The 60,948-nt window shown below is 41.1% G+C and overlaps 4 protein-coding genes across 6 annotated transcripts; 1 reads left to right on the forward strand and 3 right to left on the reverse strand.

The window, feature by feature from the left end:
* Positions 1–1,960: 1,960 nt before the first annotated feature.
* On the reverse strand, positions 1,961–4,741 carry LOC119737943 (hematopoietic prostaglandin D synthase-like). Its single transcript, XM_038212624.1, has 5 exons — positions 4,470–4,741; positions 4,235–4,327; positions 3,444–3,556; positions 2,995–3,102; positions 1,961–2,865 (listed from the first exon to the last, which is right to left on the reverse strand). Exons 1-5 carry the CDS (start codon positions 4,600–4,602, stop codon positions 2,671–2,673), a joined length of 642 nt encoding a protein of 213 aa, XP_038068552.1. The 5' UTR covers positions 4,603–4,741; the 3' UTR covers positions 1,961–2,670.
* A 6,019-nt stretch (positions 4,742–10,760) lies between these two features.
* On the reverse strand, positions 10,761–14,232 carry LOC119737954 (hematopoietic prostaglandin D synthase-like). Its single transcript, XM_038212632.1, has 5 exons — positions 13,874–14,232; positions 13,639–13,731; positions 12,383–12,495; positions 11,868–11,975; positions 10,761–11,738 (listed from the first exon to the last, which is right to left on the reverse strand). Exons 1-5 carry the CDS (start codon positions 14,004–14,006, stop codon positions 11,544–11,546), a joined length of 642 nt encoding a protein of 213 aa, XP_038068560.1. The 5' UTR covers positions 14,007–14,232; the 3' UTR covers positions 10,761–11,543.
* A 3,456-nt stretch (positions 14,233–17,688) lies between these two features.
* On the reverse strand, positions 17,689–48,092 carry LOC119737978 (glutathione hydrolase 1 proenzyme-like). 2 transcript variants are annotated; one of them, XM_038212675.1, is made up of 12 exons: positions 47,715–48,092; positions 46,463–46,512; positions 28,831–29,067; positions 27,742–27,959; positions 25,972–26,164; positions 23,568–23,731; positions 22,503–22,655; positions 20,738–20,874; positions 19,642–19,895; positions 19,218–19,440; positions 18,642–18,761; positions 17,689–18,279 (listed from the first exon to the last, which is right to left on the reverse strand). In XM_038212675.1, exons 2-12 carry the CDS (start codon positions 46,468–46,470, stop codon positions 18,133–18,135), a joined length of 1,854 nt encoding a protein of 617 aa, XP_038068603.1. In that variant the 5' UTR covers positions 46,471–46,512; positions 47,715–48,092; the 3' UTR covers positions 17,689–18,132. The 2 variants fall into 2 exon arrangements, with proteins under 2 accessions (XP_038068603.1, XP_038068593.1); XM_038212665.1 differs by lacking the exons at positions 46,463–46,512; positions 47,715–48,092 and adding an exon at positions 35,297–35,444.
* On the forward strand, positions 39,618–59,375 carry LOC119737964 (glutathione hydrolase 1 proenzyme-like). 2 transcript variants are annotated; one of them, XM_038212643.1, is made up of 12 exons: positions 39,618–39,872; positions 44,746–44,977; positions 45,455–45,661; positions 49,095–49,300; positions 50,092–50,299; positions 51,201–51,361; positions 52,817–52,966; positions 53,318–53,454; positions 54,131–54,327; positions 55,181–55,406; positions 56,425–56,541; positions 57,982–59,375. In XM_038212643.1, the coding sequence occupies exons 2-12, from the start codon at positions 44,811–44,813 to the stop codon at positions 58,123–58,125; spliced, it is 1,920 nt and encodes a 639-aa protein (XP_038068571.1). In that variant the 5' UTR covers positions 39,618–39,872; positions 44,746–44,810; the 3' UTR covers positions 58,126–59,375. The 2 variants fall into 2 exon arrangements, with proteins under 2 accessions (XP_038068571.1, XP_038068580.1); XM_038212652.1 differs by lacking the exon at positions 39,618–39,872 and adding an exon at positions 43,242–43,359.
* The last annotated feature ends 1,573 nt before the right edge of the window (positions 59,376–60,948 follow it).

The following is a 60,948-nucleotide window of genomic DNA, read 5'->3' on the forward strand; positions in this document are numbered from 1 at the left end:
ATGCTTATTACGATCTATCACTGGAACCAGGCTGTTTCATTTTGGGAGTTGGATGAAGGGTAGGGCTGTCGGGAACTCGAAGTTCAAGCCAACCTCGTTTAGAGGCAACAGGGGGCGCTGTTCAACGAATACAGGACTACACACCATCCGACGCTAGGTGCAGCTGTTAATGTTGGCCTTTTGTTTTCTGAACGTAAAAAACTACGGAAGCCCATCAAAACACGACATGTTTCATTGTAATTTTATTTATTACCTTCCCGAACTGTGTAGCATATCACAGCATATAGCAATACGTTGGAGAAACCATTACGTCTGTGACAACAGCTACTTTCGGTCTTTGAAGATGACATTTTCCTCAAGCTAATTGTGATTGTCATACCGTCCCCAATGCATAGCAGTTCTTGGACACTTTGCAAGATAAGATACAACAGTACAGGATGCATAACTCATGGCCCTCAGCTTGGCCATGGCGAGTATGTACGCATGAATGAATACGGGCACATACTACATAGGTCGACTTGTACGCGAACCAACTCGTACGCGACCAACTCGTACACAGAATTAAACTTGTATACAAAATTATATGTGGTCGACAATTCTTGACTATGTACTGGGAACGGTGAATTGTTCAATTTCTTTAAATTGGCTAATTTTGGCTCGCATACGAGTTGGCTGGCGTACGAGTTGGCCCGCGTACGACATGTATGAGTTGTCTCGCTACGAGTTGGTTCACGTACGAGTTGTATAATACGCGCAGTGGCTAATATTAAGAATATCCTGGGGTTGTTATCGTACAAAGTGTCCAGGCATTTCTAGGGCTTGTGGACGGTATAACAATCACAAGAGCTTTAGAAAATGTTATATTCAAAGACCGTTAATTCCGGCATATACCCTCGTTGTAACAGTCGTCACGGTGTACTCCATCTTCACTTATGCTGTTATGTGCTAGCTGCATCGCGTCATCGCGTGTACGTTTTTACCTTGTTTTAGCACGTTTTACCTAATTGCAGTACGTTTTTACACAATTAAGGTAAACTGACTGTTTTTATTAATTATTTTCTTATTCAATATGTATTTTACAATTTCCATGTTTTCGAGGTACTTTTTTCGGCGAATTTTACCGAAATTGTGTATCATTTCACATAACAATTTTTACCTAATTATTTTTTACATATCTTTTTGAGAGTGTATGATTTCACGAAGTGCAAAATACTTTGATAATGAACTGCGTGATAATTAATTGATGTTTACCCGACCACTGTGATACATTTGAATCAAGCAAAATGTAGGTTTTCGGCAAGTATACAAATTATGAAATACTGTTATCAAAAAGGTTGAACATGCAATGTTCAATATGGCTTATTGATGACTCAAAACATGATTATCACAGAATGAATCTTTCTGTCGAAAACTATTTGTTGGTCACTAAGTGAACTAACCAAACTGCTTGATTTAGATCCATAAATTATACGATGTCACATGACCAGATGGATTGCATTCTGGGAATACAACATGTCAACAGTCGAAGGCCTAAGACATGTATCAGTTTACCATCTTAACGTTGAAGGACAGCTTTTTGTTTTGTTTTAGAAATGCACGTTAACTCTGATATTTTCTAGCTTAAACGTTTCAAATACTTCCACGCAAGTTTGTTTGAGAATGCATTACGAATTGTCATATATGCTTAGATATAATAAAGAGAAGCTAAATGAACTTCCTAGACAGAAAAAAAAATTGAAATAAACAGCTGAAAGTAAATTACAATTGGGTACAAATTTTAACTATAGTTACTATAATCGAATTATTTCAAAAGCACAAACGTGTTATTTAATGCATGCGCTTTTCTGTTTGATTTTTGAAAACAAAATAACGAGCAAAAAAGGTCTTTTTTTCATCATCGCAAGTTTATTACACATCCTTTTTCTGGCTATGATCTACACAACGAATATTGCAAGCATTGTTATCAGTGACGTCACAGAAAGATAATGAATTGGAGTATTTGTATAGATGTAGAATATATTAAGCAAGAAGGACACAAATTGACGGAAAACATCATACACTGTAATACAACATCCCAACTTCACAACTGTTGTGATATTGTTTTAAATTATAAAAGGTCACAGACTTAATAGATATACACGCGACACATCATCAGACAAACACGAATATTAAACAAAGGGCAAAGACAGAGACACTATTGGATGCTAGAGTTGTAGCAGTTAATGAACGGTGGCATGAAGTGTGTAATGCTTGGCAGCGATATATCTGCTAACACCAATAATGAGATAGCAAGTACAAACACAGGTATAGCCCGTTCACTACTTAGCAATCAATTGAATTTCTAAGAAATATCTTACACGGGTTCTTCCAATTCAGGCAGACAGTGCGCAGATTGTAGCATATGTCAATCCCTCAATATATCATCATTTTGTACTTAACAATAGCTTATCATGAATCAGTTGTTCATTCGATATTTCAAGTTCAAAACTACATATAAATCTAACAAGTAAAGGGTTTTTAACAGTTTTTGAAAACCAAACATCTCAATTCAAAGGTGAACATTTTTGTAAATGATTAAGCCGACCTACGCGCGTAAATAACCATGAGGACGGTATTTTTTGTGTGCAATAAATGAACAGCCTGACGGACTATAGCTGCGCAGGCTTGAACTCACTCACGGGTAAAATCCTGGTCAAACGACGCTTCGGCTGGTCGCACTGCCAGCCATGCTGCGATCTTTGGGTTGGCAGCAATGCGACTCCTGAGGGCGGTAAGCTTCGGGTACTTCTCCAAAGAGTTGGCGCCCTTGCCCGTGGCGTTCACAAGATCAGACGCGGCGAAGAAAAAGATATCAGCCGCTGTGATCTACAGATACAAAAGAGAAAAGGACAAACGTGCTTTTCTCAGTATTCGGATTGGTTACCAACGTGATCACATGTTGCTTTTGATGTTTTAATGGCAAGATTAATCACTGTAAACCTCCAAGATTTTTACCGAGTTTCCGACGAAGAAGTCCCCAGCTTGCTCCATGTCCAGTAAGCGTTCCAAGGCGTCATAGACAGGTGGTACCCTCTCTTTTAAGAACGTTTCTGTTCTCACGGCCTCAAAAACAATTGTAATGTTTTCGTTAATAAGTGTTACTTTCAGATCTTCATTAAAACAATTAAATTTTGATGTTTAGTTGCTTGGTTGGCAGCTTATCATTGTTCATTTGTTTTGTTCGGGGGACGGGGATATAGGTTTGACCGTAGGGTAACGGCATCTTGTTCTCAGTGTTTCTTCGTTTGCCATTTGTATGTTTGTTTGTTGGGTTATTGGGTTGTTTGTTCGTTTGTCTGTCTGTTTGTTTGTTTGGTAATTTTAATGGAAAGGGACCCTAAACATGTTTTGGTCTCCACACCCTCCTCTAGTTGAGTTAGGATCTACGTTTGAAACTCTAGTACCTGACTTGCAAAAGGACCACGGAAAATATTCTCGAATTCCGGCCAGATGTCCTCCACCATGTCCATAGCCTGGTCAATGTATGCTGCTTCAAGGGAAGTCTTTCCGTAAAGCCCTAAAGAAACGACAAATAACCTTTTTAAAAAAAAATTGAAGAAAATGAAGTCTTGTTTATCACATGAAGTATTGTTTGTTAAAATGTCTTTTGAAGGCGGTCAACATCACAATAACAACTTCCAACCACCCAGATCCGATTGTCTCTAGTCAATTGTTGTTTTTTATTAGTTTTTGAATTTGGGGAGGGGGGGGTATAGCGCGGGCACAAAGACGAATAGACATTTTTATAATCATTGCACAAAGACCTTTATTCTTAATATTGTACACATGTATATGGACAATCGTGTTTTCGTCTTGAACTTTTTTATGATAATTTTTCTTAAGTCGTAAAAGTCTAAAGGAAAACACAATACGCATGACGCGTGTGGCAGCAATTGAAAACTCCTAGATTTGTTTCGAATTGTTTTTACTACAAACAGGTGTATTTGTACAAAAATACCAAGAAAAATGTTATAATGACATCGTATGGAAAGAAACAACAGGCTAACCGCTCTGCAGTTGTGTACTGCGGAGAGGCTTTAAACATTCCGATGGGACATCAGTACGGCATCAATCGTCGAACCTCTGCCGCATGAAATTCAAACATCTTGGAGTGTATTAACGTTGGCACGGCAGAAGCCGGGTCAGGCCCTTATGAGCGAACCTATAAGACAATGTGTTGAAGGATAATGCTCACCGAATTCCTTGGCTAGATATCGCAGGCAAGCCTTCGTCTGCCCGATCAACTTCCCGTCCACCTCCAACGCCGGTAACTGCTGAGTGGGATATTCTAAAATCAAATAAAGATGTTCACAATGAAATGTATGGGCTGATCCTTCCACATTATTGCTTCCCTACCCCTTCTTTTTGGTTCGGAAGTGCGACCCGAAACCTACAAATAGTTCAACAATTTCATTGGGCAAGGAACTCACTTGGTTTGACTTTTGGCCATTCTGGAATTCCGATGGTTAACTCTTCGTAGTCGACGCCAGCTAGCTTGAAAGCCAAACGAAGGCTTTCAGCGCGGGCATTGAACTTGAAGTAGTGGATGACGTATTTCACCATGGTAGGTGGAAGGATTGATTTTGATGATTTGAAGCTGTTGAAATATGGCTGTTAGCAAAAACCTCAGTATTCTTCGTCTGCCGACAACGAAGCGGGAGGTAACGTATGAGAGATCCGCGAATCAGCAAGTCATCGTATGATAAGGATTTTCCCCACAAAATCAACAGCCAAGTAAAAAGTTTACTTGCCGAGTCATTCATGCAGGTATCAAAGTTCAACACAACACGGTTTGCACTCTCAGGGGCAAAGACCTTTGTAAAAAAGGTCACAGCAAGATAAAATGGTTCTCACGTGTATAATATAACCCTGGAAGGCCTGCGTGCGTAAGTATAAATGGACGAGCGATCTAGCGCCGGGGTGCTAGCTAGTGCAAGTGCTCGTAATTGTTGCGTGGAGTCTGAGCCAACCCCCCCCCCCCCCCCCCATCTATATGGGCTCTTGTACTGGTTGTTTAATATGCTGCGGGTCCACATCAGTTGTTGTAAGCATTACATACACATATGCAGTCTAACTGAAACCAAAATACTTTGAGAGCTGGTGCTATCGTGGAGAAGCAGTGAGGTAACAAAGGTGAGTGATTGTGTCACTCCCCCCCCCCCCCCCGGGCCACCAACTTAAAAACCAAACGCTGGCTATGCAATTGTATAGAAGCTTCTTGGTGTTACTGGCGTTATGATCTGTTATGCGGCAACGAACTTCTTAACATGTCTAATATCGTAACCTTAAAGACATAGTCCATCATATGTAATTTGTGCATTTTGTTCGTTTGAAGCAACAAAAGTGTTCAAAATCTAAAGAAGGGTACTGAACAACTAACCTGATGAAGTTCAGCTCAGCTTCAGCTGTATATTTTGAGATAAACAGCATTCTAGGATCTCGATTTCAAATCAAAAGTTGCTAAATCATGTTTTGAATTGTTTTGAATTGCAGCTTTACGCGATGTCGCGCACTGATCCGACGAATTATAGCAGCCGCGCGCGCCTGTGCGTCGTGCCAATGCTTGCGCGCGCTGCGCCGAATAACAAAACGAACTACTAATTTAAATTCTCCTACGGTGCGTGCCTTCTTTCGTTGATTTCTTCAAAATGAGAGCTTGTCAGAAAGAATAATTTCACAGGGAGTTTAGTCCTCTTACTATCTTTCAACCAGTGTGTTTTTCAACAATAATTACGCCAGTTACTTTTTTAGATAGCTGCAAATGATGGACTCCGGCTTTAAATGTGATCAGTTGTTAGGCCATGCTTGCCAGACAGTCTCACTGTGACTCTTTTCACAAAATGTCAATAAACAAGATTATTTTTATTATATTTTTGAATATTAATAGCTCGGAGGCTAAATTAACCAGCAGCAAGATAGTCTGAAAATATAATTTGTTTCGCATTTGTTTGAAGTCTGTGGAAAAAAGACAAAATAAGTGGTCTTTTTTTTTACAAATAATTGAAAAAAATGGTTATACGCCCTTTAGCGGTAATGTTGGTGCATCTAAATGACATCATATCATACAGATTATGAAGTTAGCAATATCGTAAACATATTTTTGAGAAAGCATAAACGCCAGGTTTCGATTGCTTAGCTGTAGAAATGCATAACATTTTCCTCTTGTGAAAAAACACCGTCGTGAAATATAAAGCGCATGCGCACCGCATCGATGGACGACGCCATTTGATACTAAAGGTTACCAACCTCGTCCCCAGGGTGTCGAGCAGTACGCGCCCACCACTACCTGCTCTCTCACCCTGGTATTGGATCATTTGCATGTGCAAGATTTTTGAACACGTATGCAAATGAGGAACAGTCTGGTGCCTGGATATGCGTTACACATTAGCGTTTGTTTTTGTATGCGGTATCTGGAGTCAATTCGTAGCAGCGCGAGCACGGCGTGAGTTACGAAAACACGATTTTTGAAATCAAACTGTTACGATCTTATCGAGACAACACGCAGTATCATATTTCATGTTAATATGAGCAAATTGGAAAGGAAATTAGTATTTTCGAGAAGGCGTGGACGAATGATCGCGAAAACACGTACTGCACGTTGTGAATAATAGCACCAAGTACACGCTAAAAATCCATTACTAGCCAATTGCGGTATCCAATCAGGATACAGGAAGAAAGTTTCCTATCCAGGGTTTACTATTGGAAACGCGGTTGGAAATAAAGTAAGCACGGGGGACGAGGTTGAAAGGTTGCAGACCAGTAAATAAATTTCCATGGACCACAATGATAATGCTCCCACTGTAGAAATTTGGGGGAAAAATACTAGATAATAGATCGAGAATATTTGTGGATACAGATTGAATTCCTCGAATGGCAGCATTTAGAGATCGAATTCGTCTTTTATCAATCACTGAAATACTTATGCTAAGTAAATTAGTCTTGTGTATGGTTAAGCATTTTCACTGTGTCCTCAAGCTCAAACGGCACATTGTCGCAAGTGTACTGAGATCAGAGAAACTTTATTCTCAGAGAACATTACAAATAAAAGGAAAACAACAATAATAATAAAATACTTTTACATTTAGAAACGAATAAAATAAGTGTTGGAATGGCAGAAGGAAATTTCAAAAACTACGATGACCCTAGATTCCCCTATAGTAAAGACCGGTTCGTACTTGACTTGGAATTGGATGTGAATGCGACGCACATTTAATGGAAGGAAACTTTCGCTGAGACATCCACAGGAGATAAAAATTCAATGTTCTCAACTTTTGTGAAATAAGCTCGAATACTTGCCGCGACGTCACAAATTCCTCTTCGCTTTCGCGCCGAGTATGGACCGGCCTTAACATTTGTGTCTGCCTACAATGTATAGCCAGAAGTATTTGTAAGAAAATAAAATCCAGTAGCTGACAACAATTTGAAAAGGGCGTTGAAAAGGGCACTTGCATACCCGTGCTGAAATGTAGACACGTCTTTTTCTCTGGGCACTTGGCCCGGCCGTAATATCAAAAAGTGAAGGGGGGCTAGTGGCTGGTACCATCTGTAGATGGGGGCGCTGTTCAAAACCGACGATTATACGCATTAACGGACAATACATGGCGCTTTCAGGGCGAAATTCATCATTGGAAGTACATTAGGCCTATGTCAGTGTTGCTGGACGAATCAATGAATTTGAAAGATAAACATTTTAAAATAGCCGGGACAACCTACGATTAGATCACGTACAACCTACGATTTAATCAACCTACAGATTAGGTCATTAATGACTTTACTAGTTTGCGGAAGAAACAAATGTACCAGCGGAATTAAGTCCAGCGATCAATTCCATGATTAGTTGGACAACCCATGAGGGCGCTCTTTAATTCATTGTTCAACAGGAAGAATATATAGGCTCGTTCCTGTGGTGTCGAGCAATACACTCCATCACCTATTTTTCTTCTTCATTCATTCACTTTCATGAATTGGGCCTAACTGTCCCTGTCGAGCATAGTATTGGAAAGCGATGGACCGCTCAGACCAGTTACCAACTCGATGGATGTTTTCAGGGTCATGTTGGGACGACCTCTACGACGAGGAGCATCAGGATCCCAGAGGAGAACTGAACTACCTGGCTCATTATGGCGATAAACGTGCCCGGCTAGCCGTAGGCGACGCTGTCTAATTATGGTGGCGACATAATTAGGGAGATATTGGCGCCAAGAAACGTTCGGTTTCTTGGCAACAACATCTCCCCATCACAACCCCCTCTATAACGCTGGTACTGGATTATTTGCATGTTCAAAATCTTGCCCAAGTACGCAAATTAGAAATACAGAAATTATTATTAGAAATTAAATTAGAAATTGTGTGTGTGTGTGTGTGTGTGCTGTGTCTTGGATAAAAACATAATCTTCAAATCTAAAATGTAATCTTATCCAGCCTAAATAGTATCACATTACATACATGTATTATTATAAGCAAAATGGACAATGGGGGATTGTATTTAAGGTGGAGTGGACTTAAATTCACATTGAACGCTAAAATACGTAATACACGTTGAAAATAAAAGCACAAAGTACACGATATAAATCCATTACTTGCTACTGCTGTTTCGAATCAGGATACAGGAAGCAATTTCACCAGTGTTGTAGTACTCGTACTCGTTCTCGTACTCGAATGTCAAAGTACTCGTACTCGAAATGACGGGACTCGCACTCGGGCAGCAAAGTACTCGTATACTCGACATGTCGAAAATGTACTCGATCATCAAAGTACTCGTTCTCGAATAGCAGTACTAGAAAGAAATTGGTATAGCTTGACTTACTACAGCCTTATTACGTTATTAGCGATATACTTTCAGTTGGAAATGGTTGGCTTGATTGGCTTGCCAAGAAATCGAAGTTTGGGTTTTTCTCTTTGTGCGCGTCCGGAAAAAAAACACATTTAACAGCTAGCCGTGAGTGGGTTTGTGTATAGGTCTGACTGGGCCTGGGCCAAGTACTTGCACTCGGTAACCTATTAGTATTCGGCAGTACTCGGTACTCGGGGGAAAAGTACTCTACTACAACACTGAGTTTCACACCCAGCAGTATACCATTAGAAACGAGGTTGAAATAAGGTAAACCCCGGGGACGAGGCAGGAAGAATGGTTGGTTAGTAACCGGCGGGATATCCATGTTTACGTCGGTCCGAGTGCGCCTGGATAACCGGCCCGGGTCTACGGAGTATGCCCTGGGCAGCCGCGAAGGACGAGGTGGAAACCATGTTGTGCCCCATGGCCTTCAGCCCTTCGACAAGATCCTGGAAACAATAACAAATGGCTTCATGTAATTCATTTCACTACTCGGGTTCTCATAACTTCAACCTCCAAAAAAGGGCATCCTGACCCAAGTTGTTGCTTGTATTGTTCGTACTCTTCCACAAATTCGGGGTTTTTTTTCAAAATGTTAAATCATGGACAAGTCTTAAAGCAAACATTTTGTTGTAACTGAAAAAAACAACCTTACTATTTTCCCCTTACAGCAATGTGCTTGTCACTCGTAGTATTCACAGACATTGATCACATTATTGGACATCGATTGACACAATAAGTCATTTCAGAGTTCTTGGGTTTTGTTTCTTTAACAGTCTTTAACAGGAAAGTCCTTTTCGTAGTAAGTACGGCTGACAGAGACACTTCGGTAGGCATAAACCCTGGGAGAATCGATCATCTCCGGCATATCCCGTCGTTGTTACAGTCGTCACGGTGTACTCCATCTTCACTTATGCTGTGCTGTGCTAGCTGCATCGCGTCACCGCGTGTACGTTTTTACCTTGTTTTAGCATGTTTTACCTAATTGCAGTACGTTTTTACACAATTAAGGTAAACTGACTGTTTTTATTAATTTTTTTTCTTATTCAATATGTATTTTATAATTTCCATGTTTTCGAGGTACTTTTTTCGGCGAATTTTACTGAAATTGTGTATCATTTCACAAAACAATTTTTACCTAATTATTTTTTACATATCTTTTTGAGAGTGTATGATTTCACGAAGTGCAAAATACTTTGATAATGAACTGCGTGATAATTAATTGATGTTTACCCGACCACTGTGATACATTTGCATCGAGCAAAATGTAGGTTTTCGGCAAGTATACAAATTATGAAATACTGTTATCAAAAAGAGGTTGAACATGCAATGTTCAATATGGCTTATTGATGACTTAAAACATAATTATCACAGAATGAACCTTTCTGCCGAAAAGTATTTGTTGGTCACTAAGTGTCACTATTTGTTGGTCACTAACCAAACTACTTGATTTAGATCCATAAATTATACGATGTCACATGACCAGATGGATTGCATTCTGGGAATACAACATGTCAACAGTCGAAAGCCTAAGAAATGTATCAGTATACCATCTTAACGTTGAAGGACAGCTTTTTGTTTTGTTTTAGAAATGCAGGTTAACTCTGATATTTTCTAGCTTAAACGTTTCAAATACTACCACGCAAGTTCGTTTGAGAATGCATTACGAATTGTCATATATGCTTAGATATAATAAAGAGAAGCTAAATGAACTTCCTAGACAGAAAAAAAAATTGAAATAAACAGCTGGAAGTAAATTACAATTGGGTACAAATTTAAACTATAGTTACTATAATCGAATTATTTCAAAAGCACAAACGTGTTATTTATTGCATGCGCTTTTCTGTTTGATTTTTGAAAACAAAATAACGAGCAAAAAAAGGTCATTTTTTTTCATCATCGCAAGTTTATTACACATCCTTTTTCTGGCTATGATCTACACAACGAATATTGTAAGCATTGTTATCAGTGACGTCACAGAAAGATAATGAATTGGAGTATTTGTATAGATGTAGAATATATTAAGCAAGAAGGACACAAATTGACGGAAAACATCATACACTGTAATAAAACATCCCAACTTCACAACTGTTGTGATATTGTTTTAAATTATACAAGGTCACAGACTTAATAGATATACACGCGACACATCATCAGACAAACACGAATCTTAAACAAAGGGCAAAGACAGAGACACTATTGGATGCTAGAGTTGTAGCAGTTAATGAACGGTGGCATGAAGTGTGTAATGCTTGGTAGCGATATATCTGCTAACACCAATAATGAGATAGCAAGTACAAACACAGGTATAGCTCGTTCACTACTTAGCAATAAATTGAATTTCTAAGAAATATCTTACACGGGTTCTTCCAATTCAGGCAGACAGTGCGCAGATTGTAGCATATGTCAATCCCTCAATATATCATCATTTTGTACTTAATAATAGCTTATCATGAATCAGTTGTTCATTCGATATTTCAAGTTCAAAACTACATATAAATCTAACAAGTAAAGGGTTTTTAACAGTTTTTGAAAACCAAACATCTCAATTCAAAGGTGAACATTTTTGTAAATATTTAAGCCGACCTACGCGCGTTAATAACCATGAGTACGGTATTTTGTGTGTGCAATAAATGAACGGCCTGACGGACTAGGCTGCGCAGGCTTGATCTCACTCACGGGTAAAATCCTGGTCAAACGACGCTTCGGCTGGTCGCACTGCCAGCCATGCTGCGATTTTTGGGTTGGCAGCAATGCGACTCCTGAGGGCGGTAAGCTTCGGGTACTTCTCCAAGGAGTTGGCGCCCTTGCCCGTGGCGTTCACAAGATCAGATGCGGCGAAGAAAAAGATATCAGCCGCTGTGATCTACAAATACAAAGCAGTAAAGGACAAACGTGCTTTTCTCAGTATTTGGATTAGTTACCAGCGTGATCACATGTTGCTTTTAATGTTTTAATGGCAAGATTATTCACTGTAAACCTCAAAGATTTTTACCGAGTTTCCGACGAAGAAGTCCCCAGTTTGCTCCAGATCCAGTAAGCGTTCCAAGGCGTCATAGACGGGTGGGACCCTCTCTTTTAAGAACGTTTCTGTTCTCACGGCCTCAAAAACAATTGTAATGTTTTCGTTAATAAGTGTTACTTTAAGATCTTCATTAAAACAATTAAATTTTGATGTTTGGTTGCTTGGTTAGCTGCTTATCATTGTTCATTTGTTTTGTTCGGGGACGGGGATATAGGTTAGACTGTAGGGTAACGGCATCTTGTTCTCAGTGTTTCTTCGTTTGCCCGGTTGTTTGTTTGTTGGTGATTGTAAGTTTGTTTGTTTGTTGGGTTATTGGGGTGTTGGGGTGTTTGTCTGTTTGTATGTTTGTTTGTTTGTTTGTTTGTTTGTTTGTTTGTTTGTTTGTTTGTTTGTTTGGTTATTTTAATGGAAAGGGACCCTAAACATGTTTTGGTCTCCACACCCTCCCCCAATTGAGTTAGGATCTACGTTTGAAACTCTAGTACCTGACTTGCAAAAGGACCACGGAAAATATTCTCGAATTCCGGCCAGATGTCCTCCACCATGTCCATAGCCTGGTCAATGTATGCTGCTTCAAGGGAAGTCTTTCCGTAAAGCCCTAAAGAAACGACAAATAACCTTTCTAAAAAAAAATGTCGTTCATCACATTTGAAGAAAATGAAGTCTTGTTTATCACATGAAGTATTGTTTGTTAAAATGTCTTTTGAAGGCGGTCAACATCACATAACAACTTCCAACCAGCCAGATCCGATTGTCTCTAGTCAATTGTTGTTTTTTATTTGTTTTTGAATTTTTTTTGGGAGGGGGGGTATAGCGCGGGCACAAAGACGAATAGACATTTTTATAATCATTGCACAAAGACCTTTATTCTTAATATTGTACACATGTATATGGACAATTGTGTTTTCGTCTTAATCTTTTTTATGATAATTTTTCTTAAGTCTTAAAAGTCTAAAGGAAAACACAATACGCATGACGCGTGTGGCAGCAATTGAAAACTCCTCGATTTGTTTTGAATTGTTTTTACTACAAACAGGTGTATTTGTACAAAAATACCAAGAAAAATGTTATAATGACATCGTATGGAAAGAAACAACAGGCTAATTAACCGCTCTGCAGTTGTGTACGGCTGAGCTTAGCCGGAGTCAGTGTGAATAAAATCACTTCCGCATTTCTTTGTTTTTTATTGTCCCAGCCACGTGGTAGCCATGCCCAGGTCATCTATCACTTGATCCTAGTATGGACCATGGTACATCCACTAGAGGGGGTGTCAGTCTTGTGATCCTACTGGAGGGGTTGGAAATTGGCGGGAAAACCTAGTGTGCTTGTGCGCATTTACATAGGCTTGTGTACAAATGCATTGTTCACATAGGGATTACCTCGATCACCCCTGTGACCAAAATGGAACTGTCAAATGGCATCGAGGAGGTTAGTGTCTGGTTTTATTGACTGTTTAGGGCCTGAGGGATACCAGGGGTTAATCTGGGGTGAATGGTGGACTTTGAGGGCCGGGTAGCTCAAATTACATTGTGTCATGGATTGATTTCATGCAGGCGTCTGATATTATACCGCCAAAAATTGACACGCGAATTCCGATGGGACATCAGTACGCCATCAAATTTCGAACCTCTGCCGCATGAAATTCAAACATCTTGGAGTGTATTAACATTGGCACGGCAGAGGCCGGGTCAGGCCCTTATGAGCGAACCTATAAGACAATGTGTTGAAGGATAATGCTCACCGAATTCCTTGGCTAGATATCGCAGGCAAGCCTTCGTCTGCCCGATCAACTTCCCGTCCACCTCCAACGCCGGTAATTGCCCAGTGGGATATTCTAAATTCAAATAAAGACGTTCAAAATGAAATGTATTGGCTCATCCTTCCACATTATTGCTTCCCTACCCCTTCTTTGTGGTTCGGAAGTGCGACCCGAAACCTACAAAAAGTTCAACAATTTCATTGGGCAAGGAACTCACTTGCTTTGACTTTTGGCCATTCTGGAATTTCGATGGTTAACTCTTCGTAGTCGACGCCAGCTAGCTTGAAAGCCAAACGAAGGCTTTCAGCGCGGGCATTGAACTTGAAGTAGTGGATCACGTATTTCACCATGGCAGGTGGAAGGATTGATTTTGATGATTTGAAGCTGTTGAAATATGGCTGTTAGCAAAAACCTCAGTATTCTTCGTCTGCCGACAACGAAGCGGGAGGTAACGTATGAGAGATCCGCGAATCAGCAAGTCATCGTATGATAAGGATTTTCCCCACAAAATCAACAGCCAAGTTAAAGGTTTGCTTGCTGAGTCATTCATGCAGGTATCAAAGTTCAACACAACACGGTTTGCACTCTCAGGGGCAAAAACCTTTGAAAAAGGTCACAGCAAGATAAAATGGTTCTCACGTCTATAATATAACCCTGGAAGGCCTACGTGCGTAAGTATAAATGGACGAGCGATCTAGCGCCGGGGTGCTAGCTAGTGCAAGTGCTCGTAATTGTTGCGTGGAGTCTGAGCCAACCCCCCCCCCCCCCTATATGGGCTCTTGTACTGGTTGTTTATATGCTGCGGGTCCACATTGTTGTAAGCATTACATACACATATGCAGTCTAACTGAAACCAAAATACTTTGAGAGCTGGTGCTATCGTGGAGAAGCAGTGAGGTAACAAAGGTGAGTGATTGTGTCACTCCCCCCCCCCCCCGGGCCACCAACTTAAAAACCAAACGCTGGCTATGCAATAATATTGTATAGAAGCTTCTTGGTGTAACTGGCGTTATGATCTGTTATGCAGTAACGAACTTCTTAACATGTCTAATATCGTAACCTTAAAGACATAGTCCATCATATGTAAATTGTGCATTTTGTTCGTTTGAAGCAACAAAAGTGTTCAAAATCTAAAGAAGGGTTCTGAACAACTAACCTGATGAAGTTCGGCTTAGCTTCAGCTGTAGGCCCTATATTCCGAGAAAAACAGCATTCTAGGATCTCAATTTCAAATCAAAAGTTGCTAAATCATGTTTTGAATTGTTTTGAATTGTAGCTTTACGCGATGTCGCATACTGATCCGACGAATTATAGCAGCCGCGCGCGCCTGTGCGTCGTGCCAATGCTTGCGCGCGCTGCGCCGAATAACAAAACGAACTACTAATTTAAATTCTCCTACGGTGCGTCTTAAGACGCACCGTTGGAAATGCCTTTTTCGTTGATTTCTTCAAAATGAGAGCTTGTCAGAAAAGAATAATTTCACAGGAAGTTTAGTCCTCTTACTATCTTTCAACCAGTGTGTTTTTCAACAATAATTGCGCCAGTTACTTTTTTGGATAGCTGCAAATGATGGACTCCGGCTTTAAATGTGATCATCGGTGATCAGTTGTAAGGCCATGCTTGCCAGACAGTCTCACTGTGACTCTTTTCACAAAATGTCAATAAACAAGATTATTTTATTATATTTTTGAATATTAATAGCTCGGAGGCTAAATTAACCAGCAGCAAGATAGTCTGAAAATATAATTTATTTCGCATTTGTTGGAAGTCTGTGGAAAATAGACAAAATAAGTGGTCTTTTTTTTTACGAATAATTGAGGAAAAAATGGTTATACGCCCTTTAGCGGTAATGGTGGTGCATCTAAATGACATCATATCATACTGATTATGGAGTTAGCAATATCGTAAACATATTTTTGAGAAAGCTTAAACGCCAGGTTTCGATTGCTTAACTGTAGAAATGCATAACGTTTTCCTCGTGAAAAAACACCGTCGTGAAATATAAAGCGCATGCGCACCGCAACGATGGACGACGCCATTTGAAATTAAAGGTTGCAGACCAGTAAATATTTCATTTTCTTTTTCAATTTTTTGGGGTCAACTTATGACATTTAGGAGAAATTGCCATCCAAAGATGATCACTTCTGAAAAAAAGTCCTGAAGTCCTCCGCTATTTTGAAAAACGATGCCTACACTCCATTGCAAAAATAGAGCGCTTTTAGGGCCCCAATTTCATCCAAATTGATCGGAACTACAAGCTCACAGTCCTGTGCACGGCTTTCACCCATATTTTGTTTTTTACAAACCCTCAAGTTTATGGCCAACAGTATGCTAAAAATACTGAAGATTTTGAGGGCATGCAAATCGTGATTTGGCCGGCGTAGGCAATGTCGGACCAATGTACTGGTCTGCATCCAGAAGAACGGGAAAAGCCAAAGCTGGGACACTAGGCAAAGTTTGTCCGCTTGGAGTTGCACGTTCGTATCAAAGCGGGCAGCACTTTTTCTGCAACTAAGTGTAGTCAAGGACAATAATTCTTTTGCGTCAGTTAGTAACGGAATGGTTCTCAGACTTAACTTCAATTTAATTAAAATTCGCCAAAGCCATGAAAAAAGTGACATTTTTTTAAACGATCAGAAAGACTTGATTAAAATCAATTTAGGTATAAGAAAAATTAAATTTTGATCAACACATTTAAGGACTAGATCAAGAATATTCGTGGATACAGATATTGAATTTGTCGAATGGCATCATTTAGAGATCGAATTCGTCTTATATCAATCACTGTTACAGTAATACTTATGTTAAGTAAATTAGTTTAGTTGTATGGTTAAGCATTTTCATTGTTTCCTCAAGCACAAACGGCACACTGTCGCAAGTGTACTGAGATCAGAGAAACTTTATTCTCAGAGAACATTACAAATAAAAGGAAAAGTGTTGGAATGGCGCTTTCAGGGTAAATTAATCATTGGAAGTACACTAGGCCTATGTCAGTGTTGCTGGACGAATCAATGAATTTGAAAGATAAACATTTTAAAATAGCCGGGACAGCCTACGATTAGATCATGTACAACCTACGATTTAATAAACCTACAGATTAGGTCATTAATGACTTTACTACATGTAGTTTGAGGAAGAAAAAAATGTACCAGCGGAATTAAGTCCAGCGATCAATTCCAGGATTAGTTGGACAACCCATGAGGGCGCTCTTTAATTCATTGTTCAACTGGAAGAATAGGCTCGTTCCTGCGGTGTCGAGCAATAGACTCCATCACTACTTTTTCTTCTCCATTCAATTCACTTTCATGATGAGTTGGGCCTAACTGTCTCTGTCAAGCATAGTGATGGAAAGAGATGGACCGCCCAGACCAGTTACCAACTCGATGGATGTTTTCAGGGTCATTTTGGGACGACCTCTACGACGAGGGGCATCAGGATTCCAGAGGAAAACTGGACTAGCTGGCTCATTATGGCGATAAACGTGACCGACTAGCCGTAGGCGACGCTGTCTAATTATGGTGGGGACATAATTAGGGAGATATTGGCGCGAAGAAACGTTCGGTTTCTTGGCAACAACATCTCCCCATCACAACCCCCTCTATAACGCTGGTACTGGATTATTTGCATGTTCAAAATCTTGCCCAAGTATGCATATTAGAAATACAGAAATTATTATTAGAAATTAAATTGGAAATTGTGTGTGTGTGTGCTGTGTCTAGGATAAAAACATAATCTTCAAATCTAAAATGTAATCTTATCCAGCCTGTATAGTATCACATTACATACATGTATTATTATAAGCAAAATGGAAAAATGGGGATTGTATTTAAGGTGGAGTGGACGTAAATTCACATTGAACGCTAAAATACGTAATACACGTTGAAAATAAAAGCACAAAGTACACGATATAAATCCATTGCTTGCTACTGCTTCTTCGAATCAGGATACAGGAAGCAATTTCACCACTGTTGTAGTACTCGTACTCGTTCTCGTACTCGAATGGCAAAGTACTCGTACTCGAAATGACGGGACTCGCACTCGGGCAGCAAAGTACTCGTATACTCGACGTGTCGAAAATGTACTCGATCATCAAAGTACTCGTTCTCGAATAGCAGTACTAGAAAGAAATTGGTATAGCTTGACTTACTACAGCCTTATTACGTTATTAGCGATATACTTTCAGTTGGAAATGGTTGGCTTGATTGGCTTGCCAAGAAATCGAAGTTTGGGTTTTTCTCTTTGTGCGCGTCCGGAAAAAAAACACATTTAACAGCTAGCCGTGAGTGGGTTTGTGTATAGGTCTGACTGGGCCTGGGCCAAGTACTTGCACTCGGTAACCTATTAGTATTCGGCAGTACTCGGTACTCGGGGGAAAAGTACTCTACTACAACACTGAGTTTCACACCCAGCAGTATACCATTAGAAACGAGGTTGAAATAAGGTAAACCCCGGGGACGAGGCAGGAAGAATGGTTGGTTAGTAACCGGCGGGATATCCATGTTTACGTCGGTCCGAGTGCGCCTGGATAACCGGCCCGGGTCCACGGAGTATGCCCTGGGCAGCAGCGAAGGACGAGGTGGAAACCATGTTGTGCCCCATGGCCTTCAGCCCTTCGACAAGATCCTGGAAACAATAACAAATGGCTTCATGTAATTCATTTCACTACTCGGGTTCTCATAACTTCAACCTCCAAAAAAGGGCATCCTGACCCAAGTTGTTGCTTGTATTGTTCGTACTCTTCCACAAATTCGGGGTTTTTTTTCAAAATGTTAAATCATGGACAAGTCTTAAAGCAAACATTTTGTTGTAACTGAAAAAAACAACCTTACTATTTTCCCCTTACAGCAATGTGCTTGTCACTCGTAGTATTCACAGACATTGATCACATTATTGGACATCGATTGACACAATAAGTCATTTCAGAATTCTTGGGTTTTGTTTCTTTAACAGTCTATAGTATGTAAATAATGACAGCAGTATTTTACCTCAGGAAAGTCCTTTTCGTAGTAAGTACGGCTGACAGAGACACTTCTGTAGGGATAAACCCTGGGAGAATCGATCATCTCCGACAGCGACTCACTTCCCCAGAGAGAACGCAGCAGCACCTGTTGGGTTGAGAAAAGAAGCAAACATCACTTTTAATGGACTGAACGTAATGAAGGTAATACGCCCTCATCGGTTCTAAAAAGAGAGCTAGGGGAACTGGGAGGGACATTTGAATGCCTTTGGCAGCGCCTGCGCTTTGACGCAAACAGAGAAAAGCTTAAAACTGAAGACGTTTGCACGTTGAAAGGATAATTATTAACCCAAGAAAACAACAAAAGAATGGTGTCAATACGTTATGCGGACAATATTTTTAATCTAGTACTGAGAACTTGGGGGGGAATTAAACTACTGACCGAGACTTTATTTCAAAGGTCAAATTCTCCTAGTTTTCTTGTGATCACTTATTTGAAACGTTCTGTCGATTTCAAATATAAAATGCTTTTTAACCCCTCCAGGTGGGGGAATCTCTCGAGGAACATGGCATCGTATTTGATAAGATTTAAACTCTGCCTCACCCATGCATTCGTAGAGATAATTCTCAGACCTCCCGACGACCCGATGATTCCCAAGGCTCCGCCCTCATCAGCAATGATAGAGGGGCTCATGGTAGACATAACCCGGGCGCCCGGAGCCAGTCTGTTAGCCTCCCATGACGGTGACCGGCCGTTGTAGTAGAGGTTACCCATGTGGCCATTGAGGAAGATTCCGGTCTGGTTGGAAAAGGTTCGACTACCAAAACTAATACGTAAAAAAAATGTCGCAACTACAATTGGTTTGAATACCAGGATATTAGTAAAGTTTAGAGATTTTGACATGGTTAGTCAGCTGTGTCGCAGGCTGATATCTTGGAGCGAAAAACATCTAAATTGAGACGTTAATGTACTGTATAACATGCCCTACTTTGGCAGCTGAAATGTGTGGATACAATTGCCAACTCACTATCGTCCTACTGATGTAGTCATCGACACAGCATCCCCTTGCTCAGAATAGACGCTCAGGTGACTTGTATCTCCATTCATTGTGTCCACAGCTTCTCCTTCATCTGCTTGCTCTAGCGCCGGGTCTGCTCGGGAGGTCTCGGGAAGGTCATTGAAAGTGTCGTAATCCCGACCGGAGGGATACGTAACGTAGGTTTCGTTGATCTTGGAACAGATCGTCCGGGCGTACTCCTTGGACGACAAAGCAGCTACAGACTGATGGGTTAAAAAAAAATACAGCGTTAAGATGGGCCATTATTGTGAGGATATTTTAAATCATTCCATCGCCGGTGCAGGGGCTCAATCCGCAAATCACGGCCCACCCCTGTTCTTAAGGCTCACATGCTTTCTTAAGACACCCTCATTTGCAGCTACCTGATTTCTGAAAAGATGATGAAATTGTGGTAAAAACGGCTAATTTAAAGGCAAGGAGCGTTTCACTTTCACCATGACCATCCCAACATATAGGTTTTCCCGGCCAATTTCCTTAAATGTTAATTCACTTCTGAAAATCGGTCATTCATTTTCGTCTGAATTCGAGAATCGCTCTTAACACGAGTTTCATTTTCGTTACCAGAGCATTCGATTTTAGCAGCACCTTTCGTTTATGTCCATTCATCAGGATCGTTTACGAGACTTCTTTTTTTCGCTTTTGGAGGGCGATTTCAAACATTCACCATTCTATTTCACTTTTAGTTTAATGCCATCGGCACCAGATACAATTAGGGGTTTCTTTTTCATTCAGCATCAATCAAATAAGTTGTACTTGACATCAATTTGGAAAAGGCATGCTTGCGTAAATGAAAGCACGTTTCGTAATTGGCCGTCTGTTTCTCAAAACCGAATTCACGGACAACAAAAACGATTGAACTTTCATTGAATTGAAATGGGATTAAAGACGTGCATTCAAATTCAGATGAAAACGAATGACAGATTTTCAGAAGTGATTCAACATTTCAGGAAACTGGCCTGGAAAACCTATATTACTCGTGTGGTTCATCTCGAAATATAATGACTACACGCTGCCAATTTCTTGAAAAGTCCCGTACGTCACTTACTTTTTTAGTTTCCGCTTTGCCGAAATCTCCCGAGTGCAACCTCAGGCCGATAGCAAACGTGCTAGCCTCTATGAAATAGTGGTACATTTTCAGTTTGCCCTCGTACGAGCTGAGGTTCACGCTAGCCAAGTTACACTCTGCAAAACAACAACAAACCTTAACATGATTACAAAATCACCAAAATAACGAAAATAAGACCGACTCAGCCAACATGATTCCACTTCTGCTAAGTAAGCCTACCCACCATCTCCCTCCAAAAAAAGAACACCCCTACACCCGCCCTGAGTATCACCCGTTCTCCACGGAGCCCTATCTCTCCGGTCGATCACGTCTGACATCTCTCGACATGCAAATTTATGCAAGCCGCGCACCGGCCAATCGGAGTCGACTTTACTCAATCGTGACGTTATTTCATTCCCAAATCAGAACTAACGCTATGATTGGTCAATTCGAATGCAGTATTTTGTTATACAACAACAGCCTGGAGCGCATTCGCATAACATGATGCCGCGCGCCGTTACAGTTTGTTTTCCATGTCTATGACGTGCAACGGGTGAATGACCGAAGACCTGATAGGCCTATACAGAAAGTGCCCGCTGAATGGTCAAAATCTAGGAAGTCAAGAGGCGGGGTCTTGCCTTATTAATCAGCAAATCTGTTCACGCGTAATAGACTACCCCTGCCCCTCCCCCCAAAAAGAGAAAAATAAGATGCCAACTTTGTTTTCCAGTTCATACAGGAACCAACTACAAATATCTGAAATGTTAATGATGCATCCCAACTAGGAGAAAAAGAACTCTACCGGAAAACAAATCCTCGCCTTTGGTTGCCACTGATTAGACTATGATGTAATTTAGGCTTTTATCCAGTTCTCACTCCAACAGCGTATCTCTACTTAAGAGGCACCGAATGAAACTTCTTTGGTGATCATGTTGCCTGCCCGCCTAGGTGCTCAACATTTCGTTTCTTACACGTACACAGTTACGGTCGCCATCTTTTTTGTAACACAGGAATTGCTCCAAAGGCTCATGTAACGCGCTGTCACCAATTTGCTGACAAACTCCAGAAAAATGACATCATGGATCAACAACCGTCTGATTGCAGACGACGAGTGTCACATTTGTGAAGAAGCGAAATTGCGATGTGCAAGAGTAGTACACCCCAGTAATTTGGCTAAAAATCCTTCCGCCGAGCTCAGAAATCAAAAATATACAACTCATATTATTCTATGTTAGAGAGTTCTGAAAGCCATGGAATTGGAGATTTGAAGACATGTGAAACTGCACCTCTGGCCTGGAATTCGGGCTTCAAACTCTAAGCTTTTTGAATGTAATTGGGTCCAAAAACTTGCGCTATTTAGCCATGCTGTGGAGGGACCCTTTATTCAAAATGGCTACAATTCCGGTTTGGGAAACATCGTTCGTCTTCTTTAGGTGAGAATTTCTCCATAAGTCAACCCACCAAAAATTGTGATCATCAGTTTTCTATGCTGCTTGAACACCTGTGAGAGTTCTGAGTATTTTTTAAAAAGAATAGTATTTGAACTTTTATACTAAGATTGCACGTCTTGCATTTACCCAAACCAATAGCGCCCTCCAATCGTTTGCTATATCTCAAAACTAATAGTCATTACTGATATGATACCTATAACCCAGAGTACATCTTCCTATACAAGATCGTCAAACATTTGTAAAGATGTTCATGGTTAATTAGTTAACTCATTTGCGGACGCTATAGAGATTACATTGGATCTTGTATGGCTCACCGTCCATAATGCTGACAGTAAACTGCACAAGGTTTCCACTAGATGTAACCGGTGTGGACATTACACGACGTTGGCCTTCCCCCATGTTTAACACGACGGGATCTTCCCAAGTGACGTTGTAACTGGTCAAATCTTCCAAAGTCATTATTCCACCTGTTTATACGTGAGCAAAAACAAATGGTAATTGGTTGTCATGTATTTGAGTGAAGCATAATTGAATTGTCAAAATTCCACTTAACAGTCTTTAAGCTCAGTAAAACGCTATTAAATCGCTGATGGCAACAGTGGAGTATCAACCAAGAACTCAATCGAATATTTCCATCTTCAACTCCCCGACAAAAATAATAACGCTGTCGGCTATACTGGGGATTTTTTAAAAAAAAAACGTGTCTTGTACTTTGGTCACAGCAGATCCCTGTGGACTCAGACTCAGACTAGTCTATCTTCTACCTCACAAACAGTGGCGTAACTATAGGGGCCACTTGGGTCACATCCCCCAGCGGAGGTCCGTTCCCCCGGTTGCCCCCCACATACAATCTTGAATTGTACAAAAACAATTCATTTGTTGCCTTCAGTGCCCCCTTGAAATATCGGTGCACCCCAGTGGTGCCCCCTAGAAGTTTAACTCTAGTTACGCCATCACAAGTATGAATTTATTAGGCAAAGGTTCCGATTAGATTCATTTAGAAATGTACTCAGTAGAATCATGAACCCAGACCACTCCTGACTGGATTGAGTTGCGTATCAAGCGGGGAAAGAAGGCACGGAAAACTTGTCTCGGCGTTGTTTTGTCTTCTTCATATTTTTTTGTACAAAAAAATACCTGTGCATCTAGCATTAACACATCCCCTACTTTAACAATGTTATGAATGAAACCATCTGATGAGACAAACTTTTCAGGGAAATTACTCCTTTGCCCGTCTGGAGCTATCTGAACCTTTAATACGAAATAATGATGTCTTGACATCTAAGAATCCTTCAACGGGAAGAGATTAAGTCAAATCTAGGCAGAAAAGAACCCGCGGTTTTGGAATGAAGCAATACGAATTAATTATTGCTTAATACCTTGGTCTCTGACATCTTGGACAAGTTTCCGACCCACGTCTCCACCGTACAGTGCCGTAACGCCCCCTTCAGCGATTGCACGGAGCGTCTGCACCAGACCAGCAGGTGCTGTGATGTTATCTCCCGACTCCATCAATGATCCGTCGGGCTTCGTGTACAGCTCTCTACGAGAACCAGAACGAACGTCAGACAGTTAGGTTTGCGCAGTATCGCTTTCTTTCCTCTTGTATTTTTCTTTACCCTACGACCTCTGCCTGATTGCGCAGATTTCCTCACATCCCTTAAAGGTTAGTATTTAATGTTTCATTGTGTGCTCTTTCAAGTTTTCAGGCTTACGAGCAATAGTCCTTGGCAATATATTCGGGATCCCTAACCCTTTCGAAATTTGTAGAAACACTGTTCCATCACTAAACATGGGCAGTGTTTGTCTCAATTCAAAGAAGCGGAAGGGACGGGCGCAATTACTTTTTTCTGCAACCAAGTATAGCCACTGATCATCATGCACATGCTTCAGGGATAACGGACTTTAATTCTGTTAAATCATAAATCACCAAAAAAGTTACATTTATTGGTTTGATAAGTACGACTTGTTAAAAACAGATATTGCGAGAAAAATACTTACGTTTTTGTGTTTTAAACCGCGATGTCCAGTTCAATTCTTTTTAAAATAATAATATTCCATCACGCCACGATAGCATGCAGTACTCACTTGAAAACTAAGCCATTTTAAGTTATTAAATCACATGATGAAGTATTTCTATCTCGTGTTTTGTTTAACGAATGCCAGGGGCGGATCCAGGAATTTTCGCAGGGGGGGGGGGTTTCATCAGCCAAAAAATCTGAAAATGTACACACGTTTTTTTCTCCGGACACTTGGCCTCCGTAAAATCAAAAAATTGGGGGGGGGGGGGGAGGGGAATGTACCAATTTCAATAGGGGGCGCTGTTCAAATTCGACGATTATTAACACTTATTACAGAATGGTGTACCGTATTTTGAACAGGCGGACATTACACCAGTATAATTTTTTTGGGGGTGTCACAGCGGGGGGGGGGGGGGGGGGGGGGTCGACTTATGTTTTAGGAATTTGTATGAGAATTTTTTTTTTTTTGACAGAGCTGGGGGGGGGGTTGACCCCCAAAACCCCCCATCTGGATCCGCGCCTGAATAGCTTTACTTGGTTGAAGAAGAAGAAAATTGCGGGGATAAACTAATATCACCTCATGTACTATTTGATGCGCTGAAGCGACATCGTTTCGCTTTTTCACAGATAAAGGAGTAATCCCTTGTGCATAAACCCCATGGGGTATATAGAGCGCGTCCCAAAATACCAGCAACTTTTTTTGCAAGCCTCTAGCGTCAGCGCAGAAACACAAGCTGGAATCTCAACTTTATCCCTGGCGAGTATTGGTTTGATATTTAAAAGAGATTTTCCTTGAAATCGGTTGGTTTTTTTTGACACGTATCAATGGATGTGAACACGAATCATTTCAAAACCCCTTTTGAAAATCAAACCTTACTGAAAATCAAATACTTACAAGGGATAAAGGTAAGGTTCCAACCTCGCAAAAAAATGTTGCGGGTATTTTTGGACGCGCTGTACAGACAATGCGGTCGCAAAAGATAGCCTGGGCTCAGTTCGGCTTGGCTCGACGTCGCTCCGTTCGCTCAGCTCGGCTCTGCTTGGCTTAGCTCGGCGTGCCTCGACCCGGCTTGGTTCGGCAAAGCACGGCCTGGCTCGGCTCGACTTGGCTCCGTTCGGGTCAGCTCGGCTCTGCTTGGCTTAGCTCGGCGTGCCTCGACTCGGCTTGGGTCGGCAAAGCACGGCCTGGCTCGGCTCGACTTGGCTCCGTTCGGGTCAGCTCGGCTCTGTTTGGCTTCGCTCGGCGTGCCTCGACTCGGCTTGGCTCGGCTAAGCACGGCCTGGCTCGGCCAAAGTTGGCTCCGTTCGGGTCAGCTCGGCTCTGCTTGGTTAGCTCGGCGTGCCTCGACTGGCTTGGATCGGCAAAGCACGGCCTCGGTCGGCCCAACTTGGCTCCGTTCGGGTCAGCTCGGCTCTGCTTGGCTTAGCTCGGCGTGCCTCGACTCGGCTTGGCTCGGCTAAGCACGGCCTGGCTCGGCCAAAGTTGGCTCCGTTCGGGTCAGCTCGGCTCTGCTTGGTTAGCTCGACGTGCCTCGACTGGCTTCGATCGGCAAAGCACGGCCTCGCTCGGCCCAACTTGGCTCCGTTCGGGTCAGCTCGGGTCTGCTTGGCTTAGCTCGGTGTACCTCGACTCGGCTTGGCTCGGCTAAGCACGGCCCGGCTCAGCTCAACTGGGCTCCGCCCTACTAATTAAATTGTGTCAAATCAGCTCCATTTTGACGGAGGAAATGGATAAAGAGCACCAACAATAAATCAAATTTACCTAAGAATCGGCCATCGGTTGAATTTTTTCTGAAGAATTTTCAGGCAGTACGCAGTATGCCATGCGAGCGGAAAGCCATGTTCAGCCATATTAATGACCGGTGTAACGAGCTGCTTCCACGGCAGTACTCCGTACTTTTGATGTGCTGCCCACAATCCCGCCAACTCACCCGGTACACATATGGCTCTTGCTCCTATGCATGAATGAAAAACTAAATATGATGAGTAGGTTACATGTGAAGCATTCGTGTGAAATCCGACGACGAGCCTAAAATGTTATAAAACAATTATAAGTACAAGTATTCATGCTGAGATCATCGCTGCTATCACCGCAATCACCGCTATCACCGCATCACTGAAGTACAAAGCAAAAAAGGTGATTGTATAGCCGACACCGCGTTGTGGGAAAGTTTTCTATCTGTTGTGGAATTAGGACGGAATTGTGGGAACTGTCCATGGGCGTCGCGAGGGGGGGGGGTTACTTCCCCCCCCCCCCCCCAAAAAAAGGGGGCACCAAAGAAAGGAAAGAGAGGTGGGAAGCCATATTGCTGTTAATGTTCCCTGCACACGCTCGGAAAATAATAAATTGAGAATGTGTTGAAAAAGTTAAGAAACTCTGAGGGAAGATGTGCTTTGCCCCCCCCCCCCCCGGAAAACGTCCTGGCGACGCCGATGGAATTGTCTGCTGTCCCCATGGCGCCTTTGGTCCCCATAATAGTTTTCGCTCACAAGGTGTGTAGTACTACAATTACGGGACAATGTGCCCTAGCCGACACCCTGTGTATACGAGACGAAGCCTCGTTTGACATAATACTGAACAATTTGCCAGGTTTTCAAAGCTTTTAGCGAAGGATTTTAAGGTCGATAATATCATTGGTCGAGCAAATCAATGGGTGCGGCAGGCACGTACGATAAACATTTCCTTGGGCGGGAATGAAGTCAGATCGGATCTGCGACTTCCAGGAATATTCCCCTAAATAAATACGGCCTTCAAGTTATAAACACGAACAAATTGGATTCAAAAAGTCAGGGGAAAGTGGTCAGGAAATGCCTCAGATTGCACCACAGAGCATCTAGAATCCAACATTGAGCGGGGCTTCGAAGAGCTCCCCCCCCCCCCCTCCAGTCTGGGATCAGGGAACGGGCCTGTGTTCTGATAAAGATGGTAAAGCGACATGAGTTTACCGTCCTGTACGGTTTGATTTGGAAGATGAATATGACAAAATGAAACACCGTCAGGTGTCATCATTCTAGGGTTAAAATAATCTGTCTGCCAATGTTGGTGTTTTGTACCAGTCGGTCAGGATCTCGTCAACAAATGAAAGATATAGGCAACAAGTTTAAATTAGTTTCGCAATCATTGGCAAATGTAAGTTAATTGGCCTTATGCACGAATTGGCAAGTTTGTCGAGTTACCCGAATGTATTTCTTAAATTGTTAACTGTTGAATGGGATGGCGCCAGACTATTTATGCAGCCTTATTTTACTGTAATATTTTTTTGAAAATCTGGCTTAAAACAATAGGGAATGTTTAAATTTTAAATTATTTATTCAAGCAGACTTCAATTAATTAGTAATCTACTTGCTTTCATTTCTCTTCGCAAGATCCAAAAATGAAGATTTTTTCCTCACTTTCAATTCAATATGGCCGACTCGTGCATAAGGCCTATTGGTGATAAAATGGTAATTTGTATCATCAAATGGCAAAATAATATCAAGTTTACGAATCCATAGAAAGACTTTTCGTTTTCGGAACGAAGCAACGATTTACTGTAGTTGGCTTGATCTGTGTCGTCCACAAACATATCAAAGTCTGCTGCGGCTGGAGCTGTTTGGTAAGCGTTGATAGTCTCCGTAGAGCCATTTCTGCCGTAGATGACCATAAACAGCCCCCCGCCGAGCCCCGAGCTCTGCGGACTAGCCACGCCCAGGCACAGGGTGGCTGTTACGGCTGCATCCACTGCCGATCCACCGTCTTGAAGAATGTCCCTGTTAAAAATAAGTTATGGACACTGTTTAAAAAGAAAACTAAGATGACACGTGATTGACAATAAGGCCGAAGCATTAATTTGGTACGGGTTTTTAAAAAGGAAGACAATAATTTACTGTATTATAGACAGACAACTTAACAGTAAAATAATAACTGTTCCAAATTGCTCTGTATCATGGAGGGGGGGGGCAATTGATATGTGCATCATGATTTATCAACGAGAGAAACATTAAAGGGCCATGCGATGAATTTTTCTTTAGTGTACATTTTGTGCCACTTTTTTACTCTTAAATAAACACTAATTTTTTTTCTAGTTATAATAAAAGCAATATCGCACTTCTTTAAAAATTTAAACTTGTCCATGTTTTGTCTGGACAATTGAGGGCGCTGTTGCTGTGGCGTCATTTTAGAAAGACACTGTTCAATTTGGTGTTCAGATTGTGAACCCAAAAATTTGCCCATTGAAAACATGTGTGAGAAAGGGTTGCTAATTTGCTTACTGCCATGTACTTACACAACAACAAATCACCAAAGAAAAGAAAATGTAAGACAGCATAATATCCTAATTCCAGCACCTTTTTGTACTGAACTAGCTTTAACAGTAAGGTTTAATGACATCACAGTTTGCCTATAAATATGGAACTTTGCATTAGCATTTAAACAAAAGGCAACAAAGTACCTTTGAAAATGGCCAAACGAAAATTAAAGCATAAGGCGAAATGGGACACAAAGATGTAATTTCAAGGATTGCATTGTTTGCATCAACCCCTTTAATTGCAACTTTAAAATGAAAATTCGTACAGTGAATGGATGCTGCACAGTAATCACACTTCGTTGGTCATCTACGTTGTCTTGTGTGCCCTTCATTACCTTGCCATCTCCGAGCACGGACCGTAATCTGTAGCCACGGCTGCCCGTCGGTAAACCCCCAAGCCCGTCGGGAAGGGTGGACTCGTCACGCTCGGTGCTGCCGTGCTGGCCGGAGTTTGGCCAACCTGCGGAGATGTGTCATCTTTATCCCGGAGGCCCAGCGTAAGGCCCAGGGTGAGGCCTACAGCAGCCAGGATAACTACAACTACCACACAGGCGCCCAAAATACAACGTTTTCTGTTATAAAGAAAGAACAAATATCCATTTGTTATCATTTCAAATTTGGACACGAGATCTGCTAAAAAAAAAAAAAGGAGCTGTACAGCCGTGTGGTTGCGAAGGGCGATTTCGAAGGTTACGTAGCACTTCATTTTGACTCACTCCATGTACACAGACATGTTCACGTTGGCTGGCGAAATCTTTGAAAAGTAATTTCTCCCGTTTGGAAGACCGTATCTTCATGCAACTTTCAGGGTTTATTTCCCGTATAATGATCCACGTATGTGCTAAAAATCGTTGTGATATGTTCATTATTTCGTTGAAATTAGAAAGAAACAAGTCAGGTGTGTTTACAAACACAAATGCCCCGCAACCGTGACTGTTCCCATGACATAACACCACTCTTTTAACATCAACTTACATGTACCTTGGTCACATGGAACGTTCATTAATTGACAGCATTAGTGTCTTCTGTAGGTTTTATATGAATTAATCCCTAATCCCTATGATCTCAGAATAAATACAAAATTTCTATTGTTTTAGCCACTGTGACCTTGACCCTTGACCTTTCGGCCCCAAATACAATAGGCTTCTTAGGATTACCAAGAACAATACACAAACCAAATTTGAAATTCATATGTAAAGTATTTCTCAAGTTATCGCGCTGACAAAATTTCTTTTGTTTTAGCCACTGTGACCTTGACCCTTGACCTTTCGGCCCCAAATGCAATAGGCTTCTTAGGATTGCCAAGGACAATCCACAAACCAAATTTGAAGTTCATATGTAAAGTATATCTCAAGTTATCACGCTGACAAAATTTCTTTTGTTTTAGCCACTGTGACCTTGACCCTTGACCTTTCGGCCCCAAATGCAAAAGGCTTCTCAGGATTGCCAAGGACAATCCACAAACCAAATTTGAAGTTAATGTGTAAAGTATTTCTCGAGTTATCGCGCTGACAAAATTTCTATTGTTTCAGCAACTGTGACCTTGACCCTTGACCTTTCGGCCCCAAATGCAATAGGCCTCTTAGGATTACCAAGAACAATACACAGACCAAATTTGAAGTTCATATGTTAAGTATTTCTCAAGTTATCGTGCTGACAAGATTTGTCCGGACACACACACCCACACACCCACCCACCCACACACACACCCACACACCCACCCACCCACGGAAGGACAAGGCGGAAACAGTATGCCCCTTCGGCTTCGCCGCGGGGCATAAAAAAAAAGGCCTTTCTACGTGCATTTTTAAAAGTTGTAAGACTGATGTTTGCAATGCATGTCAATCTTTTCAAGTCTCACGAATATTAATAAGGTTCTTTATTATGGTGTGAAGTAAACATTTGGAGAAAAGGTTCCTTCACGAGTTATTATTTGATAAATATCACCCTTTAACGATGGCTTCCATTGGTCGATACCGAGACCCTAGCCAAGTCACGTCGATTGACGCTAATTAATACGTTAATATGCCCTTCGTCATTGTGTTACCGGGCCGAAATCGGTCAACCGTAGCGCCTACGGCGCTATAGCCTTTGCTGAAAACTATCCGGTTACGTCTCGATAGTCCGAAGAACCATTGGTCCGACGTCCCATTGGTCCGACGTCCCATTGGTCCGATGAAACATTATACTGTGTAGTTCCACTGGTTCAGGTTGACTGACCCTAACCCTAACCCTGACCCTAATCCTATGGGACGTCAGATCAATGGGACTTCGGATGATGGGACGTCGGACCAACTGTACTGGACTATAGAGACGTCCCCAAACCATCCACGTGGGTTAGGGTCTGCAAAAAATTCCTCGTCGAAATTTTGCTTGGAGATAGTTCAAGGCGTAACACTAGCGTTTGCAACAACAGATTAAGCTGAAATTCGGAATATACTTAGATGATATGAGTGTCCAACTATACTCGTGAAATAACAACTTGGAGAGATTCCTAGAAATTGAGTACATAGTGAGTACATACATAATGAATACATAGATTTGGGGAAGTTTTTTCTTAAATGCAGAGAGTTTGAGTGATTTGCATATGAGACCAAAACTCATGTCCATTTTGCGTCACCCCATAACGGCAATAAGGAACATTTATATTCAACAAATTTGATGAATCAAAGTGCGAAATGTTGGTGTTATGGTGTGGTGCCGCACTGGGATTGCGAGAAGCTAACAGCTTATATTTAGACGAGCCCACTATACTAGAGGAATTTCATGTACATATAAGTCTTTAATTCTGGCTTGTCTGACCTATGTGTGCGATTTGATGCTATGTGATATGGATTACTATTTCGAACGTGTGAATTTGTATTTCGTGCATGAATTACTAATACGTATCCATTCGATATCATCCGAAGTGGTTAAACGTTAATGGAGGCAATTATAGTTTGTTTTATTACCATAAGTGCATATAGATTTCCTATGAGTAGCGTAATATCTTGTCTTATGCAGGTACCATTTTAGCGTTAATTAAAATTATCCAAATACGTAGTTAAGGTCATCATTTTTATATTCCCTTTGTATTTCATGAAACTTATATGCACTGAAACACCCGTGAATATCTTCTACAGGGAATATTCGTAGCCGAGTTGCACTATTATGTGCGTTTTACATAATCGTTTATTTTAGCCTATTTGTGTGTGGAGCATACAAAACAGGGTTTAAAAACATGATTGGGTATGTTCAGTTATCTTCTACACTCTAGACCCTTCATATTTAGTCCATGACTGAGCCAAGCGCCGAAATTAGAGATGAATAATTCCTTGCATTTTTGGGTTTGTATATGATGGAATTTCTCAAGGGGATAGTTTTATATGAAATTTCATTTTCCGATCACGTCACAGAGCGTAATATAATATCCACATGTTATGAGTGACTACTACAGAATCATTCAGCAGTTTAGTCTTCACTTTGCAGCTAAAATTTTGCTTAAGTGACAAATTATAACTTTGTAATGGACTCTGTTCTTAAAAGGTAATCGGTTATAACTAGAATTTTGATTTGTGGCGGAAATACCGGAAACACTATACTTCATCGCTATACTGACAATTAACCTTTGAACTTTTTAAAATATAAACACAATGTTTAAAAGGATACACTTAACAGAATTATCCTTGTAGCTCTTATTTTATTCCGATGAAATGCCACGACTAGATAACAGTATTTTGGAACATCGAGAAAACTATTTCGAGAGAAAAACGGCTTTGAAAAATACTCGTTGCACCGCCATAGCAACAAGACCCATAGAATTTAAAGGTCTGCGGCATACATGTAATATATTCAAAATAATGACCTCTGGTTCATATCCATCTATGACCAGAAAAAAAGGCATAATGTTTTTGTAAAAAAACAATTAACAGATCTATTCATCAAAATTACGGAAACAATAGACCTTTATCGGGGTACGCCATCTTGACAACTCAAACAAACATGGCGGCGTAAAGAGTGTGTGCGGTGAACGAGTGACTTTCTTTGTTACGCATCGGCCGGCAGTCGCAAATACAAAAAAATAGGTTCTATAAATTCTAAAAATAAGTTTTTCGTTGAGGCGTAGGCCTATTTACATTTTCCTATACATGGTCATGATAATATGTTGACAGCAAAACGATTAATGGGAGGGTTTACGACACCATCCTTACACCCAATATAGCAAAACAGCCTGTTCGTGTGACAAGCCATCGTTCCCTATTTTGATTTGGTAGTTATCACTTATTTGCCGACTGAAGCTTTAAATGCCGACTCAGATATCTATATTGTTTTTTGGGGGTGCGGGGTGTCACATATTTGCCTGCAATCGGCGACCTCTTATTGTCCCTCGTTTGTTTGTACCTTAACTTTTTAGGAAGACCTCCCATATGTTTACACGAATCCACGAATGTTCACACATGTGTACACACCCAGACTTGTTTCACATACCTAGTGTGGACTTTCCTTTCTTTTCGTGTAGTTAAGGAACACCAGTGGAAAAACTCATTTTTCTCAAACTGTGAAAACTCTTACAACCCAATTTTTTTTCAATGATTCCCTTTAGTGTTTCTCTTCATTCTGCTACAGATAAACCTAACCCAAAAATGCCTCTAAACCTGTTTTCCAGAAATGGGGAAACACTGTGTGGACGTGGGCAAGTCCACACTTCGTCGCTGCTACCTACATTATGTGGACGTCTTTTGTTCGGAAGTCCACACTGCGTATGTAAGACAAGCTCACCCTGCCAGGAACTGCCACGTCGAATGCAACAACAACGGGAAACTTAAAGCCCAGTTGCTCACTTTGAATGAGATTAGTGCGGGAGTTTCAAAAGACGTACCAGGCCATAGGCCCTACATTTATTTGCCACGCAAAATTCTCAAAGAAAAGGTGCAGGAAGAACCCTCTTTCATGCAGTGACTTTCTTAAGGCACCGATGAACAGAAATATGAGGGATTACAGGGTTTATTGCGAGAATAACTTGGCAAACTGTCACCACTACATGTAGTTTTGAATTCAGTGCATAGGTTTATATGCTATATACATAAACTAAGTGTTTTCTATTTACAGGCAACGACAGCTACAAAGATAAACAAAAACAATTAAAACGAAGTAACCCATAACATTCTTTCCGGAAAAGAAAAAAAAAAAGAGGTATGAAGTCATATTTGCTATTACTTTAATACACATTTAACAAAATGGGCGTCTGCAGGGGTGTCAATGGGGTGGTGGGCAAATGTCCCCCGCCCACCCTAAACAAAATTATTAATTGAGAATATGCTAGAGAAAGTAAAAGGATTTTAGGGGAAAAATTTGTTTCGCCCCTGCTACAAAAAAATCCTGGCGACGCCAATGCATGGCCAGGGAGGGAGGGGGGAGGGCGAAATAACAACATTTATTTTAGTCCATACACTACTCTCTTTTTTTCGCCATTACTGATTGCAATAGAACCTCACCAGTTTTCATACCTAAATGCATAAGTTTCAACAGTTCGTACAATGTGGCCTCGAACCATTCCTTCGTTAGCTCAGAGCAACATTTTATTATGCCCTGCAAAAGAAGAAAGCAATATAATAAAAACATGTATTTTTAGATGATTTTTTTTACATGAACATAAACTCAAGGACTGAGGCTCCGTCAAACTCCAAATTGAAGTCTACCGACACTGTGTCTGTTTTTGAGTAGCCATAATGCGAACCAATAAAAATGTACGTCTCCAATATTAGGCAGCTTTTTTTCTGCTTCTCATACTTTGACTGAATGGCTGGCTTTTGACAAAAATTTGTCATCATACATTAATATTCATGAGTAGAAACGAGGAAGAACAGTTTTCATCAAAGACAAATGGACAATAATTTCACCCCTCTCATTTCCAACAAAAGCCAGCCATTCAGTCAAAGTATAAGAAGCAGAAAAAACCTGCCTTATATTGGAGACGTGATCTACTTTTTGGGGGGTTCACATATCGACTACTCAAAAACAGAAACAGTGTCGGTAGACTTCAATTTGGAGTTTGACGGAGCATCAGTCCTTGGAGTTCATGTAACATATGCGTATTATCTAAAAAATAAAAGAAAAAAAATTAATGCTTTATTAATGGCTTTCTTGTTTTTGCAGGGCATAATACAATTTTTCTCTGAGCTAACGAAGGAATGGTTCTATACGTCGTGTTCACACCGTCGATCGTGGACGTCCTATTGTCCCTATTTTTAGGAAGACTCCCATAGGTTTTATATACGACCCCAATCGCGGACGTATGCTGGGAATCGTAGACGATATTGTTCTCCTTTGTTTTCTGGTATTTTACGTCCACTGTTTGAATAGATGAACACACCCTATCAGTCGTATAACACCCCCATATGTCCCAAATAGTGTACCCCGTAGCCACAACATCATCATGATAATTACCAGGAAGTAGGCCTACAGAGCCCACGATTGTAATTGGTAGACATAATTGTCAGTGTCGTAACTTCATGGTCAGGGTCACAGTGTAATCCGGACGTGTTTACATTAACATGCACGTACACTGCTCAGTTATGACATGCACTGTCGGAAGCTGTCGCCCGCCCGCGCTGCATACTGCTCTATGGCTCGGCGGTTATTTCTTGTCTTCTAGTTGCACCAAAGAGCAATGACTCTACGATCGTTGCGTACACATGCATCGTTACACAAAATGTATCTATATCCATCTAAGTAAGATACTGATAGAGAATAAACAAGTAATTGCCATGTCCTGCACGATACATAATTGTTTCTCTTGCGTTCGAATTAACAAGGACTCACCTGGCCTTGCTGCTCATGTTTGCCTGTGGACTCTCGTGTAGCGGTTGTGCGTGCTCGCTCATTGGGTGCAAGAACACTTTTCGACACTTTCACGGTGCATTAGTCACGACTGATATCGGTGTATTGCGTGAGCTCGTGTATTTGTGCAAAGGAAACAATTACAATTGGATACAAAGGAAATGTGGAATTCGCGGATATCGGTCATGCGAGTGCCTGTTGAATCAGTGTTGGCATACACATGCACCAAAGGGGAAGCCAGACGGGGGCGATTTTTTTTTTTTTTTTTTTTTACATCATGGTTTTATCGCCGTGCTTGAGTGGAAACTAGTATTGTTATCTTCAAGGTGCACGTAGGCCTATTGAAATTTATGACTTTACTTTCCTTTAAAAAATATATTCCGGAGCCTCGATTCAGGAAAGAAAAAGCACTTTTCTGTTATAAAATTAGTATCCGACTTAAAAATAACAGTTCTGGGAGGTGAAAATCGAAAACTGTGAAAACTAGGGGGAAAAACGGGGGAAAGGACATAATTTGGATAGGATTCGATCCACGGGCCTTTCTTATTGCGAACCCTATGCATTTCCGCTGAGCCACCGGGGTTGCTAGGTTGGCTCGCTGAATTTGTGTATCTATATATATATATATAAGAGAGCATACCTATACAGAGAGTATACGTACGTTTGTAGTAAAAGGATTGTAGTGCGCCGCTACCTCTAGCCTTTATTCAAGTCCCCTAAAAATTGAGTACCCCAGACTGTTGCGTAAAGAAAAAAATCGCGGGCGTAGAGGGGGTGGAAGGGGGTTATTTTTCACCAGCGTTTACCCCCCCCCCCCCACCCCCGCCCAATATGTGTGCCCTTTTGTTATCAGTGGCCCTTTTTACGAGTGCCCTTTTTGGACTGATTTTGCGCGACAGTCGGCGATTGTGCGCCCTGAAAAGCGCCATCTATTGTCCGATAGTGTGCATGATCGTCCGCTTTTGAATGTGTTAATGTTTTGAAATTGATGCTCTTCGATTAAGAGAAAGTGGGAAAGAGTGCCCCTATAGCGTCAAATTAGGTTACAGCCCCCCCCCCCCCTTTCAAAATTGCAAAAGAATTCAACAATATACGTGCAGTCGATCACCATCAATGTTTACGGCTACAGAAAAAACCGAACCAGAAATTCTTGTACACTCTTTGGTTTTTAATACCCCGTCTTGTCTTTTTTTTTGGGTGGGTCGTTGATCACATAATCATTGAATATCGGCCCAACCCACGACTCGGTCGCGAATTTTTTTTTCCCCAATCGACATCCGTTTGCCATCTTCTGATTGGTCCATTACATGCATATCTAACGCCTTGTTCTTCACAACACAACCCCAAGATAGGCTTTACGTCTTGTGAGAAGTGTTCCTTCCTCACTTTAGTTATTGAAAAGGTACAAAGAGAAGAAGTGAAACACGCTCATTGGGGTTCGAACTCGGATCACCTGATTAGAAGCCATTCATTTCATTTCAATTCTTTTGTCTCAAATCGTGCCCAGAGGGCCAAATACCAGAAGACAATTACATTGAAAACAATTCATTCTAAAAGCGATTAAAAGTTACATAATACAAAAAAATGAGTAAAATAGGCAGGTAATGCATTCAAAGTGTACGTTAACATACACCACATAACCAGGGAAACATAACTATACAAAAAAGGAGGGACAACATGCACCCCCCCAAACAAAAAATTGCACACAGTTACATCACACAGAGCCGTCAGGACTACTTCCAACCAGTCCTTGAATCAGCTGCCAATCGTCGGTGATTTAAACACCATTATTCCTTGTTAAATAATATTATCTAAAGCCCTAGACATCATGAATATGAGTAACGCAGAGAGACCGCCCTCTTTTGATATTGTCGGACCTCGTTTGGGGAAAAAAATATTTCGCGGCCCGGTCACACCCCGAAGTTTTTATAGGCGTTCCACCAATCAGATGACGAAGCGGGTTTATTCAGGCGTTGTATATTCGTGCAAGGGCCGTCTATAAAGGACGTACGCACGAAGGGGGGGGGGGGGTTACATTGCGTACACCATACGCGGGGGAGGGGGGTCCAAAACTCCAAACCAATGCGTACACGTACGCAAACCTAAACTTTGCTTGTAATAAGTTGTCATGAAATCAATGTACTTTCTCATATTTAATACCTATTAGGACCAGCTTTTATGCATCGAAAATTGTTATAACAATGTACCCTTCACCCCACCATTTAAAGGGAATATACATCATTTGCTTTTGCTGTAATTTTCAGAAATGGATGGAATTGGGGGGTTAGAAATATATAGCAAATATAGTTACACTGACTTTTTTAAGGTTTTGGGTTCGAAAATGCTATAAAAACCAAGAAAAACGATCATTTTCCTGTAGTCTGGTTCCCTGACTCCATATAAGAAGAAACAGAACAGTTTACATAATTTGGGGAATTGTAAGGTCAGGGAACCAGTCTAGCTGGCTCGTACCCGTTCATAGGTTTGTAATCGATTGCAAACAAGTGCGATGGTCAATTGGGGCCAGTATTTGAAAAAAAAGCCAGTTGTTTCCAACGCTGATCGGCCGATCAGCGTTGGAAATTGATACAAAAATACCACTTTTCTTGAAAATGACAGTATACCAGGTGCCAAGATTTTACAGGATGCTTTACACTGTCATTCACTAACAGTCCAGCAAGGTATTTCAAAATGATTTGGTAGTTTTATTTTTTGATGTTTGCAAATGTTGTATTTTCCCTTTAAATTAATCTTCCCAGTGGCACCGCCAGTCAACACCTTTAGAGGTCATTAAACTTCAGGGACCGCGAAATGAAGAAGCGGCGATTGAGATATACGGGCCCCTCTTTAGTTATTTTTTTTAAAACTTCCCCAATCCAAAGCTTACATCTCTTAAATCTAACAAAAATATATATTTTATTTTTATTTGACAGTATCTTCCGATAGAAATGCGATTTTCGTACGCATTTTACAGTTCACGCAATGTGAATCAACATTCACGGTGCGTCGCGTGTTGCCTTTTGTCATCTTCGTCCGCGTTGTACCCCAACATTTCCTACAAAAACTCTGCCCTCTACACACTCAAGGGGGTCAATTGAAAGTAGGGGGGCATACCTTTGTAGCGTTTTCATATTATCAATTCTTAATTATCAATTCGTCTTAGTTTTTAGTTAATTATCACACTTTAATTATCAATGTTCCTTTTGAACTTTTTAATGGTTAATTCTCCTGCATGCATTACTCATCGTTTTCCTTGTATACACATACACCCATGCACACAGTGCCTATGCAATGTGTAGTCCCTATACTTTTATACAGAGCAAATGACCTTCACTGCCCACACACAAGTCACTGGTCAGTTTCTTAGTACAACCAAGTTACTTTCAAGATCATTGTTTTAAGGAACTATATTACTCATTCCTAGTCACTTTTCTGAGACTCAAGGAAACCAAGATATGACTAAGTTTTCCCATTCTTAAGTATTTCTTATTCTCAAGACTTCCTGTTTCCACCAGTATATAAGTCCTGCTCCACTAGCAGTTCTTCATTCCATTTCTATTCTATTCTGTTTTCTATTCTAGTCTATTTCAGTTCACCCATGCAGTTCTCTTTGTCTCAATTCACTGTATCCAGTTCAATCAATCAATGTGTAAATAACATAATTGTTGTGGAATAAACAGTCACGGTAAACACAGTCCTCAACCAAAGAATTGTGTATCGACTCATCCATTCCCCAACACCTTGATCAGAACTAATGCGAGCGCGAAGCGCGAAGCCATATTCGGCGTGGTACCCGCTGCCCCCAAACATTTGTGGATTCTAGACGCTCTGCGATGGTGCAATCTGAGGCAATTTCCGAATTCAAAATCCTACAATCATGCACACTAAAGGCCTTTTACCTTATAGTGTACAAATGCCCCCTTCTCACGACTATTTTTATTTTATTGGGGGTGAGACAATTCGCATGTGACGTCAACTTCTAAAATTGGCTACTACCATGCATTTGTTTATGGATTTTTTTTGGGGGGGGGGGGGGCTTGACAAGATGTTAAGCCCCTCCCGTAGAACCGCGCCTGGTAATATGTCGACGCGATTTCGCGACATTATTTGGAGCCTGCACTTTGCTCCATGGTCCAATCATGGTCCAATGAACTCTTTTACAATGCGTCTGAGTAGATTTTAAGGCCATCCCCAAAAAACTGTGAACACTTGTTTATACTCCATTTCTGTGATGTCTACAGTAAATGACCTTGGCAAGTATGTAGCGTCTGGCTGCTATAATTGGATACACCCACCCTTTATTATTGCTTGGAGTGATTTTCCGTGAATTTAGGCCGACATCATGACGCAACCTATGATTCACAGGACACAGCCTCACTCAGGTCGTGTTCGTGCATATGGTTCGTGTAGCAGCCACAATCGCAATCCTATAACAAGCCTAGCCAGACACTACCTAGTCATCTAACGAGGGCCGCTGCTTGTGACATCTGAACTCTACCCCTGTCGGTCAAGTTCATCGTATTCTGGTTATGTGCAGTACATTAAACATCTGACGAAGGTAGGCACACTACTAGTAATGCTAGTTCACAGTTCTGACAATATGAAGAAGCAGTACGTTGTGGTAATCTCGTGGCGGGTTGCATCTGCATACATGTCATGTATGTAGATACATGCGAGGGCCCAGATCGCGTATTGTATCAATATTATGTGACAACTTCTGCCATACGAATATACAGGGTGGTCTCAAAAAAGGACCCTCATACTTCCACTAGTACTACCCTGAGACTCAAACCACATACACCATAATGCATGAAGAATCTTTTTTAGAAGAAAAAGGAAGCCGAGATTGCCCGATTCGGTCCAGAAGTTTTTCTTCTAGCAGTCTAGAGCCTATTTTGTGAAGCAAGGTGGGGGTTATTTTTGTCCCGATGGAAACAGCGCCCGGGAAGTTGACTTACATTGTAATTGATAGAGGGATTGTTATCTAATAATACCCACATGAAAGAAGTATCCTTCACAAAAAAAGGCTCTGCAGCAAAACCTACTGGACCGAATCAGGATATTTTGGTATCATAATATTCTGAAAGGATTCTCCATCAATTGATACAAGTGGTTTGAGCGGTGGCGCAACCAGGATTTGGCTTTGGAGGGCTCACAATTGTTTTTTGTTTCATTTTTTTTTTAGAATTAACATGTTTTCAAAAATCTTGCCCACATCATCACCCCCCCCCCCCCCCCCCCCCCCCGCCTGGGTGCGCCACTGGGTTTGAGTCTCAAGGTAGTAGAAGTATGAGGTTCAGGGGTTTTTTTACCATCCTGTGTAGACCAGAGATAGGCCTATACGCGGATATTCAAGAAATGCACATTTTGTTCGGGATCGATTATTATACTTTACCAGTCTGGATGTTTTGTTGCTAATTTTGCTTTGCAATATTTTACTTTAGTTTTTTATAGGGTAAAGCTGGGGAATTATATGGTTGAGTAAAAGACTTATTTTAAATTTCAGGCACGATCGACATGCGAAATCCAAGTTTTGTCTGGCAGCCAACAATTCGGGTTTTGTGAAGAAATAATTCAATAACTAACCGTTGGTGGAGTTCTTGTTCGATGTCTCATTCAGAAGTGAATAACCTTTACATTTCTAGGAAAACAAACAAATCTATTTTTTTCCGAAGTGAAACTCGAAAAAAGCACGGGGCACCATCTTTAACTGCAACACTAGTACTAGCCGAGTGTCCCGTCAGTCTGTGAAATGAACTTAGTGGTGAACTCGTCAGCGTGTCCCTTTTTATTTCAATGGTTGTCATACATGTATTTGTTTGGCCTTTGTAGTGGGATTGGACAGATCTAAAGAAAAATGCAGGTGCACCTGTATAGATGGCTTAATTAATTGATGCCAGGTGCGTATTGTCTCCTGATTTGTTAATTGTAATGAGATTTTCATGAGTTTATATCACTGAATAAAAATAACAAAGCCATCATTATTATCTGTACATGCAACTCACTGACACTTTGGCTGTACACGTAGTGGCAACCATGACATAAAGGTAAAGATAATATATGTAAACCCCTGATATGAGAGGCAACACCCTCGCATCTTCAGGGCATGGAATTACATTGGTTGCTATATACACCTTGGTGGGTTTTTTCTTGTGTCCGGAGCTCAAAATAGGGTCAATCGGAAATGAGAACCAAAGAATAGTAATAAGAAGAATAATAACATAACTTTATTTATTGATGGTAGCCATGTCACCTCGGGGATGATTTTCAATGGTTTTCAAATTACAAAATCAGTATAAAAATACAAATCGGTATAAAAATTACAAAATCAGTATAAAAATACATTGAAAATGTACAGCACAGTATACATCAAATAAATAAATATACAGGAGCCTTAAAATATAAGAAAATACAAGGCTAAACATTCAACACTCGAGGAGACCCAGACCAGTCCAGACTGCAGAACATACACAGACCGGAGAGATGGAGAGACAAAAGGACATGACACAAGAACCACTGACTATCAAAGACGGCCAAAATAATGACATCTAAGATCTTGAAAACTTGAGGACTATAAAAACCATGAACATCATAAAGCCATAAAGACATAATAAAAATACATTAGACAATAACCCGGTGCTAAGACCTAGAATTATTGAGGACTATTAAAACCATGATTACCGTAAACCCGTAAAGACTTAATAAAAAAAAACATTGATCAATTACCTAGTGCTTGTATAAAACTCAAAAGTCTAGACTTAATAAAAGAATGCATTAAACAATTACCCAGTGCTTATAGAAATACCAGAGTGTGTTGAAGAGATGAAGGCCACCGGATTAAAAATCACAGAGAGCCTCATAATACAGACAATACATGTATATGTTAGTTGTTATACTGTCCAGTGTGAATTGGTGACACTCTCTATATATTTTTTTCTAACAATTTGACGCGGCAACTCATGCGCGTCACGTCGTTACGTGCGCCTCATTTCACGTACGCTGGAGGAATGAGTCCAATGAACTCTTCCAAAATCATAGTGGCCGCGACTTCAGATGGTCTTGTGATTGAGTCAAATCATACATTGCAACTTCATAACTTTCCTATTTCCTTGGTTTTAGGTTTCTTGTCCGTAGCGCAAGGCGAAGCTATATAGACACAGAAAATGACCCAAGTGGCTGTGCTCTATGAGTGGTTCTGGACCAGGTTTGTGACGTTGGATCGATCAGTCTTGAAGTACAATCAATTGTGGTTCATTCATTTCAGTTTTTCGGATGGGAATGAGCTCGGTAGTGTTTATTCGTGCAATGCGTTTGCGGTACGCGATACGGTTGAGAAGCATTCTCCCTGTCCCCAGCCTACGTACAAAACATGGGTATCGATCTTTAATTGCGAGTAACTTTTAAAAGTGGTTTATTATAGACTTACAAGCCGATCGGCACTATCCTGTTGTCCATCGTCAAATGACGTAGAATGTTCAGTTATAAAGAATTCGTACTAATATTGTAGATCACAGCGTTCAGGTGTTACTTCCGATGCACGCACCTGTTATATTATCTGCCAAGTAGAAATGTAGTGGCTGGCAAATTGCGGTGAAAACAATTATGAAAGCTTCAGAGGGCCAGACAGTGCAGGGGATTAGTGTTGGAAGCCGGTTATTACTTAGCAAGTATTAATTTTAGGCTTACTGTGCTTTTTGTGCTCAGCACTGCAACTCCATATAAAAAGCCCCTGGTGGCGTGGGAAACAGCAGGATCATTTTCATCCGTGACACCAGCAAATTTGAGTGTCTGACCCGCATTGACCCCCTGTGACTCAAGGTCATGTTATTCTTGTTGGCCTGGGAAATAATCAAATCACCCTCACGTGTCATGCGCGGGTCATGCGGGGATTAATTGGGGGACATGCATTCCACAATAAACTGTAAACACAGCTGGGGTGATCGAGCTTACACATGCTGGAGTTATACAAATGTATGCTTAAAACAAGTAGAAGTTGAACAGCCCGGAAGCAGTTTACAGCTTGAAATCACTCGAGGAAGTTAAAGGTAGAGTATATCATTTGCAGCTATCCAAAAAGCAGCTGACGAAATTTTATTGTTGAAAAGCATGCTTGGTTTAAAGATTGTAATGGCACTTAATCCCTGTGAAATTATTTTTTCTGACATGCTGCCATTTTGAAGAAAACTATAAAAGAAGTTCATTTCCAAAGATGCGTCTAAATTCGCATTTTTGGAAACTTCCTTTAGTAGTTCGTTTTTTAATTCGGCGAAGCCGTGAATGGGTTCTCGCAAAGCGTTAACACGACGACACGCGCGGTCGGTTAATTGGTCAGTTCAGCGCGTGACATCGCGTAGCTGCAATCGGCTGAATCAGGGAACGGGTCCCGGGCCCAATTAATCAGAACATGACTCGGCAACTTAAATTTTGGATTGAAATCGAGATCCTGCAATATTGTTTCCTCGGAATGCACAGAGCTAAAAAGTCATCAGGATAGTTGTTAAGCACCCTTCTTTAGATTTTGAGAATTTTTCTTGCTTCAAACAAAAAAATGCACAAATGACCAATAATATAATCTACCTTTAATCCAAGTAAACGATCCATGTTGCGTCAGTAACATGCGTGACGTCTTCGAGAAGAAGCCACGTACTTTGTGTTAATTTAAATGCAAACTTATCAGGGGACCCTGCGACCTAAACATAGTGTTCCTCCATGATCTATCGTTTTGTTTCTTCCCTCCCCACCTCCTCGTAAATAGTGTGTATACAGTAACGCCCCCAAAAAATGTCAACAATGTAGGTAGGTATAGCAAACTTTCTGTATTGTTTATGTTTGTATGTCCGTCTTTTATACTATGTTTACTCTATAGGGTTCCTATAGCAGTATTCTGTTTAATTAACCAGTTCAAGGAGGATCCAGAACACATTTTTTTTGGGGGGGGGGCCAAACAAAAATTGGTCCCCCATAAAAATTTGGTCCCCCAAAAAGTGAGTCAAAAAAATTACGGCGAGGGGTAAGGGGCCCGCTGAAGGGCCGCGATTTTTGATATTATTATTCTAGATGCTCTGTGGTGCGATCTGAGACAATTTCTGACCACTTTAACGTATTTGTTTTTGAGGAAAAGATGTTGGTGTATGCAGTGCCTGCCTACCGTTCTGGGGCCGGGGGAGGGCATGGCGCCCGTTGCGCCCCCCCCCCCCCATCCGCCCTTGAACTATAGTTTAATTGTTTAATTGACCATACACACAAACTTGCATAGGGAAGATATGTTTTCTTTAAGATATACGTCATTATGCATTTGTGGTCAAATGTGGCAATAACAAGTTTGGGGTCGGTAATTTGGCCTTAAACTAAGCTCCGGTTAGGTCGGGTTACCGTAAACACACAATATTTCACGCCTAAGCCTTGGCCCATTATCTTCACGATTCTCACAGGGTGAGGAATATAGAGAACACAGTAGCATCTCCTACGCCATCTTCCAGCTAGTATCTTATCAAGCATGGGCGATGTTGAGCAGGGCGAGCCTGTTCGTGGGCCTGAGCAGGGAGTCGATTGCCCCTATACGGATGACAGCGGTAGTGCGGCAGAAGACGAGGGAAGTCCCGCTGTAGCTGTCCGGGTAGATGTACTCGACATTGAGCCATCAGTAGTTCACAAAAAAGAAAGGTAAGATCAGACTCCACACGCACTGAAATGCATTCCCTCGTTAAATTGCTGGTAGTGCTAACATAGACGGACACACCAAGGTCAGTTTATGGTGTAAATCGAGGATTTTCTATTGTTCCTCTTCCCTTTTCATTTGTTTATACTTAAAATTTTGTTGCAATTAACAGCTCTTATTGGTTTTGTACACGTTTTCTAATCGAGGTCATCCTCGATTTGATTCTGTCCTCAATTCATCGATGATGTTACACAAAACTTAGTATCTTTTTATAAGTCTGTCGTCGCTCAAATCGACGTGTGTTTTTTTTACCCAACACACCATTTACTGAATTTTACTCAGTCAATAGAACTTGGAGTGTAAAACATTGCCGGGCAAAAGATCTTCCGTGAGATCTTAGCTTGCCTTGTTTTGTGTTCCGTTTAACTGAGAAACAAAAGTGGGTTGTTGCCTAAGGTGTATTGTGTCTTCATTTTTTACAGCGACTTCAGTCTGACGAAGCGTGTGATTGCCTCCATGCTGGCCATTGTTGTAGCAATAGTCTTTTTCGTAGTGGTAGCAGTGACCGTGACCGATACTAACAGGACCACAATAAGCGAGACGCACACTGAGGCACGGCCAGTAGTCCCAGGGAGATATCAGAGGGCAGCAGTAGCAGCCGATGTCGGCTTATGCTCGGAGATGGGTCGGTATGTACAGAAAGGCTCCAGTTATGAGAAAGAGAGAGGAATTGTTATGACCATGTCTACCAATTCAGCCTATATTTCATATTCATAACTACTTAAGACAGTTTACCCATTCCTATAGGTCGAGAGCCCGTCACGTGGCAGGTTTTAAACAGTTAATAAAGACCGGCTGGCTGGTCTTACACACTATTCCAGTGTCACATGAAATTTTGACTACTTTAAAATCCAGTGCCTTTTACCGCTTTATTGGTTGAACGTTCACAATCCTCACGTATAGGCATGGACAATACTACCAGTGAGTCAGTATTTCATAGTCCTAAATTCACATTACACCGGCACAGCTGCGTTCTAAGCCACTATCGCAGTACGCGCGACGCGCGCGCCAATCTCAATATATAAGGAGTTGTTTACGACAGGGACATAAAACAGTTAGGGTGTTTTAAAAACATGCAGCAAATCTGTTGAACAAAATCATTGGAAATTTATAATTTGTGACTTGTTTTGACTTCTGGATCGAAACACTTAGATTATTTTTTACCGAAAAAAAATCTGGATGCTAATATTTACCCTCGCCTTCGGCTCGGGTAATTATTAGCATCCTGACTCAAACCGGTCTTAAACATAGTGTTTAATATCGGCCAAGCACATATTTGTGCCCTTAGTTAAGAGCTGTAATTATCCATGAAGCATCGCGAGCACAGAGGTTTGCGACTATTCTGCGCTTTTGCTTGTGTCAATAAAGTAATCTGTTGGCGCATCCATGATCCACAAATCAGGTACAAAAAAACGTGAAAACTGTCCTACCTCGACATGGCGTACGACGATCCTTCCAAGAGGTGTCAAGGCCGCATAGGCTATGTAAAAACATTTGTAGAGAAATGTTACTGTGAAGAAATCTAAATTGGTACTGCTTGGAACAGCCGCAGGGCATCGCACTTTTCGTGAAAATGTCACCCCATGACCCCACACACTATAAACCAAAATATTGTTTACAGTGGAAATACATACACATTATGATTTGCAGGCACGGCTCGACATTCATGCCACTTTCAGGTAAAGTTTGTTTTTAGAAATAAACTCATGGACAGAGAATTGATGTTTTCATGTCACCAATGATGTAAGGTCATGAAACTGAATTCAGAACTTGTCTCAATTAACATGCAGTTGACGGTCCGTCCATTTTTGGTGCCGCATCGATGTTTTCTGTAAGAGAATGATTTTATTCGCCACTTCGTCCAAAAAATAAACCATAAAAAAACACGTTTAATCAAAAGTATACCCGACGTCATTTAATTGGCCAGGGCAGCACTGTATGTGGTCTCTCAATTAATGAACTAAAGGCCGCTGCACTGCAGAAAACACTAATTCAACATCGCCTGTCACCGCAAATATTCGAAGAAGCGGGCAACTGTGGCTTTAAGGGTTCACACCTGTAAATAGTCCAAAACATATCCGCTGAGCTCAAAAATAAAAGTTATAACCTCAAAATATTCTATATTAGAGTTCTGAGAGCCATAAAATTGGGGAATTGGAGAGATATGACAATGAACCTAGCTCTGGCCCAGACTTTGAGCTTCCAATTCTGAGCATTTTTATGCTTTAATTGGGCTCGAAAGTCACGGTGGCGCTCATTTTTGCCATGTTGTGGAGGGATCGTTTTTCCAGATGGCTACTTTTCCGCTTTGGGAAAAAATAGCGGTCGTCTTCTGGATGAGAATTTTTCGAAAAGTCAGCGGTCATGCCCACCAAAAAATGAAACTAAAATGAAAGATGACATGTTGATCATCATTTTCTGTGCAGCTTAAATACCTGTGAGAGTTCTGAGTATTTTTAACAGAATTTTGAAGTGAGGGCATTTAGCACTGGTGTCTATGGGAATTAATACAGGGTGCATCCAAAAGGCTCTCGGCGATATGATGACGGGGTGGCACGTAGCTGACCTATAATAAAATATCACAGGAATGACGGCCAAGACGCACAGGAACCAATAAGATAGTGTAAGCACGAGGACGTTACCTGTCCTCATGTACAAGTGCGTTATGATGTCACGTCTTACCTGCACTTTTCAGCTGGGGAAAGCCGTGACGACCAGTATAATGTTAAAGCAGCTCTAGTAATGATCATGCCTCTCCACTTTTGTTAGTAACAAAAATGTCAGCAAATTCCTTTCTGGCAATCAATCATCTTGTCCCTTAGGCCCTCGCAACAACACGTGCTTCAAGTCTCTACTGCAGACCCCCTACCAATTTATTGCAGTAGTGGACAATTGGGTCACAAGGTCACTCATTGGGGCTAGCACTGTACTGCACACAAATTGGGGGTTCCACATGCTTTATGAAACGCTCCAATGCACCAACTGGCGTTCAACAAAATAATGAGAATTCTTTTCAATTATTGACGATCACAACTACATGTGTAGTTGTGCATTATAAGAACAGACTTTTACATCGTGCAATATGTACATGATTTATAGAGGCTAGCTACAGCAGGTCTACCGTTGGGCCACATGCAGCTTCCGATATCTTATCGTTTCAGATATACCATGTAATAAGAGGGCGCACTATCACAGTCATACTTCAGCAACTTGGAAGTCCGACCATGTGATATTCATAACTCGTGTGTATGACACGGACCCATCTCGCCTTTCTAATCACAGTGCAAATACAAAACTACGGCTAAAATCAATAATGATAACATTCATTCAGCGGTGTAGCCAGGGTTCTCATCTGGGTGGCGCGTGTGGGGGGGGGGGGGGCTTGAGGTTGCAACGGAGGGGGCCAAAAAATTTCATCTGAAAGGTATAGGACTACAGACTTTTTCTCACCGGACACCCGCCCTCAGTAAAATCAAATTTGGGGGGGGGGGGGGGGCTGGACACCATCTTCCCATGGGGGCGCTGTTCAAAACGTATATCATGGCTAAATTAGACACTATAACTACCGCTATTCTCTTTCCAAGGGATGTTACATCATGGAGGTTTTTTTTTTCAATATTTACTCGGGAGGTAATTAACACACTGAGTATATAGTCTTATACGGTGAAGGGCAAAACCTAATTTCATTTATATCACCCCGACGCAAAAGTTCCATCTTATGAATCATATGGAGGTATACAATAAACAGCCACTCGCGAAAAAAAAAATGAGTTTTGGTAAAAAAAAAATACGCATAAAAAAGGGACGTTATATTCTTCCAGCTTATCAAGGTAACTCATATGAATGTGATTTTCTACGGATGCCACATTTTCAGTGGGGGGAAACTGGTGGAGCAAACTATTTTAATGGGAGGGGCGTGCACCTCCCCCACGCCCTCCCCCCCCCCCCCCGTAGCTATGCCGCTGCGTTCAGTTTCATTTTAAAGTCTTTTGTGAATGGTTGACCGACTCGTGACTCCTCACACGGTAATTGTCGATTTCATATGTTTTCATCCCACCACAGTGATATCCTAAAACAAGGTGGTACAGCCGTGGATGCGTCCATAACTACCCTGCTGTGTGTGGGTGTGGTCAATCCACAGAGCTCCGGCTTGGGAGGAGGCATGTTCATGCTCGTCTACCACAAGAACACGGGCAAATCAGAAGCTCTGATGGCTAGGGAAAGGGCGCCAGCTGCCGCTAATGCAAACACGACCTTGGAAACATTTGGTGAGTTCATATGCATTAGACTCTCAAACTTATTCATGTTTTATGCAGGGTGATAAAAAAATAAGCGGAATTCCCACCCCCAAAAATGTATTTCATATTTACAAAAAAAATGTGCAGCACCAAAAATAATAATACTGGAAAGCCAATTTCAGAAACTAATTTTAGATGCAAAAATTGATAAAATATGCTCAATCCGTTCAAAGAATATCACCATTTAAATGCAATGACCCTTAAACCTGTTTCGTCAAAAGAAAGCAATCTATTGTGTGTTCTGACTGTTTGGAAAAACAAAGAAAATGACACAGAATACTTGTTTCAACAACTGTCAACAACTGTAGTACACAGTATCTTTATTAACAACCCTGCTAAGGCAAACAATGTAATTTTTTAGGCCATTTTTTTTTCAAAAGACGGGCCTTCAAAAAGACTTTGTTGTGAACATTTTTACCTTCTTAATTTTGGTTTAATCGCTGGTGATGTTTGGAAACAATTGTGACGACGATAAATGAAATCGCATTTTTGGACGAGAAAGGTTTGAGTTTCATTGCGTTTAAATGGAGATATTCTCTGCAATTAAAGTAATTTGTTCATGTTAAAGTAGTTTATGAAATTGGCTTTCCGGTCATTATTTTTTGGATGCTGCATATTTGTTTAAATATGCAATATATTTTCTGAGGGTTGGGTGCCGCTTTTTTTACTCACTCTGTAATTCATATTGTTTTGCGCGGGTCAGAGCCATTATTAGGATACCCCCTTGATTTTGAATATACATGTACTTCTCCTTTCTGCAGGTATCACCTCAGTAGCAGTGCCTGGTGAATTGAGCGGTATGTGGGAGGCCCATCAACGCTACGGTCGCCTACCGTGGACAGCCTTGTTTGAGCCCGTGATCCGTCTAGCCGAGGAAGGCTTCCCCGTCACGGCGCATCTCGCCAAGGCGCTTGGCTTCCTGACAAGAAGAGGACTCAACTTGACACAGCCTCAGTTTGCTGGGTTTCGGTAAATATTCACAGCTGTTCCTTCAGGTATTTTTCTACCCTCTTTTAGGAAAATCTGGGCATGCATTAAATAACGATGTCGACGACTTTCGGTAACGCTATAGGAACATGCCTGTGATGTGGGAAATGATGTTTTGAACACCCGAGGGGCGCTGAACATCTGAGGGGCGCATAGCACCCGTGGCGAAGCCGAGGGTGCTATGCGCCTGGAGTCATATCCCACATGACAGTAGTCAACATTTTTGTTGTACTTCTTGGATCCTTTGGACTTTGAAAACACGCAAACAAAACAGCAGTAAACACAACAATCATGACAAGACAATCATTTCTGCTAGTTCGCTGCTCCCACTCATGTATGAAAACATGCATGGTAAAAAAATAGCATGGATACCAACGACAGAAGCGTTTCACACCGTACTTACGTATTGTACGTACAAAGTCAAAGCCCACGCCCTATGGGATATCACGTACGTGATATCCCTCGAATTTTTATAAACTTAATACGTGATCGTTCTAGGCCAAAGACAATACAATCGAAACTTTTTGAGAGTGAGGAAAGGGGCTACGTTTGTCTGTATATCACAATATGTCTTTGTATGTTGAAACTATTCTGTTTTCCTGACAATCCCTTACATTACTGTATTTTTTTCTATTGTGATATAAATATTATAGTCCCGGTCATTCATATCTTTTTTTAATTTAACATTTAATTTCATATAGCTTGATGTAGTATTGTACACACTGTGGTATATGTCATAGAAATTTAAATATTTAACATTATTCTGAGTTGCACTGATGTGACGTAGATACTCGAATGTTGTTACAAATCTCAAGACGGTTTGTGCAATCGTTTGACCGTCACATAACCATCGTGCTTCATTTGGCACCGTATGACATTGCAGAGTGCGATACGCCAACGCAGATGGCAGCTGGAAGGAGGTAGGTGACACCGTGTACGCCCCCAAGATGGCAAGGACATTACGGGCTATTGCTAGGAATGGCATCAGCGAATTCTCCAATGGGACAACAGCACAACAGCTGGTACAAGAAATACAAGAATACGGTAGGACTAACTAGTGGGGCAGGTATAGGGTAATTGTGTGAGCAATTGTGCCTTTGATGATACAAGCATGGCATCTGCAGTCAGAGTATGTCATGAGAAAGATATTTGACTGTTGGGAAACGGCAGATTTGTCTTTGGGAAAAAAGTACAGGTAGAATAACAAGCAATTTTCAAAATTTTCAAATGGCTGCCATTGCTTGTTTTTTTCTACCTATAATTTTTCAAAGGACAAACCTGTGTTGGCCCTACAACCAAATGTCTTTCTCATGACATACTCTGACTGTGTGCCAAAATGCCATGCTTGTGCCATCAAAGGCACAATCCCATCACCTATCTGCCGTACTAAAATAGTGGTTTGTCGGCACTGCAAAAGTGTTTAACTTTTAAACACATTGTGGACGGGTTATTTTTGCTACAGATTATAAACGTATTAACACGTTTAGGTGAGAGGCGCCAGAGGTGAGAGTCAGACTCATTGTATGTATCCATGTACTAACAAAGCCTCAAACAGCTGGTTTAAGTTCTATAGCTGCTGGTGACAAAAATTTGCTTCTGAGGAAATTATTTTTTAGACATTCCATTTGCATTTGAGACGCGTCGTGAACGGCGCTTTTTAGGTAGATTTGCAGTGTTGTAGTCGAGTCACCAACGTCGAGTCCGCGTCCAAATCTCGAGTCACAAGCCTGGAGTCCGAGTTTCGAGTCACAAGCCTCGAGTCCGAGTCCGAGGCTTAGTTGTTCACCAAACTAATCAAAATGTTTGAAATAATTTCTAAAGTAAATTTCAGCGTATACAGTGTATCTTGTGTGTGTACATGTTGTTTGGAACCAAAATGTGTTTTCCTTTTAATTCTCACCACTAAAAATCCTCTTCCATGATACCAGACATTTTTTGGCATGAAACCGGGGCCTGGTGCTCTTCGTGCAGGCGCTAGGCGTGCGTGCGCGGCCTCTGGATACGATTTTGCGCGGCGCCAAAGAATGCTACGTTCGTTGCACAAATACACAACGTTATATTTTTTCTTTTTATGAAAATTCGTGACTCGAGTCACGAGTCACCAAGCTCGAGTCCGAGTCATCATGGTCAAGTCCGAGTCCGAGTCCGAGTCCGAGCCCTGGACTCGAGTCCTACAACACTGGTTTAGATTGGAGGTTGGGAAGCGTTTATAAATTAGTTTTGCGTTCTTTAGATAGCGCCGTTCACGAGGCGTCGATGTAACAGCAAATTTCAGTTACGAGCAGCTGGGAAACATAAACCGGCTGTTTGATGCATTGTTTTGGTACGTGGATATCTGCATATATGATCTTACTCAAAATTTAAAAGCTGAGTCTTTTACTATTGTAAATGGCGTCTCTCCGCCTGATTCGTAATTTGATTGTAGTTCAGGCGAATGCACTTTTACCCGTTGCAAGATATGAGATTGGCTAATTGTATTCTGTCAAATTTTCTCTCCAGGTGGGCTCATCACTGCTGCCGATTTAGCAGGTTACACAGCAGAGTGGAGGGAAGCTCAAGCCGTTCCCATCGGCCGAGGCATGACAGTCCTGACAACGCCCTCACCGTCAGGCGGACCTGTCCTACAGTTCATTATCAATATATTACGAAGTAAAGACCAATCTTAGTTATCCATTATATATACCAACTTTGAAAACGATACAGGCCTGCAAAGAAGTCTATTTGCTTGAAAAGAAATGAACTTTCCCCACATAACTCTGCTTCAGTTTAGTTGAATTAGGACCTGATCATTTAGGACCCGATCATCATGAAAATGCTAGGTGCCCGTTTTCGTTGTGAAAATAAGTCAAATGATGAGTCAGTTTTCGAAACTAACATCTTAAGAAAATGAATGAAATTTGAAAAAATACATACAAGTAGTCTTAGTTCGTAACTCACACCCAACTCCCAGCCACTGTTAATATTCATATTCCCCTGGTACTCTTTTGCCTAAACCTGCAGATTACAACATGTCATCAGCTGATTTTAAGACGACTGGGAACAAGATTAAGACGTATCATCGGTTTGTTGAAGCGTCAAAGTTCTCCTTCGCCTTGCGGAGTCACCTCGGTGACGTAGAGACAGCTGAGGTTCAGGAGGTAACGAATGTCTGGAAGAAAAGAATTATTGTTCCAGTTTCATGAAGTCATTTAAAAAAAGATTATGAACTAAGAGAAAAGGGACCACATGCAACAAGTGCCTTAGGTAGCGCGAACTAATCTCGATGCCAGGTAACATAAGAAAATAAAAACATAGATCCTTCTTTCGAAACTTTGGAAGCTGGATTATCGAAGTCCCGACTTTGTCTCATAATTTATAAAAGAAATGTGTTTGTATATTGATCTAATGTGGAGATTTTTAAAACGGTAAAGAATGTGCAAATGTCAAACCTGTATAATACAAGACGTAACCTTACACGGATCTGATGGACTTTAGTCAATTATATTGTTAGGTAATACAGTTTGAGAAATGACTATTAAGCATAGTTTCCGACATACGAAAAGCAGAGAGCGACACAAATAAGATCCAAACTGCCACGCAGACATATTAACATTTCATCCGCAAATGTCACTGACAACCCAGACAGACGTAAACTATCTCACAGACGATCGGCAAATTTCAAACCGGCTTAACTTTTCCGACGGCTCCTCGCTCTATCTTGAGTGTCTGCCCAGTCTGCATATAAGCTTAACGTCGATATAGAAACCGGACTAAGACCATTCGATTTGCTGGCTTTCTATTGTGTATCTTCATTTGTTTATCCTATCATTGCAGATTCTGAACAAGATGCAGTCGAAAGCCTTCGCCAAGTCGATTTACTCGCAGATACGCGAGGACGCAGTCACCTTCACCAACGCCTCAGGGTACAACGCACTGCTCAACACGGCTCCCCATAGCGGTGGCACATGCCATATAAGTGTCGTGGATCAGTACGGAAATGCGGTATCAGCCACAAGCTCGGTCAATTATTAGTAAGTATCAAAGTATAAGGCGAGATAATTAAGGTTATGTACTGCAGGTGCAGATCTAGGGCAGATCATGGGAGGGGGCAACACCCCACCCCCCTCCCCCGTTCAGCCCTGACTAATGTTATGATACTAGTAAAATGGGGCAAAGGAGCGTTAAACTTCCTATTGTTATTCTCAGATATAATGCAGGAGAAAACATTGCAGATTTCAAAACATTCATATCAACAACCCCTCCCCCCCCCCCATTTCCCGAAAATTGTCCGCCCCAAATACAGTGAAACAAGGACATTTTCCTGCCTTCATGAACGAACGAAAATTTGCACAGGAAAACGGATAGAAATCACCAACATAATTTCAGGGGCAAAAATCGACATGTTCAAAACACAAAATTTGACAGTAAAAAATGTTTAAGTGTTGACAAAAATTAGAAAAACCTCATGTGTACATGTTGTAGAGTACAGGGCGAGTTAAAAAGAAAGTGACACACTGAGTATACAGTGTTTTTACGTCGGTTAAGGGCAAAACCTAATTTGATTTACATCACCCCGACGCAAAATTTTATCTTATGAAGAAGAAAGCGACCGAATAAGGAAAAACATATTTTTAAAGTCATGTGGCTCGTTCCATTTCATAAAAATATCATGGGGATAAAGTACATTGTTGACTAGTAACTGTCAAAATTTCACGTACTTTGCATACTCTATTCCCAAGTTATGTTTATTTTAATAAACAGATCAGGAAATTCAGCTGTCCACCACTGATCATTTACTGTTCTATGAACTGATAAATATCATTAAATACAATGAAACATAAACGTTTTCCCACCTCCATTAACCTCCATGTGTTGTACCATCAGCTTTGGCAGTCAGATATTGTCCAGCACGACTGGTCTTATCCTGAACAACGAGATGGCAGACTTCGACTCGCCAGCCAGCCAGCCAGCCTCGGATGCCAACTACATAGCGCCCGGTAAGATGCCCCTATCAGCTATGAGTCCTGTCATCGTCTTGAACGAGAATGGCGGTGCTGAGTTAGTGGCTGGTAGTGCAGGCAGCCGTGCTATCATTACCACCAATGCCTGGGTGAGTAGCAACAAAGACCAAATCTATTCAAAATTGTAGAAAAATCACTGCTTATCAAACGCTGTCCAATATTACCACACGCATATATTAGGCGTTTAAGGCTCTGGAAAGATTGAACCATGCAGACAGGATTAGATTGTGCGTTTTAAAGGTCTTCTATATTTTTTTCAGTGAAGATTGCATTGGGAAATGATGGGTCCATGGAGTGAATTTTTCTGAGGAGCATATTTTGTGCAACTTTCTACTCGTCTTCAATGTATGAAAAATATTTGACATCCCATTTGTTAATTTTATTAAAAAGTGCACATTTTTTAACTTTAAAAATGTTCCATGTATTTCTGGACAACCGAGGGCGCCGTTGCTGTGATGTCATTTCAGGAAGCCACTGTTCAGTTGAGGGGTTTCCTGTTCAAATTGTAAATCCAAAAATTTGCGTCTTAAAAACATTTGTGAGAAAAGTTTGCTCATAACCTTCATTACTGCCATGTACTGACACAGCAACGTATCACCAAAGAAAAGAAATTTAGGACAGCAAAAATCCAATATTCTGGTAACTTTTTGTGCTGAAAAAGCTGTAACATTGAGGTTTCTTCCTGAAAGACATCCCATTTTTTCTCATAAACATGGAAATTTGCATTAGCATAAAAACCGAAAAGGCAACAAAATACCCTTGAGAATAAGGTTCAATAGAACACAAAGCTGCGTTTCCAACAAATTACATTGCATGGCCCTTTAATTATGTCAATAAGATAATATCGGAACCATTGTAACGATTTTGACTTAAGCAGGTAAAATGAGCTCGCGAGAAATCTTAATGGAGTCAAGTTCATGCATTTTAGAACAAAACAAAACAATTGCACGAATTTGCTTGAAATAGTCGAGAACCATTCACATAAGTCTGAATCAAATATGTCGTAAGTTGGCTGGTAACCTGTATTCCCTATTCGGCCAAACTGCACGCTCTGAGATCATCTCGTGTGCTTACTAGCTCTCATGATGGACTTCTGTTATTTGTTAGGTCACACTACGATCGGTATTCACCGACGCATCACTCAAAGAAATCATCGATGACAAGCGAATTCACAACCAGCTCCAGCCAAAGAATATTGCCCTCTATGAAAAGGGGTTTCAAATGGTGAGTAAACCGAGAGGACGTTTTATTGTTCGTTCTTCGTGTCAGGATGCGGTTTCATTTCCGTATTAAGAATAACTTAGAACACCTTTTGTTCAAACCAGATAGAACCGCCGTTGTCTTTGGCCCCATTTTATTGCATGTGATGTCCCCGAGGTACGGGCCTCAATTGAAGGAATTTACACAGCTTACATAATTATTCACAGCGCTGAAATTGAACAACCCCACCCTTCCAAAATCCTCCAAAATCTTCTTAGCAAAATAGAGGATTTTGCAGGATTGAGGCTACATGGCAAAAATGTGTTGCTGTTTTTGGAAGATGCACTGTGGGCCAGACCTTGTGTAGTTCATGCTCAGCCATGCATAAATGTAGGCCTGGATAACACTTGAAATCCCCCGCACTGCTCCAGGATGTCACTGACTTTTCTGGGATGAGGGATTTAGGGTTAAGGCAAAGAACGTGGTCACAGTGTCAAAACAAGTTGTTGTGATTTTAAACACAACCACCGTTTTAAAGTTCCAACATTTCATGCACATCCCTTTGTGATTTTTTTCGTTGTGCTGAAAGAAGACAGATTTTTTTGGTGATCCGTGGACAGAACTTTAAAACGGTGGTTGTGTTTTAAAAAAAAGTAACTTAAAAAGTACATTAGTGATTTAAATTGTTCTTGTACTAAAAGAATGTTGATGAATATTGCTTTCATATCTTAGATTTTGAAAGTGCTACATGCAGAACTTCCGTAAAACAGAAGTCCTGACATTTTGGGTTTCGTTTTTTTTTCTTTTACTCACCTTGTATATTAAAGGGAATATACAACATTTGCAAACATCGAAAAATAAAACTACCAAGTTTTTGCGAAATACCTTAATAGGATGTTGGTAAATGACAGTCTAAAGCATCCTGTAAAATTATGGCACCTGGTATACTGTCATTTTCAAGAAAAGTGGTATTTTTGTATCAATTTCCAACGCTGATCGGCCGATCAGCGTTGGAAACAACTGGCTTTTTTTTCAAATACTGGCCCCAATTGACCATTGCACTTGTTTGCAATCGATTACAAACCTATGAACGGGTACGAGCCAGCTAGACTGGTTCCCTGACCTTACAATTCCCCAATGTATGTAAACTGCTCTGTTTCTTCTTATATGGAGTCAGGGAACCAGACTACAGGAAATGATCGTTTTTCTTGGTTTTTATAGCATTTTCGAACCCAAAACCTCCAAAAAGTCAGTGTAACTATATTTGCTTTATATTTCCAACCCCCCAATTCCATCCATTTCTGAAAATTACAGCAAAAGCAAATGATGTATATTCCCTTTAAGGAACGCTGCACACAGGTGACGTCAACACTTAATCTTTGGGGTTGTACCTGTGCACATACTGCACACTTGCTAGGCTTAGCAAAAGCGTTTTTATCGTCAGTCTTTCTCTGTTGTGTGCAGGATGTCATCAATGGATTGGTTGACATGGGTCACGTGGTAGACAGCAGAACCTTGGTGTCAGTCTTACAAGCGATCAGGCGATTGGACGATGGCTGGATGGCCTACAGTGACCCCCGTAAACAGGGCTATGCAGCCGGCTACTAGAGCGTCCATGATGCCACCCCAAAGGCCCATAATGGTTGCTTTCTTGTTAGACATGAGGGTGTTACATGTCTATGTATTTGAGAGGCGGGTCTACCCAGGGGTGCGGGAGTATTGCAGCTGTGCCTTTGCTGACCAAACGGCTTCGGCATGTCGGAAATAGGTTATTTGTATTTTTTGTCATTTTCCCTTATCGAAAGCAGGAATACAACGGCTTTTTCTTTAAGCAGTATATTGGTAATTCGTCAATATTTTTCATTATGTATAAGCTTTCATACCATATTTTCCTTTTTTTTTTTACTTATATCATTTCATTAAATATTGTATTTCTAGATAGTAAATATATGAAAATGAATAAAAGAACATAGTTAAACAGGGTATTCAAGCTTGCCATATTTTGAAGAGTTCTCTGCCGATGCAGTTATCACTTCTACGGATTTTGATGAACAAACTCGGCCTGATTCAGAACCAAATTCGGGGTGGCTAAAACAAGAAGGGCCTGACCGACCGGCCGTTGCATATTTAAAAGGCGGGATTCGGCACTATATAGGGGCGCTCTTTTCCCTCTTTCTGTACTTTCTTTCTATGAATATTTTCCGTGGAGGAAAAAGCAGTCTTTTCTCCCGTTCTCTGGTTAAATTATCAAAACAAAACGAGAAATCGTCCGTCAAGGCAAACATGTTCTTTTGTAAAGTAGAAAGCGAGTTATCGTAAAGACGGCAGCTATTTTTCCATCTTGACTTGCCAAGTTGGCGCTATATTTGAAATAATGCAAAAATATCACAAGTATATTTCGTTGTCGACGTATTCAAGGGGCTCTGGTTGACTCTCTATAAGCTTCTGGCCCTGATTAGATGTTAAATCTGTTGCAAATGTGCGTATGAAGTGATTATGGCGGTAGGCTACTCACAATGCTTTACGAAGTCTGAGCTTTTTTGGATTTTTTTTGTGAAGATCAGCCGACCTCAGCGGTCGTTGATAGGGCGGTGGGTTTTGAGCCAGTTTAAGGGTTTTTTTAATGGTGCTGATGTGTTTCACTTTTTAACATGGTTTCAGTATTGGATTTTTGTACCGCACTTCATTTTCAATAGTAAGAGTAGTCTTAATGGTAAGAATTTACGTATACAGTTTCTGTCCGATTTTGAGGTGTAGATCCCATTTATCAAGTTTGCCTTAGTTTTATTGTAGCAATGTTTAATGAGTTCATATATTTCATGTTTTTCCAATAAATTACATCCTGGAGTTCATTTGTATCTGATGCATTTACGGTACGCTCTGTCATTCGGGACTTGACGAGAAAACGCGCTGTCTTTCTCTTTAAAGCAGAAACAAAATATGAAATGTTTGATATATTTTAATGAATGTCGGAAACTACAGTTGGATCCATCCTCGGAGCAGCAATCGGATTTTCTTCTTTGTTTATGGAGTGATTGCTTCGTCTTGCGATATTTCGTCTTGCGATCATTCTTGAGCGTGACAGAACTTGTGCCGGTGACGGTTGCACGTCGGATCAGGTTTGCCATGACTAATAATCCCAACCGACCAGATAAGATAAACTGACAGCGTTGCTGTTGAAACCCCTCAACTGGAGTCCAGTTACCATCCGGAAACCATTTACCTTTAACTCACCACTGTGATATGCCCTTTCGACCTTTTGACCCCAAAACAAATGCCAACTTGCCTACACCCAAGGGTAACGCCCTACCGAAGGTAGACACCAAAATCTAATTTTTAACTCAATTTTTCATCCGGAAACCATTACACTTTATCTATGGGGTTTTGACCTTTTGACCCCAAAACAAATCCCAACTTGCAAGTACCAACCCTCCTACCGAAGGTAAACACCACGATCTCATTTCTAACTTGAGTTATCAACCGGAAACAATTAAACTTTAAATCAACAAGGTGACATTTACCTTTGACTTTTCACCCCAACACCAATCCTAACTTGCCTGTACCCAAGGGAAACCCCCTCCCGAAGTTGGACACCAGAATCCCATCTCTAAAGTTACCATCTGAAAACCATTACATTTTAATTCACCACTGTGACCTTGACCTTTGAACTTTTGACCCCAAAACAAATCCCAACTTGCCTTTTTCCAAGGGCAACCCCCCACAGAAGTTAGACACCTAAATCTTATTTCTAACTCAAGTTATTATCCAGAAACCGTTAAACTTTAACTCACCACGGTGACCTCGACCTTTGCACCAAAATTAGGACTTCCCTTGGTTTCTTCTGGTGAAATTTGTAAGTTACTTCCAATCAAATCAGTGCCCTAACACTCATTGGACGCCGCACATGCACACTCCACACGCTACGCTGCGCTGTACTCCCCCCCCCCCCCCCCCCCCCCCCCCGGTGGGTACGAGCGAAGTAGGATTTTGCTTCATGCACACAAAGACATAAACGACCTACACGGACAACAGGGGGCTCAAGACCGTATTTTCAGTGAAGCCGCCAGGTTTAAAAACCATGTGCAAATTGGTGATTGGTTATCGCTGTTTGTCAGCAGGTTGCATGTGTACGTGTGTAATACTAGACACAAACAACGTGTATCGTACACTGTTTGAAAATGGCAGGAAACGAGTATCATACTCCGTCGTGTCTGATGTAAACAATTAGGGTTTTTTTCGTATTTTCTCAGGAACTGTAAGACATTAGGTTGGTTTATTTTCAACCAGATGTTTGGAATAGGATAAGTAAACAATCCAAAACATGAAATTGTCGGTGATTTCAGTACGCAGCGCCCTTTTAAATATGTCGCAACCCGGCCAATTAGGTACTAGTCGTATGCCAGCCACACCGATGGAGTTCGACCGAAGTTC

Source organism: Patiria miniata, unplaced genomic scaffold, assembly GCF_015706575.1.
Source record: "Patiria miniata isolate m_02_andy unplaced genomic scaffold, ASM1570657v1 HiC_scaffold_10, whole genome shotgun sequence".
Taxonomy (NCBI): domain Eukaryota; kingdom Metazoa; phylum Echinodermata; class Asteroidea; order Valvatida; family Asterinidae; genus Patiria; species Patiria miniata.

Excerpts from the sequence above, each read along its gene's own strand:
- LOC119737964 (XM_038212643.1), top strand. The coding sequence starts at position 44,811 with ATGGGCGATGTTGAGCAGGGCGAGCCTGTTCGTGGGCCTGAGCAGGGA. Across the intron at positions 50,300-51,200 it reads CCTCAGTTTGCTGGGTTTCG|AGTGCGATACGCCAACGCAG; the intron begins GTAAATATTCAC and ends ATGACATTGCAG. Across the intron at positions 53,455-54,130 it reads AGACAGCTGAGGTTCAGGAG|ATTCTGAACAAGATGCAGTC; the intron begins GTAACGAATGTC and ends CTATCATTGCAG.
- LOC119737943 (XM_038212624.1), bottom strand. The coding sequence starts at position 4,602 with ATGGTGAAATACGTCATCCACTACTTCAAGTTCAATGCCCGCGCTGAA. Across the intron at positions 4,328-4,469 it reads ATGGCCAAAAGTCAAACCAA|AATATCCCACTCAGCAGTTA; the intron begins GTGAGTTCCTTG and ends ATTTGATTTTAG. Across the intron at positions 3,557-4,234 it reads ATATCTAGCCAAGGAATTCG|GGCTTTACGGAAAGACTTCC; the intron begins GTGAGCATTATC and ends TCGTTTCTTTAG.
- LOC119737954 (XM_038212632.1), bottom strand. The coding sequence starts at position 14,006 with ATGGTGAAATACGTGATCCACTACTTCAAGTTCAATGCCCGCGCTGAA. Across the intron at positions 13,732-13,873 it reads ATGGCCAAAAGTCAAAGCAA|AATATCCCACTGGGCAATTA; the intron begins GTGAGTTCCTTG and ends ATTTGAATTTAG. Across the intron at positions 11,976-12,382 it reads GTGGTCCTTTTGCAAGTCAG|GCCGTGAGAACAGAAACGTT; the intron begins GTACTAGAGTTT and ends ATTGTTTTTGAG.
- LOC119737978 (XM_038212665.1), bottom strand. The coding sequence starts at position 35,358 with ATGAGCGAGCACGCACAACCGCTACACGAGAGTCCACAGGCAAACATG. Across the intron at positions 29,068-35,296 it reads AACATGAGCAGCAAGGCCAG|AAAACGTTGTATTTTGGGCG; the intron begins GTGAGTCCTTGT and ends TCTTTATAACAG. Across the intron at positions 23,732-25,971 it reads AACCGATGGCCGATTCTTAG|AGAGCTGTACACGAAGCCCG; the intron begins GTAAATTTGATT and ends TGGTTCTCGTAG.